Source organism: Aulonocara sp. 'chitande type north' Nkhata Bay, linkage group LG3 (genome assembly GCF_057382095.1).
Source record: "Aulonocara sp. 'chitande type north' Nkhata Bay isolate Kocher_YH1m ecotype deep benthic linkage group LG3, A_spYH_male_GT1.1, whole genome shotgun sequence".
In the NCBI taxonomy this organism is placed as follows: domain Eukaryota; kingdom Metazoa; phylum Chordata; class Actinopteri; order Cichliformes; family Cichlidae; genus Aulonocara; species Aulonocara sp. 'chitande type north' Nkhata Bay.
The window spans coordinates 70,141,558-70,196,600 of record NC_141346.1 but is presented as its reverse complement, the minus strand read 5'-3'; the positions used below and the strand labels follow the sequence as shown (position 1 = coordinate 70,196,600).

The following is a 55,043-nucleotide window of genomic DNA, read 5'->3' as shown; positions in this document are numbered from 1 at the left end:
GAGGACCGGCACCTGTTTGAAAGAGACAAATACACACAAACACACAACAACAACAGACGAGAAACACACACAGAGAGGAAAGAGTGGTTATACAGAACTTGAGGACATTACCTACATGTAAATATATAAATAATTATAAATTTGTTGGGTTTTCTTTAACAATGTCAGAAGGAGAGACGCACTGAGGCACCGTCTTCCGCCCCCCGACGCTCCTGCTGTGCCTCCTCCTTCTGACAGGAACTGCCTACAGAACAAGTATGAATGATGCCTGAGTGGACACACACAACTCACAAGTTCCTGGCTCTGTCAGCTCCTCTGCAGAGGGTTTCCCTAAGAAGGTGGACCTAGCAGGGTCACCGGGGGACGGGGAGCTGTGCCTCACGGCCCTCACTTCGTCGGAGAAACCCTCATGCGAGTTCAGAAACTTGTGTGTTGAGTATGTCGCTGTGAGCCTCCACCATTTACTGGTGGGTGCAGCCTGAACTGTCTAGAGACAGACCAGACCAGCTGCACAACACAGACACTTCAAACCTGAGGACAAAAACTAGGAGAACAGAAAAAGGAAAGGAAACTTAGCTTAGAACCACGCAGCGCTACAGGAGACGGCAGCACTGCAGAGGTGAGGACCGGCACCTGTTTGAAAGAGACAAATACACACAAACACACACAACAACAGACGAGAAACAAACACAGAGAGAGGAAAAAGTGGTTATACAGAACTTGAGGACATTACCTACATGTAAATATATAAATAATTATACATTTGTTGGGTTTTCTTTAACAATGTCAGAAGGAGAGAGGCACTGAGGCACCGTCTTCCGCCCCCCGACGCTCCTGCTGTGCCTCCTCCTTCTGACAGGAACTGCCTACAGAACAAGTATGAATGATGCCTGAGTGGACAAACACAACTCACAAGTTCCTGGCTCTGTCAGCTCCTCTGCAGAGGGTTTCCCTAAGAAGGTGGACCTAGCAGGGTCACCGGGGGACGGGGAGCTGTGCCTCACGGCCCTCACTTCGTCGGAGAAACCCTCATGCAGAGTTCAGAAACTTGTGTGTTGAGTATGTCGCTGTGAGCCTCCACCATTTACTGGTGGGTGCAGCCTGAACTGTCTAGAGACAGACCAGACCAGCTGCACAACACAGACACTTCAAACCTGAGGACAAAAACTAGGAGAACAGAAAAAGGAAAGGAAACTTAGCTAAGAACCACGCAGCGCTACAGGAGACGGCAGCACTGCAGAGGTGAGGACCGGCACCTGTTTGAAAGAGACAAATACACACAAACACACAACAACAGACGAGAAACAAACACACAGAGAGGAAAAAGTGGTTATACAGAACTTGAGGACATTACCTACATGTAAATATATAAATAATTATACATTTGTTGGGTTTTCTTTAACAATGTCAGAAGGAGAGAGGCACTGAGGCACCGTCTTCCGCCCCCCGACGCTCCTGCTGTGCCTCCTCCTTCTGACAGGAACTGCCTACAGAACAAGTATGAATGATGCCTGAGTGGACACACACAACTCACAAGTTCCTGGCTCTGTCAGCTCCTCTGCAGAGGGTTTCCCTAAGAAGGTGGACCTAGCAGGGTCACCGGGGGACGGGGAGCTGTGCCTCACGGCCCTCACTTCGTCGGAGAAACCCTCATGCAGAGTTCAGAAACTTGTGTGTTGAGTATGTCTTTGTGAGCCTCCACCATTTACTGGTGGGTGCAGCCTGAACTGTCTAGAGACAGACCAGACCAGCTGCACAACACAGACACTTCAAACCTGAGGACAAAAACTAGGAGAACAGAAAAAGGAAAGGAAACTTAGCTTAGAACCATGCAGCGCTACAGGAGACGGCAGCACTGCAGAGGTGAGGACCAGCACCTGTTTGAAAGAGACAAATACACACAAACACACACAACAACAGACGAGAAACAAACACAGAGAGGAAAAAGTGGTTATACAGAACTTGAGGACATTACCTACATGTAAATATATAAATAATTATAAATTTGTTGGGTTTTCTTTAACAATGTCAGAAGGAGAGAGGCACTGAGGCACCGTCTTCCGCCCCCCGACGCTCCTGCTGTGCCTCCTCCTTCTGACAGGAACTGCCTACAGAACAAGTATGAATGATGCCTGAGTGGACACACACAACTCGTAAGTTCCTGGCTCTGTCAGCTCCTCTGCAGAGGGTTTCCCTAAGAAGGTGGACCTAGCAGGGTCACCGGGGGACGGGGAGCTGTGCCTCACGGCCCTCACTTCGTCGGAGAAACCCTCATGCAGAGTTCAGAAACTTGTGTGTTGAGTATGTCGCTGTGAGCCTCCACCATTTACTGGTGGGTGCAGCCTGAACTGTCTAGAGACAGACCAGACCAGCTGCACAACACAGACACTTCAAACCTGAGGACAAAAACTAGGAGAACAGAAAAAGGAAAGGAAACTTAGCTTAGAACCACGCAGCGCTACAGGAGACGGCAGCACTGCAGAGGTGAGGACCGGCACCGGCACCAAACTTACCTTAGAAATCTGTAGGGTTGTTTCCTCCGAGACATGTTCGAATCTGTAAACAGCTACTCCAAAAAGGATCCAGGTGTTTCAAAATACCTCTTTGGTGAACGTTTCAATTCTGCTAACATAAATGCTGCAATTAATGAACTAAAAGTCAGTGCTCTTCACCCCTATTTATAGACTTTTGCGGATCAACGGATTAAAGCATCATAGGACCAAATTTGTTGTGAGATTCTAAATATATGTGACATCATCATTCTGTAAGCCGAATAGGGCTTTGGAGCGTGATGTCACAGGAGGCGGGCCACGCCCCCCGCCGCCATGACAGTAGGCCAGACAAAGGATACAGCTTCAGCTATGGTTCCTACATGTTGTGTAGTTGGTTGCAACGTTAGATCTCACGATCGTGAAGGCAAGACACTGGATAATGGGCTATGTTTTCATCGTTTTCCATCCTGGCGGCAACGTGAGGGATCCCATGTATCCGATATCACCAAACAAAGACGGCAGGCATGGATTGCAGTGGTGAGACGAGCGGATATCGAGTTCTGTGCAATCCCCAGCTGTTGATTTGCTCGCGGCATTTTCTCTCCGGTGAGTTCTAAATTAATTCATATCACTATCCGGTTGTTCAGTCTGACTTCACTAGCCGTGTCTGGGTCTAAACTCCGCTGCAGGTCCATATATCAGACGATCACTATGGCATTACTGAGAGTTGAAAAACTGTCTAAAGTCTTTCATCTTTAATAAAATGATCAGCGTTCTGCTCTACCAGGTGTAACAATTGAGTTTAACATCCAGGCATCCACGAAAACGGAATTTATGACATTTAACGGAGTTAGAAGTTAGCAGGGAGTTAGCTCGCTAGCTTCTATCTAAATACAATATAGCATGTCCTGACTGCGGGGTTTTGGAAACAAATTAAAACGTACAGCTCTGCTATCACTTCCAGCATAAATGAAGACAGAAAACTAAACAGCAGTGACGTTTGTAGGGTTACTGAAGTTGGGCTAGCTGGTATATAATGATGTGCTACGTGACCGCTAGCGACACAGCTATGTTAGCATAATATAAACAAGCTAACTTTTTTTCCACTCGATAAAAGTTAACGTGAGTGTTCTCGGTGGTCAGGAACAAATGTAATCGCATGGCAGGATGCTGTAAAAGGACCAAACTTCAGCCAGGAGAACAACTGAGATAATCCATCCACAATACGAGGTTAGTCATTCATATACTGCTGCATGGGTTGTAGTTACATCGTAAGGTTTTAAAAACTGAGCTTAAATAAATGATTAGCGGTAATAAAAGCCGAGGGAGGTCAGTGATCACTGACTGTTTTAGGAGCTTTTTGAGATCAAATAGAAGAAAATAAACATAAAAAAAAGAGATTTCGTCAAACGGTAAGGATACCGTTTGACGAAATCTCTTCTCAATCTGCTGTCCTTTTCTGCTTGCATCTTTTTTTTCATCTAACACTGACGTTATTCCATGTTAATTATTTTTTCTCCGTGAAAAACACAGCAACTCATCTTATCCCGGGGTGCCAGGAAGTCGAGCCGCGGATCTCAGCAGAAAACTTTTCAAACTGATTCCAGGTTGATCCAGGTATACATTTGAAACAGGTTCTCCTCTGTGACGTGACAGTCGGAACGCATCTGCGTAACCATGGTTACAGGGGGACGCTTTGGAGCTCTGCTGCTCAGCAGCAAAATATTTCAGATCAATATGTAAATACTCCAACTCTAAAACCAAGTAAAATAAATATGCTGCATATGTGTATAGTGCGTTCATGTGTGTGTGTGCGCTGCGTGGTGACGTAGGCGCGTGCATGTGTGCCCCGGTCACAGCTCCTTTCAGCATGGCCGGAGGTAAGTCACTGCCACGTTGCTCTCAGCTAATTAAAGTTTGTTCAGATCCCAAGCTGCAATGTGAATACAGCCAAACCGCCGCGTTTTTGTTTGTCATTAAGAGACTCATTCGGGATAAGTTTTGTGGAGGGCGGAGTTCACTAATATACGCTTATGAGTTTTAGCCGAGAACGCAGCTAAAATGCTAGCATGCTAAGTTAGCCTGATTGCTAGCGGCTACTCGCGGCAGTCTTCTTTTAACAGCATGCACTCTTTTTTCCTTCGTCAGGAGAGGTGTACTGGCAGTCGCGTGACACACACAGATCAGACACTTATTTCTGTGTTGCAGGTATGGAGATGTTCTTATGTTTTGGAGATGCTGTCTTTCATTCATTGTTTTTATAAGTACAGTGTTGTACTGCCTGTTAGATGGCGGTTATTAATATAATTGTACTGAAGTATAATGTTTGAACTATAAGTACCAGAATATTGGGTCCTGGTTATTGAATTGTATTTATCTGACTGTTTATTTGTTTTTGAATTATTTTGTTGATTGTTCTTATAAGTTGTTTTTGATGTTTTTTTCAGTGACATATTATTTATTTTGTGCTTTTTGTTTTTGAGAGCTTAAGTTAATGTTTTAAAACAATTTGTTGTATTTGATTCATTATATTATTGTAGTGTTAATGAAGCTGCAGACACAGCTGCTTTCAGCATGGCCGGAGGAGAGGTGTACTGGCAGTCGCGTGACACACACAGATCAGACACATGTTTCTGTGTTGCAGATGTGCAGTAAAGAGCCAAAGACCCAGTACTGTCTCCTGCCTCTTTCTTTCACGCCAGAACACAACGCAAGAACAACAGGCGTAACACATGAACGGGTTACACATACTGAGGTGAGTTGTTGAGGATATGTCGAGCTGTTGATAAGCACGGCTGCTTTTGTGCTCTTATATACTGTTAGCCTGTTTTGCTGGCGTTAGTGAAGCTGTTTTCAACTGGATGTAACATTGTTGAACTCTGATGATTAATGAATAAACTCTCGATGTGACGACGTGAGCATGTAATTGTAACCCTGTGTTCATTTAGTCGTTTGATACCGTTTAATATCCAGCACATCTATTGGGTGTTTTATAACATGCCCTGGAATCATTTTAAGTTTTACAATGCCGGTGATTTACGACTCTTTCGCGACAGTCAACTGTGGCGTAAACTCTGGCGGGTCTCAGAGCTAGCTTATGTGAGCCAGCAGTGACATCTATACATGCAGTAGCCTTAAAATACTGATTATTTATTCTCCTGCTAGGTAAGAATTTGTGTTTTATACGTTTATTGTCACATTGTGCGCCATGTTATTGTTTCGGTGAAATGAATTTCTACAATGGCGGACTTAGACAAAATAGTGTTACTGTTAATTTGACTCTCTGCAGTGTTTAAATGCTTACACATACACAGTTACTGTCCCTCCACACGTATCAGTTCTGCTTCTATGCCCCATCTTTGTTTACTCTTTCCCACCCAACAAGTGCATAAATAAGATGTTAAAAACGTCATCATCATATCAAACATGATCGATTTGGGGGGAGTTTGTTTGGCACATGCTGACTGCATCCTAACCAGAAGAGGAGGCGAGAGCAGAGAACGAGAGTGCAGCAGTTTGGTGAAAGGAACAGGTGAAGAAGAGGTGAGCATCCAAGAGACGAGCAAGAGGACGGTTTCAAAGCAGACATTATGGCACAATAAAAGCTGTAGGAGCAGAGATTCATTCATATCTTTACTATTTTTCTTTAGCTTCTACTCCCGCTGCTTACAATAAATCCGAGATAAAGAACAAACAAGAACAACTCACATGGCATTGATTGTTTAGTTCAGTGTCACTCTGTGATTGTTTGACATTTCATATAAATGTGACTCTAAAATATAGCCAATAATATTAAAAAGCTGCTGTTACTGAGTGAAACTTGAAGGATTATGATAAACTTCAGTTCTTACTGAATCTGTAACATTGCTTTTTTTTAAATTGTTAAATGACTTTTGTGTCACTGCACAGTGAAAAGCTCACCTGATGTAGTGGTGAGGCCATGTTCACCACTAGATGGAGACAACCTGGCACAGGTTTTTCTATGCACTAAATTTCACCCTGAAAAGCCTTGGTGGGAATTGTTGTTTCATAGAAAGTAAAGGAAAACATGTCTTGAGGTCTTTTTCCAGTGTTTTCAAAATTGTTTTTCACATACACATCAAAACTTCACACAGACAAACACACACAAAATAACAAAATATGTCAATTATGGAGGGCAGAGAGCGCAGCCTTTACATTGTGTTATTGTAGAGTGACAGGAACTGCCTATGAGCTTCTAATCAAGCAGAAGTGTTGACGGAAAATCTATCAAAGGAAATAATTGATGAAAATCAAAGAAGAGAAATATTTATGTGATGTTCCATTTTCCTGAGAGCTGATTGGCTGTGACGACTCCTTCAAGTACTACATGCTACTTTGTCCTGCTAGTTAAGCCTGCTGTCTGTTCTCAGGCCTCCTCCTGTTTCACTGCCATATATCCACCACCAGAGGGCTCCACTGACCTGCCTGCTGACATCAGAGCACACCCCTGTGTCATGTGACCTGGCAGGAGTAGCAAAGCTGGACTCAGACCTGGCCCAGGCAAGTTCAAAGGCAGCTGTGGTAGAGAGAGGATATGGGCTCAAATTGTGCTCATAAATATTGTGTACTTGTAAATCAGGATTTGTGTGTGTGTGTATGGGATCAGAACGATGCCACCTTGAAATGAAACCGAAAAAAATATTGAAACTGAAAAAAATATTGAAACTGAAATAAATGTACAGCGCGGCTGCGGTCACGGACAAACTTGCATGTGTCTGTTCGGGAATGGCAGATGCTGAGAGGTCCAGCGTTTACATTACCGACTATTTCAAAGTGACAGCCTGAGGTGTTCTTCAGTAAATTGGACTACCAGACAGGAGGACCTGAGGCCCCACCGTATTATTTTCGGTAAGTTAAATGTGTGTGTAAGCTAATCCGTAACTTAGGTCCTTAGGTGAGCACTCGGCTGTAGGGGAAACTTGTTTTGTAAAGTTCGTTTAGCTAACCCGTGCAGGTGAATGAATTTACCCTGACTAAAGAAATCAAGAGAAACGCACCGGGCTGCTCAGTGACTAACCACGGTTACTGTGCTTTTATTATGAGTATTATACTGTAAGAGCAACAGGCTGGACTCTGCTTCTGCTCCTGTGCAGAGCTGCTTATTAATAAGAAGCTCGGTATACAGACAAGGATAACACAATACCCGGGCTAGAACGACAACTCCAGTTTGAGGCGCATGTCCTCCTGACATTTGGTGTTTGTGTTAACGATCCAATGGAAAAGCTTTGATGGGAGTGAGCTGTTCACTTGCACTATAGCACACAAAACGCTGCGCTGAGCACTGAGTGTTGCATCCGTGTACACACTGCATTGCTTCATATTTCACTCGTAAAGTAGGAAATGGGTGGAGCAGTTTATTAAAAGGGTAAACGTACATGGGTTTGATTGTACGGCCCAAACAGAGCTGGCACAGGTCTAACAAGCATGAAGGGACAAACTGAGTGTGACATAAGGAAATGCTTACATGTGTAATTATCTTGATTACTGGTGAAGGACTACGTCACATGTAATCAAACATGACTCATTACTTATAAAAGCCCTTTAACTAAAAGTGTATCAGAAACTCTCCTCTACTGTTTACTCTGTTTATCACCCAACAGTGACCTCGACCCTCTTCAAGCTCCTCACTGGTCAGTTCGAGTCAGGACGGCTGAAAATCCTCAGTGTTTACTGGGTAAGTTGAACTGATCAGTGGGACACTCAGGGACAGAGACCATGATGCTTTGGGGCAGACCACAGAGGTTTTACCAGTCAGTACAGATTTCAAACACACCGCTACATACTACATGTTGTATTTTTCTGGTTGCTAATACACTTGGATCCATTACAAACATACACATTGTTGTGGGATGTGTGAAGACTTTTTATGGCTTTGTTTTTTGTCCAAACAGCACAGAGGAAACTATTTCTAAGCCAAGAGGCTAAAATTCATGCATCAAATGATGCGCAGCAGATAAGACGGATGTAATCAAGCTTCCGATAGAAAGAACATAGTAAAGGACAAATAAAGTGTCATTGTTCTCTGTGTGGGCCTCCTACTTCCTCCCACAGTCCAAAGTCATGCAGTTAGTGGGGACAGGTTCATTGGGGCTCTAAATTTCCCACGGTGTGAATGTCTGTCTCTGTTTGCCCTGTGACAGACTGGCGACCTGTCCAGGGTGTGCCCCGCCTCTCATGACAGCCCCAAGCACTTTACATGTGATGTAAAGTGGACTTTTCTTTTGTTGCCACGTCCATGATTTAGAAAATGTTACACAGATGTTGTCCTGCTTCGCTGTGCTGAAGCGTGTGCTTCATGAAAAGTTTGAATAAGAAAATATCAGGTCAGTAACTGTTTGTGTTCCCTGTAGGTGAGGCTGTGACAGAGCTCTTTAAACTCTGCTGTAGGACTGAGTCTACAGAGGAGATTCCTGAAGAGGAGATTCCTGAAGATGAGGGCAAAGGTCAGGTTCCTGGCTTTACTTGTTGAGTGACCATACTGCATTCTGGAAACGTGCGTAGCTTACTGGGAGATCTGGGCATCTGTGCTGACCCGGGCCTCAGCAATTGAACAGAAACTCTTGGATGTGTTTGTCGTCTGTAGAAAACAGTGATATCAGCTCTGCTTTGTCCAAGCTGACCGAGCCAGCAGCAACTGTGCCCATTTCCAAACTGTCTGTCTCCAACATGGTGCACAGTGCCCGGAAGCACATTCGCCGCCATCGACGCATCGATGAGTCGCCCCTTAACACCGAGATACTCAATTCTGTCCTTCTGGTAAGAGTTAATCATGTAACCTGTTTAAAAGGCATTAACTAGTCGGACTTGACTGATACTTGACTGAGTTTTAATGGTTTCAGCTCATTTTATGAGGAAACTGATTCTGACAGAAGAGGTGTGGATCCCGTGTTAGGAGACGGTGAGCGTGATATTCAGAGCAGCAGAGACCTCGCAGCGTGTGGTAGTTTGACTCGTACTGATGTGGCTCCTCTGCTTCTTTTCACAAACAGTTTTTCCTTCCTGGTCACTGTTGAGCCCGTCACACTCAGAAGCTCGAGCTAAGACAGCCTTGAATCTTAAAACTACAGCCGTAATTGCATTTATGTCTTAGAGTGCTGGCCACAGATATTGATCCCATCTGACAGCAGCTCAGTAAAGCACAAGAGCGTCGTCTTAAACAGGATATCAGGCAGCGTTCTTATTTTTATTGTCTACTTCTGGTCACATCCTGCTTTTGCCACTGAGCGATCAGCATCCTGTGTTTTATCATGAAGTGCTGACTACGTGAGCTGCACTTGTTTAATTCTTCTAACATCTATAAAACAACAGAGTTTCTAAATGACAGACTTATTTATTTGTGTTTGTGTCTCTGTTTCCAGATGCTGCTGTGGAGAAGTCTGACTGTAAGAATAACACTCAGCTGTCCAACTCCAGTGGGACATCGGAGCAAGAGGAAACCTCTGATTATGTATGTTTGCCTCTTCACCACTAGCACACTCAAGGTTACACTCAGGTCAGGTCCAACATAAGTTTCAGAGTGAAGACGGGCTCAGTGCTGTCAGTACTTTGTCAGGATTTTTATTAGAATGTATTAAATTTGGTGTCCTGCTGTTTGATTTCATGCTGGTCTTTTCCCTCGTTGTAGAAGCTTTTCCACCAGCTGAAGTCAGCCCCCAGTGACAGTCTGACCTACCGTCTGGCTCTGTGTGTGTGTCTGGTCAACTATTACTACGGTGGGCTGTTGGACACCTCTGGCAGGAGTTTGTCCTTGAGTTGCGTTACCGGTGGGAAAATAACCATCTTATTTGTGGGTGGGTACCTCACAGGCTCGTGCTGCTTTGATTTTAAAGATGTCACACATATTAACATTTTCATTCTATAGCAGGTAAAATAAGTATTGAACACGTCAGCAGTTCTCTAAGCAAATATATTTCTAAAGGTGCTTTGATGTGAAATTATCACCAGATGTTGGTAACACAGGGACATTAAACACACAGACATTTATTTATTACTTTATACAAATGTTGGTGATGACAGTTCATGGCAGCGTCTGTATGGAGAAACCAGTCCCATCATTGCTCATGACTTTGACCCACTCACCACACAAACAGTCTATAAATCCCGAATGCTCCGTGGATCCTTCCCACAGATTCAGCTCAGGTGATTGGCTGGGCCGTTCCAGCAGCTTTACTTGATTCCTCTGAAACCAACAGTTTCCATTGGCTGTGTTTGTGATCATGGTCTTGCTGAAACATCCATCCTTGTTTCATCGTCATCATCCTGGTAGATGGCAGCAGATTTTAATCAACAATGTCTCCATTCATCCTTCCTGGAGTTAGATTTAATGGCTCAGTCCCTTTTGCAGCTTGTTATAAAGTTTTTATGCATAACATTTCTAAGCAATCACACATTTTTTTGGGAACATCAAAATCATAATGCTCCCACCTCCAGACTTCAGTGTTGCTGTGGTGTTTTTGGGATGCAGCCACCCAAACACGGTGTGTTTACAGCATTCAGAGAGTTTTGCTCTTAACAAAGGCAGTCGCACTTTTCTCCTCTCCCTTAGCTTCCCTGCTTAGCCTCTTGTGTCCTTGTCTAGTCTCGTGTTTTTTGTATTATTTTTCCCTGGAACACTCTCTCACAGTCTGTTCTCTAAAACCTAAAAGAGGAATTATGGGTTGGATCAACTGGTCCCTGAATGCAATTGACACCCCTTTCTCAACGAGAAGTCTGGGCTCGGGTGAGCCTGAGTGCTGAAGATATCTACCTATTTGGAGCCATGATAACAGGGTTCTGGCTGATCGGAGCTGGCTTGGCCCTGACTTATCGAAGAATTAAGAAAGCGGAACCGGCTGTTCAAACCCCCACAAGGCTGCCCGCTGGGATTCAAACGATGGGAAGAGGCGTGAGTTTCTCAAAATGGGCTCATTGAACGCAGCATGGATAAGATCTTGGAGAAGCTCACTGCGGTCGTTGTTAACTTGTTATTTTCTGTTATACTGCGAGAGTACTGTTGCCCGCGAAGGGTTGTTGTTGGTGTGGAGAAAAATGGCGTAACAAATAAAGCGCTTGGAGTGAGACTACGACGTCGTGTCTTTGAGTTCTCAGAATCGGCTCTCTGAGCACAAGAATGACAACATCACGGAGCGCAAGTTTGATAACATCATGGAGAAGCTCACGGCTCTCCAATGGGAGATTGAGAGACCAGTGTCGGAGTGTTAGAACAGCTTTGAAATTCATATGAGCTGTTCGCACTAAAGTAAAAACCTCCATCACTTACGCGGATACCCCTTCGGCCCCAGCCGTGGGCTCAAGGCTGGAGCCGAACCACAACTCCCTGATAACGACTGTGTTTAGACTGTTCTTCCCGTTCCATGCAAGGCCACCTGGGTTGGCTGGAAGACTGTTTACTTAGCCTGGCAGGGAGGAGGACACTGTCTCAGCTGAACTCTGGACACACACACACTTACACAGACATATATACACATGCAGATGTACACTCCTCCCCCCTCCAAACGCCTTCGACGCTTATTCCCCTCCGATGCTGACGGTGGATCAAGGAGACCAGCGCACGCAGGCCCGGATATACTGTCTACACTGGCTGTCTCTCACCCTTTACCCATCCCTGTTGCTTGTCATGTGTTTCTTTCGTGTATTAACAGTTTTTTCATGTGCAGAGGTGTTTCTGTTCTCAAACTGATCTCCCTGTTGGAGCTCAGTCTGGGGGGAGTTATTTTTTTCTCCTTTCCTCATGTGGTGCATTTTCCATTGTTATACCTCTCTGACCTGTCTTCCCCATGTGATGTTTGTGTCATGTATGTATGGTCAGAAGGGTAAGATGGCGCTGGCAAAGGTCGGCAGCCTTAACCCAATTTCCATCGGGGTCAGCCTTCAGGATCAATAAAGTTTTATTGAATTGAATTAAATGACCAAACTATATTAAAGTTAAAGCGTATCATCATTCATTCGTCAAACTGAATAAAATAGCAATAAAATAGGGTGGCTGCAGCTCAGGCGTTAGAGCGGGTCGTCTACTGATCGGAAGGTTCAATTCCTGGCTTCCCCCAGGCTGCATGCCAAATATCCTTGGGCAAGATACTAACCCCAAAATTGCTCTCCGATGCGTTCATCGGAGTGTGTGTGTGTGTGTGTGTGTGTGTGTGTGTGTGTGTGTGTGTGTGTGAGAGAGAGAATGTTACTTAGAAAGCACCTAGAAAAATGTGCTTGTGCGAATGGGTGAATGCACAAGTTGTGTAAAGCGCTTTGAGTGCTCAGAAGAGTAGAAAAGCGCTTTATAAGAACCAGTCCATTTACCATTTAACCAGAGGAGTATTGCACTGGTTGGATGGCAGCAGCCATGGAGGGAGGGTGTAATTGTCCCGTGTTATGCTGGTGTTTTGTATTAGATGTAAGCTTACATTTGGCAGCATTAGTGAACATTATACTGAATGTTACACAGGAGTGTCTCAGGTAGGAGGGAGGCTCACTTGGTCCATCCACTGAGCTTAGTGTTCAGTGATCGATGGTCCAGGGGAAAAGCTGTTTTCTTAGCCTGGCTGTCCTGTTTCTTGAACAGGTGCTGTCCAGGATGAGATGAGATTTGATTGGCTCTCCTGAGACAGCGAGTGCTGACCATGTCCTCCAGGGAAGGAAAGGGACAGGCACTATTCTTCTGTGCTGTCTTAATGAGCCACTGAGCAGTTAGCATACCAAGCTGTTAGCAGTAGGTGGGGACACACTATGGTGCTGTGGTAAAACAGCCACCAAGACTTTCTTCTCCAGATGGTTCCTCCTCCTCAGCATCCTGAGGTGGAGTCTTTGACTTTGGACCATGAGAGGTCCTCAGCTACGTGAGTCCCCAGGAACGAGGACACTCGCTGAACACAGTCTGCTTGATGTGGAGAGGAACGTGTTTCCCTCTGCTGAGGTCACATCTCCTTAGTTTTGATGGCGCTGAGCAGACGCTTGTGTTCATTGCAGCAGCCTGTCAGGTTTTTAACCTCCTGCCTGTTCGCCGTCTTCTCCACTGATGATTGTCGCATCATCAGCAAATGTAACGATGGTGTTAGAGGGGCAGGTAGGTGTGAACTCATGAGTGTACAGGAGAGCAGGCAAAGACGCCTGTGGATACTTTATGAATGCAGATGATAATATTCTGCCAGCGTTTCACAGACTTGTTCAGCAAACTTTAAACACACTTCACGCTTCTCTTTTTTTCTGTGGCTCTTGCGCACATATTGTTTTCTTTGAAACAGTCGTACCTGCTGATTCAGGCCTTTCTGTGGCTCTTCATAACTGGGCCTTGATTCTTCTGATAATTCTTTTCACTGGTCTGTGTGAAATCTTGTGGGAAGCACCTGGTCGTGGCCCGTTTATGGTGAAATAATATTCTTTCCACTTTACCAAAAGTGCGCTGGAACCTTCAGTAGTTCTACTGTGACCACTGCCACCAGCATGTTTTGCAAAAGTCTTGAGAGAGCTCGTTGTTTTTACCCGTCATGAGACGTTTCTTGTGTGAAACCTGAATAATGAGACCATCAGTTGGGACTGAACCAGCTGATATTTGATATTAATTGGCGAGGTCTGTGACGAGTTACATGACTCTTTGGTGGCAGGACTCCTGGGCTGGAGGTGCGAGTCCCACTGAGTCTGTGGATGTTGTTGGACTGTCCTGGTTTCCCACCTCGGGATAAGCAGACTACAGTAGCGGTTTCCCTTTCTAAGAAGTGGGACTAGGGGCTGTGCTTGAACTTGGGAATGATACTCCAAAGCCTCCCTGGAAGTCTGTGACTGGGTCAGTTCGTTAGTTGAACCTGAGGTTGAGGATATATTTTCAGCCCTGCAGCTCCTCTGTCAGATGGTGACGGCATACAAAGTATCTGGTACCACTGTCCTCTGTGTGCTGCTGTTGGTCCGTGATAATGAAAAGTTGTTGTTCTCGTTGAACTCTGTTATTGCTGCTTTATTCGTGGCCAACACTCAGCAGATATTGGCACCAGCCGATTTCAGTCGGGATCTCAAAGGACTTCATGGAAGAGCAGAACCTATTTGCAGACATTTGTGGGACCTTGTTAGACTGTTGACTTGGACACAGACAGAAGACAGAAACACATTTTGAGACCAGAGGAGATGGATCTGTCAGAGCGGGGGCCCCCAGGCTGTGGAGTGCTTTGCCTCCATCATTATGTTGCCTTGATTGCATTTATTTTTATAAACAGCAGCTTGAGACTCATTTATTTAGCCTGGCTTTGAACTAGATTTGTGCTGTTTCATATTATTGTGAAGCACTCTGTGGTTCTTATCCTGTGCCATATAAATAAAGTCAAATGCTGGATGTCTGTACTTTGTCCAGCTTCAGCTGTCCAGCTTCAGCTGTCCAGCTGAGCAGACACTTTAGAATCAGGCTTTGGTGTTGTTGTCAGTCATGTTGGATCTCCGTCCGTCTCTAATAACAGACAAATGACCAAAATGTAAAAATCCAAGTACATAATACCAGGCACAAAAGCCCCTGCAGTGTTTGTGCCGTGCTCTAACTAAAACTTTGCTTGAAATTGTTTAAGCAGTATTTGTTTCTCTGTTAACACACTGGTGTTCACTCATATCCATCTCTGTGCTTCCTAATCTGCAGGCTGGCAGGTGCAGCTCCTGATCTTCGCTGTTGTCTTTTGCATCAGAAGTTCCAGGTAGCCACACAGTGCACAAAGTGCACAAAGTGCAAGGACTAATCGAACGATTTAAAAGACAAAAAACAACATCATGCACATTTGTAGACTTGCAACTTTAATTCCAGTGGTTTATCAAAAGTGTTGTGTTAACTTTGATAATTGGAACGATGTTTAGGTGATAAAGAGAAAAATGAATTCTGAGAGCTGATGCTCAGTGTGATACAGCATCTTCAAACTCCCAAACACCTGTTTATGTCGTGTTGTCTGTTGAACACAAGTAGCAGTGTTATGTTTCCATGTGTGAAAAGAGTTTTTGTTCCTGGACAGATGCTGAATTGTTGTATCGAAAGGAAGAAGGCCAGAGATGAATCTCACAAGGTACCCGAGGGGAAAGAAAAGGAACACAGGGTCTCAGGTACCTGCCAGAAGAGCCGCCAAGGACCAGAGTGTGCAACCAGTGCTTCCAGTTCAACAAGAGAGATGTCTCAAGGAAAATCCTGGGAGTCGTGGAGTGACAGCGAGGAGGAATTCTTCGAGTGCCTGAGTGACCAGGGCGAGCCTGAGGCGACACAAGCTGAGGGCAGAGCTGAGGGCAGGCTGCACCCCTACAACAACATGACTCTGCTCAACTCTGCAGAGCCTCTCTATGTTCACAGGTCAGAGTCACTGCCTCACTGTGCAAACACATCATATGCTGTTATTTATTCCAAATACAGCATGTTGAAAATAATAGTCGGGGTCACACGGGGTGGAGCCTATCCCATACCATAGGGCGAGAGGCGGGGTTCACCCTGGACAGGTCGCCAGTCGCAGGGCGAACACAGAGAGACAGACAAACATTTAACCCAGGGGTGGGCAACTCCAGGCCTCGAGGGCCGGCGTCCTGCAGATCTCACCCTGTGTCAACACACCTGAATCAGATGGTTAGTTCAGCCTCTGGAGAACTTCCACGATAAGGATAAGCTTTATTTGTTGGTTGCCTGCAACTGAGATGACCTAATCGACCATACATACAATGTACAAACTTAACATTGGGGATACAGGTCAGGCTAACTAGCAACAAAGGATAGCCCTAACCCAAGACACGTTGAGGAGGTCATTTAGCCATTTAAATCAGCTGTGTTGGATCAAGGACGCATCTAAAACCTGCAGGACACCGGCCCTCGAGGCCTGGAGTTGGACACCTCTGATTTATGCTCTCATTCACACCTGTGGGCAGTTCAGAGTCAGAGTTAACCCAACCCCACTCGCTCCATGTTCAAAGACGTGCAGTTAATAATTAGAACTAAAAGAAAGCGGTTGTAACAGTACAGAGGCGACCTTTGTGTGACAAAACCATGAAAGCAGATCTCATATAAGTGGTTCACAGAAATGTCATTAAGCTCAGCTGAAGCTGACTGAGTCTGATATCTGTGCATCATGTTTCATTTTCAGGAACCTGCTCCAATGACAGAGGACCTGTTAGCAGAGCAGTCAGAGGTACTGACCAAACTGGGCACATCAGCTGAAGGTACCCACCTGCGTGCTCGGATGCAGAGTGCCTGTCTGCTATCTGACATGGAGTCCTTCAAAGTGAGTCGGACACACTCTGGGTCAGCTGTCTCCTAAGTTTCTTAGTGCTTCCTGTCTAACATCCACACTTAGACGGACACATCGGAGAGCAGCTTGGGGTTAGTATCTTGGCTAAGGATACTTGGCCTGCAGACTGGAGGAACCAGGGATTGAACCACGACCTTCTGATCAGTAGATGACCTGCTAATGAGCTACAGCCACCCGTTAGCCTTCAGCATTAGCCACATGTTGTGGAAGTTTTCCATTAAATAAAGCCTGCAGACGAGCGGTAGCTAACATTCTTTAATCAAAACAAAGAACAGAAAACCAAGCTTGGTGGAGAGCCTGCATGATCGCGGGGCAGACGGTCAGCAGAGTCTCCCTGAGCCTAGCATGGCTCTCAGTTAAAAACCTTCTTCAGGAACAAAAGGCAGTGCACAGCTGTTTCACACCTTAAGGTTCACACTCCCTCGCTGCCTCCCAGAGTCCCCGAAGAGACAAAAGATTCTTCCTGTGGAGTTCTGCTTCCCCCAACTTCCTTACTAGACCCCCACCATCTGTCTAACTGCATGAGTGTGAGACATGCTAAAATCCAGTGGCACCAAGGCATCATACAATAACATAATATGAATAATACATAAATAAAATAAATTCTTATACACACATTAGCGTCAGTGTGCCCTCGAGTTGCTACATGTCTGCTAGTTTTACTGTTCAGGATGTTTTGTGTGTGTGTGTGAACTGCCTGCAGTGAACATAACTGTGCAGACACACACACACACACAGTAGTCACAGAGAGTACCGCTGTGGTAGGGTGACCATAAAGAGGACACTGGGCCCAGTCATGAAGAACTTTAATAATACTGTTAGCTTAAAGAAAACGACGTCTTCTCTGTGCAGTTAATGATGAATTAATAAAAAAATGTCAGGTAGGCTTTTACAAGTAAACTAGTGTGAAATAAGAGGACTGTTGATCAGCCTACGCTGTGGAAAGCTGTGACTCTGTCACTGACAGTGTGGCATGATGGATGCAGTCATGCTGGGAGAAGCTACGTGAGTGCAGAAACCTCTGATCACCAGACGATCACGTGGTCGTCAGTTTTCAAACAGCTCATTGCAGTTTTATAAATCATCTTCAGAGGTTATTTGAACCTTGTCTTTGCAGAGACCTGCAGACCTGAGGCAGTAATGCAGTGATAATGACCAGCACACAGTGTAAGTCATGCTGCAGCTGCCCTGAATCTACAGTGTTGGTTATTCCCACCATGTCTCTATGTTTCCGATCCAGTGTGGACGAGCTCTTTATTCAGTCTGAACTGGTTTTAATACTAAAATACAATTGATTTGTTATTCATAGATTTTCAGATTTACTCTTACACAAAAAAGTAAAACATTTTTGTTGCCAGATCACACGTATTTACTTCCAGTCCTGAACAGAAGGAAATCGTTTTGATGCATAAATGACATTTTATGTTCAGTGACAGCCTGGTGTGCTTGGGTCCATGAATGCAGTGGTGTTGTGAGTGGGCCCTGCTCGAGTCGTCAGTGCCAGTATGAGGTGTCAGTGAATATATTTACACATTACTTCATTTAAAGGACGAGTTTGTGTCTCTGTCCACAGGCAGCCAACCCCGGCTGTGTCCTGGAGGATTTTGTGCGCTGGTATTCACCTCGGGATTACGTAGAAGAGGAAGTGGTCGATGAGAAGGGCAACACGATGGTGACGGGGACACTCAGTCCCAGGATGAAGATCCCAGGCAGCATGTGGGTGGAGGCTTGGGAGACTGCCAGGGTCACACCTGCACGACGCCAAAAAAGACTTTTTGATGACACCAAGGAGGCCGAGAAGGTCTGAAGCAGGTCGTTCGTTTTGCCACATGCATGTTTTAAGCCAAACGTGTTTACTAAGTGGATCACAAAGTGTTTTCATGAATGTTTCTGCTGATTTTCAGGATCCGCTTCTGCCATGGGGCCGTTTTGGCTCATGTATGTTGGAGAAGTCAGTTTAACACAGATCTGTGCTCACAGACATGTTGAAGCATTTTCACATGTTGATGAAAAAGGATCTGATGCTGTCACACACGATGTTTAACTGACACACAGCAGCTCTCTGTGGTGTGATGGTGTTAAATGAAGAACAACTTTAAACCAGCTTCTATTAATGATCCGGTCGGCTTTATGGGAAAGGGACAAACAGTAACTGGGGTTAGTTGTTTCCTCACCCAAAGAGGGTCCTGGATTTGGACCCGGGCAGGTCCCTGCCAAGCGTTTGCATGTTCTTCCTGCACATATGAAAGCAGAGCTCGGAGCTCCAGTTTGCACCATCACTGAAAATGTTGCCTGTCTTTTAAAGACATTGTTTATCCAAAAAGAGAAAGTTAAAAATAATGCAGCACGGTGGTTAGCGCTGTTGCAGCACAGCAAGAAGGTCCTGAGTTCAATTCCACCATCAGGTCTTTCTGTGTGGAGTTTGCATGTTCTCCCCGTGTCTGCGTGGTTTCTCTCCGGGTACTCCGGCTTCCTCCCACCGTCCAAAGACATGCAGCTTGTGGGGATAGGTTAATTGGATAATCCAAATTGCCACTAGGTGTGAATGTGCGAGTGAATGTGAGTGTGAATGGTTGTCTGACCCTATGTGTTAGCCCTGCGACAGACTGGCGACCTGTCCAGGGTGTACCCCGCCTTTCGACAGCTGGGATAGGCTCCAGCGCCCCCCGCGACCCTGAAAAAGATAAGCGGAAGCCAGTGGATGGATGGATAAAAATAATGCTCACTGATAGTCTTATGACAGATTTAAAGATCTGGGTATGACTGGTCCCTCTGTGAATAACCATCATAGAGAAAGGTCACCGTTTATCTGGAGTCTTCTTCAGAGGCAGCCTGTTGGCTGTGCAAAAATATTCTGTTGATCTGAAAGAGCAAAAGGAAAACAGAAGCCAGGCAAACTAAACTTTTTGGGGGTTTGTCTTTAGGTTCTGCACTACATGGCGATGCAGAAACCTGCAGACCTGGCCCGTCACCTCCTGCCCTGTATACTTCATGCAACTATTCTGAAGTTGAAGGAAGAAGGTAAGTCCTCACCGTTTGGTTGAGAAACACGTTTATATGAAATAAAATCAGGGAAAATAACTCTGAGCCCACAGCAGGTAAATTACAGTCAGACTGAAATACAAAAAACTAAAGATATTAAAATAAGTACTAAGAAAATGACATGCAACCCGAGCTGTTAATGGAGAAAAAAACCCAGAAGCTGCATGAATAAAAAAGTAGAAATCTTGGACGCTGCCAGCATAATGCACAGGCTTTTGACGGGGCTCGCACACAAACACAAAGCAGAGGATGAAGCATCACCAAATATGTTTCCAAACCAAAGAAGATAAGATGAAGCATACCTGCGCAGCGGTGGGTGATGAGGAGAGGCCGCAGCGAGTCTGTCTTAAAGTGCAAGTTTGTGACAGTTTAAAGCTTAACAAGCTAAGACGCCAAACATCCAGAGCACAAAGACAAGTCAGAGGGCTTTTTCAGACACACACTTCTAAACTGTCGTGCTCAACAGTGTCTCTGCTAAAACTGCATCTGTGCTCTGCTCCTGTCAAGTTGCCTATCGAGTGCTTAATGATAAGGTGCATGGTAGCTGCTTTCCTCTGCAGGTGGATGAAGCCACTGATAGCGACAAAGGAATGACTTCTCTGCAGACAGGCTCCTGGCAGAGCCACTGCAGAGGAACTCTTTACAATCACTGACTGTGAAACGTGAGGACTGTGTGGGGACGTGCAGACGGGGGCGCGACGGCTGGGAAACGAGGAGGGCTGCAAGTGGACGCACTGTATGATACACGCTGGCGTCTAGACAGCTCAGTCCTGAGCTGAGTGATGTAATGACTGATTGCATCGACACAGTCATTACATCAAAATACAACCCCTTTTTTTCGGCACTGAAACGAAACAGGCTCCGCACACACAGCCGTTCTGTATCACAGCTGTGATGCAAAAAGATTTGGGCACCACTGGTATAGAGTGACTGGAACCCAGAACCTGGAAGTGTCCAGTGATGTGAGGGTAAAGGACGTCTCACTGTGTACTTTGGTGCACAGATGAGTTTGTGGTCGGTTCAGTGAATGCAGCCCATCAGCTGCAGAAAAAGCCCAAATCCTGAGCCCTCCAAGATTTGGGCTCAAGATGTGTTCTGCACTGCAGGCCCTTGGACTCCATCAGGGTTTGGGCCAGTTTTGAGCTCTTATAAGTATCAGAGATGGACACGTGATATTTTCAGGGCTGCGTAGGCATGATGGGTAGAACATGATCCTGGTGTTAAAATGCAGGTAAATGTGATTTAGTTTGTTTACTCTAACTAGCTACCCAACCCTCACTGTGAAAGGAGCCTGGAAAGTTTCCCCAACATGAATTTCTTTCAGTCAAGTTTTCTCCAGTAATGATCAGAAATCAGATAAAACCCACTCTTTCTTTTATTCTACACACAATAAATTGATAATTATTCCAGGATACAGAAAAGTCTAGATTTCGTCTTCAGACTGTCACATCTGGAGCAGGGCATAATTTGATTTGGTTTTTAGAAGAAGCTAAAGATCTTTCAGTCGTGTTGCTGTTGTTCCCTGACACCTGCAGTGCAACCATCAATTTAGCTAATGAGAGTTCACGTATAATTATAACAGGTCTTAGTTTCTGGATCGTCTCTAAGTTGACGGTATACTGCTAAGACCAGTTCTGAGTCTAGAGACAGCCAATGAGAGACACTAGTAAGGACATCACTGAGGAGAGTTTTCTAGTACTTTGGAGAAACCTCAATCAGCTAACGTCCTGCTGTGATACTCAGACCTTTTCTCTAATTAAACCAGAAAGCTAGTTTTCATTTATTCTGTAATATCCCAGAATGTTTCAGCAGGTCAGAAATGCTTTGGTGCCTATCCAGGTTGTATGCAAATTAATTCTGATTAAGTCTGGACTACAAAATACAAAACATAGCTTGGACACAACAATAATGTCCTCGTTTCACTTCTTTAAAAAATGTATTTTGATCTTATGACACTTACTAAAAGCTTTACTTCCAGAGGTTGACAGAGACGCTCCGTGCTGATAACACGTGAATGTGTGAAGGTTTGTATCATATCTATCTAATAGACTCCAGTTTGTGCATGTAAATGGAGAGTCCTCTTCACACACTGCGGTTAATTATGGAGTTCCACAGGGTTCAGTGCTAGGGCCAATTCTGTTTACATTATACATGCTTCCCTTAGGCAGCATCATTAGAAGACATAGCATACATTTACACTGCTATGCAGATGACACCCAGCTCTATCTGTCCATGAAGCCAGATAACACACACCAATGAGTTAAACTGCAGGAATGTCTTAAAGACACAAAGACCTGGATGGCCGCTAACTTTCTGCTTCTTAATTCAGATCAAACTGAGGTTATTGTACTCGGTTATTGCAGATGGCCCCGCCCCTCCCTGAGCCTGGCTCTGCTGAAGGCTTCTTCCTGTTTAAAGGGAGTTTTTCCTTGTGCCAAAGCACATGTGGGTATATTCCTGGACAAAAGGCCTAGTTTCTATTTGCAGATGTGTTCTGTGATCCTCTGAAATAGCTGGATTAATTAACTCCAATAATAATCCATCAAGACTTTGTGGATATGTTTTAATCTCTGTAAAGATTATTATAAAATGTTGTGAAGGTTTTGATTATTTCAAAAGGATCTGTATTAGTGAGATAATAGTTTGCAGGTTTACTCGATTTTAGACTTTTTCTCATGTTAACAGTAATTGAGGTTACAAACGTGGCAGGTCTTTCTTTTAATCACAGCTTTCTGTCAATCTGGAAACACTGTCATTTCTTCTCTTTCAGAGTCTGCTGAAGATATTCCATCAGTGCAAAAAACCATTCAGCAAGCTACAGTTCAAGCGAGCAAGCTCCTGCAGTCCCCCAACCAGGACTACAAGAAGTTAGAGGTCAGTGAAAACTCGACCGGACTTTCCACAAATAATTCAGTTTAAAAGAAAGTATCATTAGATTCACCCAAAAAAGTTTTGTTTTTAAATAAATTATTGATTGGTTGTTAACTGTGTTTTTGTTGTTGTTGAGTATGTGCTGTACATGAGGTGTACGTAGACTGGACAGTGTGCTCCATGGCTGAGAACTTGGCTGATAATTATTATGGCCATTGATGGTTGAACCATGAAAACAGGGGTGTGGTGCAGTGGGATTGTAGTGGGAGCTGGAGTAACAAATGCCAGTGCTTCCTCAGTGATTTTTTCTAAACCTAGGTAATTCCTTCGGCTGTTCCCACCTGGGCTCAAAGCTTTTATACTCTGCTGATATCGGATGTGTTTATCAGTGATCGAAAACAGAGACTGAGATTGTTATTATTGAGTTTGATCACATGTTAGGTGCATTAAACACCTGCTTTAATACTGTCCTAAAGTCTGAGAACAATCATCACTTCTTCACATATAAAAATGTTCTTCTCACTAGCACTCAGTATCCATACAGCCCCTTTTCTTTGAATGTCACTGTACAGCTGCACAGCTAAACCCCACCATGTTAGTTTTCCTTGATTGGACAGTCTTGTTGTGTAAAAGTATTCTTGGCTTTCTCAAAGTACATTTAAGTATGCCGTGTATCCACTGTGACTCCAAACACGCCTTTTACACCCCGAGACTCAGCCTATGACGTTCCACGTAGGAAAAACCACGTATGTGTATAAATGTGACAGTCTTGGGGTCTCATGCTGTCAGGATTGAGCAGACAGTTGTTCTTGTCCTGTGTGCAGGATTTCATTAACCAGCTGCTGAGCATGGAGACAGTCATCACTCAAGCTCGCTCGCTCAAGGCCAAGTTCTCCGTTCCTGAGGACAACAGCGGAGAGGCTGCTGATGAACTGAAGAAGTGAGTCGCAGAGTTTGAGCTGCGCTCACTGACAGCTTTGTTTGTGCTGTTGGTGACATCAGAATCAGAATCAGAATACTTTATTGATCCCTGGGGGAAATTATTTTTTGTTACAGTGCTCCATTTTAAACCAACATTAAGACAAGACAGACAATACGCTAACTAAGACATGTAACCGTCTTCACCGTCACTACAGATAGTTAGTCAGTAACAGGTTGTCACGATGAATCTGTTTCACAAAGACGGCGTCTGAAAGATCACAGTCAGTTCACACGTTTCTTTCTCGCTCATGTTGGTGGTCTTATTTTATAGTTTTGGTGTCTTCAGGTTTTACATGTTCTTATTTAAGTGTTTTGTTTTGTGGGAATATTGTAACATTTTCCACATTGTGTGTTGTCTCTAGGTTTGTGAGCTCCCTGCTGGAGGAACCAGAGGTGGTAGTGACAGGAGCAGGCCAGGGCCTGGCTGGCAGTATAATCCACAGACTCTTCATCAGTGCTCAGAGAGTAACTCTCACTCTGCCTCCGTGTCCTTCCCACGTCTTGCTGTCAGTTTCATGTATACAGTCATGTATTTGTCATCTACAGAGACATCTTTAGAGGTACACACACACACACCACACTTATTCAATATCAGCATCAAGAATAGGTCGGTGTCCCGGTCCTAGAACAAGACATGAAGTCAGCGCTGTTTTATTTATATATACTTCATGTGGATGAAACTGGAAGGACGTGGTCAGCACTGATGTAAAGACGCGGTGTTTTCTGTCAGTGTCAGGAGAGTCTGCTCTATTGTAACGTTGTTTCTTCCTGAAACACACAATTGCTGCTGCTGTGCTGTGAAGCACGTTCAGAGCTATAAGAACCAGTCTGTTTAACTATCAATGAAAAATGAAGAATTATCAGTTTGACTGTGTGACAATTCTGCAGGAACAAAGTTGTGCAGCTCTCTCCACAGTGGAGCAGATCTCCTTCCTGTCTTTGACGCTTCTTTTTCTCTTTCTGCAGTAACAACTATTAATGTGCATTTGTATATGTTTACAGTGTTAGCAGAAACAAAGCTTTGGTGGCCGTGACTCCAGAGATGGAGCCGAGTATCTAATCGAATCATCGGTTTGTTCTTTAAGCCTTAAAAGTGTCCATGTGCTCCACACTGGATCCCAGATTGACTCTGATGCATCAACTGGAACATGAATTCAAAATCCTGCTCCTCACATTCAAGGTCTTAAATAATCAGGCCCCATCTTATCTTAATGACCTTGTAGTACCATATCACCCTATTAGAGCACTTCGCTCTCGCTCTGCAGGCCTACTTGTTGTTCCTAGAGTATTTAAAAGTAGAATGGGAGGCAGAGCCTTCAGTTTTCAGGCCCCTCTTCTGTGGAACCAGCTTCCAGTTTGGATTCAGGAGACAGACAAAACTTTCCTCTTTGATAAAGCACATAGTTAGGGTTGGATCAGCAACCTTAATTAGTCTGCAATAGACCCTGTGCACGAGAAAATGCTAACTTCCTGTTTTAAGATCGGATGCAGGGTTGTACATTTCCGGTAGCTTTACTTTGCGGTCAATTGCTGCTGCAAAGATGGACTCCAAAGTCATGTCCAAAATATGAGAACAGAAAGATGGCGTTAAGTTACAAAGAGCAGAAGGTGGGAACACTCACCACTGCTGTGTCATAAAAAAAATCAAATGATCAGTTTTGACGTTTGAAGCGTGCAGATCGATTGGTGGTTTACATCACTCAACACAAGCAGAACTGCATTACAGAATCAGAAGCACATCTCTGTATAGTGACAGTTCTTATGATTTAAACAGGCAGATGTTCAGCATTCAAACTACAGGTGAACAACAGTCAAAGGTTTCCCTGCTAGTCAAGTACACACCTACACAGCATGTCAACAAACCGTAGTAAGGGTCTCTATGCATGAGTATTTACGAAGGGTATGTTGTGACGTACCTTTAAAATTACAGCGGTCCCTCGCTATAACGCGGCCTCGCTGGTTCGCACATTTTTTTTGTGCAAGTTTGCATGCGCACAGCGCTTTGTGTGCTGCGTCCTGATTGGCTGCAGACTATTGTTGATCTCCTCCGTGCCGTCTCTCCTGTACAGTACAGAATCGCTGATTCATTGATTCATTAATGATTCACTGATGTTGAATTATCTCTCAGCTGCTCTGTTCTCATGTGCTGGACCTGAAAACACGGTTTGATCTTTGGTTTCTGTAATACTGGACTTATTTGTCTACGAAGGTTTGAGCTTTGAGAGCTTAAACAGGAGAGAAACGTGTGAAAATGTTCATGTCGGTCTGAGTGTATAAAGTGTGTAGTGACGGGTTTTACCTTAAAACATCTATAATAATTGTAAAAAATAAAGTTGGCTACTTCAGATTTCACCAATCGCAGGTTATTTTTAGAACGTAACTCCCGCGATAAACGAGGGAGCGCTGTAAACAGATACTGAGAAGTATAAAAGTATCATATGCTAAGGCGCACAGGTCTAAGTTATAGGTCTAAGTTCCCCATAATGCACTGGGTGTTTCTTCTTCACTCAACATGTGTTAGTAGACCTCTCTGCATTCAGCCCGTCTGCCCCTCATCTATCGATGGATGTTAGAGGCTTTGGTTCCCACTGTCGCTCACAGACGGTCACCTAATGTTTCCTGTGTAACTGCAGGGTCTTTGCCTTATAACATAGAAGCAGCTTGAGGTAACTGTTGTTGTGATGCTGTGTGTGTGTAATAAAGCTCCCTTACTGACAGTGGGTCACCACAGCTTGTAGCTCCATGTATTTGATGTGGCACGTTTGCCCTCGCTGACACAACCTTAAAGGGATTTGTGTGTATGAATAAAGTTTATTGTTCATACAGTTCATTGCCGTATGTCTGTGAAAGGCTGAATGAGGGCTGTAGCTCCCTCAGCAGCTGTGGAGCGATGGAGATGTGGTTGGTTAGACACGCTGCCCTAGTTTACACTACAAACCACACTCACCTGTTTACACTCCTTTTGTGTTACAACCACCTTGTTACACTCAAACACCAGATGATGCATCTGAGGCAACTAAGGATTCACTGAGACTGAAGAAGCTCGAGATCATAAGAATTTGAGGCTCAGCTGATACAGTATCATAGGAGCGATCGTGGCTCAAGAGTTGGGAGTTCGCCTTGTAATCGGAAGGTTGCCGGTTCGAGCCCCGGCTTGGACAGTCTCGGTCGTTGTGTCCTTGGGCAAGACACTTCACCCGTTGCCTACTGGTGGTGGTCAGAGGGCCCGGTGGCGCCAGTGTCCGGCAGCCTCGCCTCTGTCAGTGCGCCCCAGGGTGGCTGTGGCTACAATGTAGCTGCCATCACCAGTGTGTCAATGTGTGTGTGAATGGGTGGATGACAGGTTGTGTAAAGCGCTTTGGGGTCCTTAGGGACTAGAAAGCGCTATACAAATACAGGCCATTTTATTTAGGAGAATCCAACCATTGTATGTCAAGAGACTATAGGCAGTGAAAGCTCCATCTGGAGGAGGAACGACGTGGTTCAGAGCGTTGCCTCCTGCAGCTGGTGACATGTTCAGATTTCAGCTCTGTCGGTTAGAAAGTCTGTTTTTGTTTTTCATCTGTGTGTTGCTTTTTCATCCTTTTCTTCTTCCTGTTTCTTGCATCAAGCTGGCTGACTTCACCACTGATGAGGTAACCATGAGCAGTAAGCCTCGTGTCGCTCACAGTTACATTTAACATAGTGCGATAAACACACTCAGTCATTATAAGGTACATCCTCTAAAGCAGGGGTGCTCAATACGTCGATCGCGATCGACCAGTCGATCGCAAAGGTAGTATTGGTAGATCGCATGGCATTAAAAAAATAGATGCCAGCCTATCATCCATCCCGTCACTTGATTGATACAGGGAAGCCAGTCAGATGACATCAGATTTTTTCTGACGCTTAGGTCGCTGCGCATGCGCAAACAGCGGCGCGAAGTGTAGTAAAACTGACAAGCTAGTCAGCGAGTTAACTCCAATTTTTAGCTCTCGGTTTTTTCTCTTAAACCTGGCCGTCAGCAGCTACTGTCCGGACTATGCATCCCTGGCTGATTCAATTCAGTGCAAGTCATCAGAGTAAACTCAGGTAATGACAAAAAATTTACATAGTTAATTGTGTTGTGAAATATTGGATATTGCGGTTATGCATGTATATACATTGTAGATATAAAGAATCCTCAATATATTTATAAATAAGTATATGTTTTGGATTTTTGTAGTGGGTAGATCATTTTGACTTGGTCATTTTATAAGTAGCTCACATGCGGAAAAAGTGTGAGCACCCCTGCTCTAAAGGTTCACATAACAGACAAACAGGATAATAAAAATAATCTGGTTCTTTGCAGCGTCCTCAGATGAACGACACACGACATTATTACACGTCTCAGTATTTGTTACACTGAACACAAATATAAACACAACACTTTTGTTTCCATGAGCTGAACCGGATCCTGACTGGTTTTGCGACATGTGTGTCATTGTGCTACACATGTACGGCATATTTCAGAGTGGCCTTTTATTGTGGGCAGTCTCAGACACACCTGTGCAATATTCATGCTGTCTAATCAGCACCTTGACATGCCACACCTGTGAGGTGGGATGGATTATCTCAGCTAACGAGAAGTTCTCACTAACACACATTTAGACAGATTTGTGAACAGTGTTTGCGAGCAATGTTCCCTGTAATGTTTCACGTGTCTGAGCGAACACACAAACTCCCTGAGCGTCCCTTGGACCACTGTGAGCAACAGCAGACGTGTGCACTGTGGTCACGCCAGCACCCAAGTTACATGTTTATTAAAATAATCAAATTACAGCATTTACATTTATGTTAGATTACTTTTAATTAACTGCTTTAGCCCACTTACAATGAAAATTAAAACAATCTTCTTCATGACCTGTAGCATGTTAACACTATTGGAAGTAAAAATAACTTGAACTTCAATTTTGAAAACACAACTTTCTTTCTTTTTTTTTTGTAAAGCTCTGACTTGTATTATGAGTCTGTGGTCTGGGAGAGAGTCTGTAACTCTGTCTGCAAGTACAGTAAATAATGACCAATGTTGGGCAGTTAATTATATAGTTACTTCTTCAAAAAAGTTACTGAGTTTTGCAAACAAAGTTTTTTGCAGCTGTTTATCTAAAAATGCAGCCAAGGTGTTTTTTAACCTGTCAGGACTAATAGTACACTTTAACCTGTCAGGACTAAAACTACACTTTAACCTGTCAGGACTAATAGTACACTTTAACCTGTCAGGACTAATAGTACACCTTAACCTGTCAGGACTAATAGTACACCTTAACCTGTCAGGACCAATAGTACACTTTAACCTGTCAGGACCAATAGTACACTTTAACCTGTCAGGACCAATAGTACACCTTAACCTGTCAGGACCAATAGTACACTTTAACCTGTCAGGACTAATAGTACACTTTAACCTATCAGGACCAATAGTACACTTTAACCTGTCAGGACCAATAGTACACCTTAACCTGTCAGGACTAATAGTACACCTTAACCTGTCAGGACTAAAACTACACTTTAACCTGTCAGGACCAATAGTACACTTTAACCTGTCAGGACTAATAGTACACTTTAACCTGTCAGGACTAAAAGTACACCTTAACCTGTCAGGACTAAAACTACACTTTAACCTGTCAGGACCAATAGTACACTTTAACCTATCAGGACTAATAGTACACCTTAACCTGTCAGGACTAAAACTACACTTTAACCTGTCAGGACTAATAGTACACTTTAACCTGTCAGGACTAATAGTACACCTTAACCTGTCAGGACTAAAACTACACTTTAACCTGTCAGGACCAATAGTACACTTTAACCTGTCAGGACTAATAGTACACTTTAACCTGTCAGGACTAAAAGTACACCTTAACCTGTCAGGACTAAAACTACACTTTAACCTGTCAGGACCAATAGTACACTTTAACCTGTCAGGACTAATAGTACACCTTAACCTGTCAGGACTAAAACTACACTTTAACCTGTCAGGACCAATAGTACACTTTAACCTGTCAGGACTAATAGTACACTTTAACCTGTCAGGACCAATAGTACACTTTAACCTGTCAGGACTAAAACTACACTTTAACCTGTCAGGACTAATAGTACACTTTAACCTGTCAGGACTAATAGTACACCTTAACCTGTCAGGACTAAAACTACACTTTAACCTGTCAGGACCAATAGTACACTTTAACCTGTCAGGACTAATAGTACACCTTAACCTGTCAGGACTAAAACTACACTTTAACCTGTCAGGACCAATAGTACACTTTAACCTGTCAGGACTAATAGTACACTTTAACCTGTCAGGACTAAAAGTACACCTTAACCTGTCAGGACTAAAACTACACTTTAACCTGTCAGGACCAATAGTACACTTTAACCTGTCAGGACCAATAGTACACTTTAACCTGTCAGGACTAATAGTACACCTTAACCTGTCAGGACTAAAACTACACTTTAACCTGTCAGGACCAATAGTACACTTTAACCTGTCAGGACTAATAGTACACTTTAACCTGTCAGGACCAATAGTACACTTTAACCTGTCAGGACTAAAACTACACTTTAACCTGTCAGGACTAATAGTACACTTTAACCTGTCAGGACTAATAGTACACCTTAACCTGTCAGGACTAAAACTACACTTTAACCTGTCAGGACTAATAGTACACTTTAACCTGTCAGGACCAATAGTACACTTTAACCTGTCAGGACCAATAGTACACTTTAACCTGTCAGGACCAATAGTACACTTTAACCTGTCAGGACTAATAGTACACTTTAACCTATCAGAACTAAAACTACACCTTAACCTATCAGGACCAATAGTACACCTTAACCTGTCAGGACTAAAACTACACCTTAACCTATCAGGACCAATAGTACACTTTAACCTATCAGGACCAATAGTACACTTTAACCTGTCAGGACCAATAGTACACTTTAACCCCACAGACATGTATAGAGTTGCAGAGTTAATATCAGGCAAAGTTTAAGTACCTTAAAGGTTTGATGTGTGCTTCTTTCAGGAGGAAACTCTCGCACAGCAATGATTGCTGCGCTAAGTCCTGCTGACATCAACTACGAAGAAACACTGAGCACTCTGAGGTCAGTTACTTGGTGTAATCTGTCTATGAGGCTTTTTATGGATCAGTTAATGTGTTTTCAGGCAGCGGGTATGTTGCAAAGCTGGCATAGTCAGATTAATATAATCTAATTCGGTCCGGTTCGGTTCCAGATATGCTGACCGTGCCAAACAGATTCGCTGTAACGCTGTGATCAATGAAGATCCAAATGCCAAACTGATCAGAGAGCTGAAGGCCGAAGTGGAGCGACTGCTGTTCTCTCAGGGCCTGCAGGAGCTGCTGGACAATGCTGGTATGCACACATACAGAATAATGAACCTTATCTGCTTGTTCAGTCTGACGTTTGGGTTCAAATTCTCTTTCAGATTCTTTCAGCTTCAAAAACAGGATCAGTGCGTCTGTTCTTGCAGGTCTTACAATAAAGTTTAACGTCAAAACAAACATGAAAAAAACAATTAATGAGATGATGCTCTGACTGAAGTATTTCTAAATACTCTAAATACATCCACAACATGAGGTTAATCATTAACTTGCTGCTGTGTGGTTTTGATTTCTTGGTATGAAAAAGTCCCGTTCCTAAGTGTCACATGCACATTGATTCTTTTCTGAAGCATTTAAATATCTGGTGTCTGCGATGCTGTGAATCCATCATGATTATTTATAAGAAAAAGCTTAGAAATGTGCTGCGCATCAACACTGCTCATAAAAAGCTGGAGAAGCAGAGAAGCTCCTCTCAGACAGCAGAGTTCATTTCTATTGTGAACCTTATGCATTGCTAAACACGCAAACGCTGTGGATGTGATACTCAGACTGTGCTTCATATAAACATGGAATGCAGTCTGTTTACGGCCTAATAAACTGTACACATCACATGCTGTTGTTCTTTCATTTGGACCTGGTATGAACAGCACGTCTATGTGCAGTATGCTGTAGAGACGGTTATTTACAGACAACAGCAACTGTGTGTGTGTGAGAAGATATTTACAAGCTGTCGTTACATAACCAGGATTGCTGAGATTCCAGCATGTTAGAAATTAAATCTCCTCCTCTTCACTTCTTCTTCTCTGCTCTCTTTCTGTGTCTCTTAAAGTCAACAACAACAACAACATCAACGGCCCCGGTGGTGTCGCAGGTGCGTCCCCCTCCCCTCTCCAGCTGGCTCTCACATCCAATGGGATCACGCCTGAGAATGGCTCCGCCCCTCCAGGTCACTCTATATGTTTATGTGGATTATTGGGAATCCAAAAAGACTGTGCCTTTGTCTTTACTAGTTTAAATTTAAAAAATACAGAAGTGGTTCATCATGTTTTCATAATTAAATGTTTTATTTCCTGTGCAGGCGCTGAGCCGGCATCTGAAGGTGACACGCCTGCTGACCGTGATCAGCTGATTGAGGATGGAGAGGAAAGGGTGGAGGGAGAGTCCACAGAGAACATCAGCAAAGAGGAAGCAGCTGAGAGACTGATGGTAGGGCGAGACGTTTTATCACCTCGCACTTTTCCGGGTCATAATTCCATCATATCTAAATTTGAGAAACATATACTCTTAGATCCAGTGTGACTTCCACTGTCAGAGAAATCTATTACTTCTTTGATAGTTTTCTGGAAATCGATTGAAAAGAATGAGAAAAAACAGACTTAAAACTTCAGAACGTGTCTGGGAATCCTCATATTTTTAGTTTTTCTCAGTTTAAGAGAAATTCAGCAAAAGTTTTCTGTACATCTGTGATTACACTGCAAACAGGAGTTGCTGAGCACTATTTCACCTTCTTTGAATGAGAATGAAGAAGTTTTATTGGTATATGTTTACAATACATGTGTGTGTTTTTGCATGTAGGAAACAGAGAAAATCATCGCTGAGCTGAACGAGACGTGGGAGGAGAAACTGAGAAAAACAGAATCTATTCGTTTGGAGAGGTTAGTTTTATTTGAATCTGAGCTTTTTACATGTTTGCCTCTGTCCATAGTTAATATAGTGAACATGTTTTGGTGTCACCTGTTACTTTCTTAAACGTAACGACGATATCATGAACATCAGCATTTATACCGCTGCTGAGGGCAGCTCTTTTTCTCCTGAGCCACTCAGACAAAACCTCAGGGCAGGTGTAGAAGTGGAAAAAGTCTCATCTTTTCAAGCTGCTGGATCGTCCTCTGTATTAGCTTGAAATCTTGGCGCTTCTGCACTGACACTGATAAAAAACAACAACTCATGTCTGTGACCCGGCAACAGCTACCATGCGAGGTTTTGTGTCAGCAGAGTGACACATCTTTTGGCATTTCCCACTGTTCATGAAGGCAAAAAAAGGTTTAACGACCCTTTATCCACTGTGGCAGACGAGGCTCATGGGAACTGTAGTGTTTACAGCACAGGTGGAAAAGCTGAGTGTGTTTGTTCACTAACTCACAGATGAAAACATTTGGAAACACGAACACAGAGGGAGAAAAAAATGGATGATGATTGATGTCTCTGTCTCTCGCTCGCTCCCTCAGAGAGCCCCTGCTGGCAGAGATGGGCGTGTCCATAAAGGAAGATGGAGGAACGCTGGGCATCTTCTCTCCTAAAGGAGTGAGTGTATATTTAACCCTTTCTCTCTATATATACTGTTGTCAGTCTGTTCTGTGTCTGCAGACATCTTTGCAGAAAATGTTATTATGTAAGCTCTGACAGTCTGTGGGACTGGTTTAGTAATACTTTAACTTTAGGATTGTGTGATCCCTGGCTGCTGACACACGATATGCAGGTATTTGTTAGGAGCTGTAACTCCTGCTGGTATTTTAAAACAGTGTATTTAATTTTTGGATTCACCTTTATGTCAGGTTAAAGCTACTCTTTGAGTTGGTGTGTTTTGTTAGAACAGCCGATAAATTGATTTTACAATCAATCATATAGCACATTTTTAAGACCGAAGTACACCAAAGTGCTTTCCAGTAAAATCACAATAAAATATAAATTACAAATATATAAAATATAAGATGATTACATAATCTAAATACAGAGCCAGATGTAATTTACTTCATGCCTGGGAGTGTTCGTCCAGTCAGAGCCGAGTGTCTGCTGCTCATAAGCACCTGTGTCGACGCGCACTCAGCTTTAGAAGTGATGATGTCACTGTTTGATTTTAAGTCTCTCTGGTCTTTGCAGTAAAATCGCTGCAGTCTGCTGAGCAGATGTTTGAAATCCAGATTAAAACTCAGAGACGATAAATCGTGCAGCAGCTTTTCTCTCCGTACCACCACCTCACCGAACATCTTTAACTCTTTCCCTCATAAAGACGACATCTGACAACCTTTAATGACTTCAGGTGAACTTCGACTCAGTGTCAACATTCACTTTAGTAGTGTTGTCTTCATTCATGGTGTGTTGTTCACTTTGGTAAATGATGCTGTTTATAAAAGTGCTTATAAAAGGATCTGACTGAATGCAGTCCTGGCTCCAGTCACATGTTTAGTACTAGTTAAAAGTTAACAGCATCCAATCGTGTTTAGTGTTTTCTATCTTCCACTCTCACTGTGTGGATCCGCCTCACTTTTAAAGGGGGAAAAAGATGACCCCATCATGTAAAACTAAAGTTAATGTAATGTCTGTGTGTGTTACAGACGCCTCACCTGGTCAACCTGAATGAAGACCCTCTGATGTCCGAGTGCCTCCTCTATTACATCAAGGAGGGAGTGACCAGGTCAGCAGTGATTTCATCATCGGTCATTTAGTTCATCAGTTATTTGATCATTTTGTTGGTCTTTGCTCAGAAAATCTGATAAATTGAGTCTAAAGTGTGAAACGTTTTAGCCATCCTGTGCAGAGACCAAACGTCAGAGACGCCTCGGCTCATCTCCATGTGAAAGCAACAAATTACACACAGACACAAGTCCATCACTAGTTTAGCTGCTTTACTTCATTAGTAGAAAAAGTAATGACACTGTTTACATGTAGTGCATGCAGAAATCTGCTCGTGCAGAGGTTACCACACCGATAATGATCCACAGAGTCATCGTGGAGAACAATGAGTTTCATTACGTATCTTATCAGACACGACACTCGCTGTTATCTAACAACTACTTTATGATCTTGGACATCAGAAGCTCCTCCGTTAGTTTTATTGCAGGAGAAGTTGCACCTTCATCTTTATTCCTGGTGGAGTTGTATAACTAGCTTGGCAGGTGTTTACATTAGTTTTTTCATCTGTCTGTGTGTGTGTGTGTGTGTGCGCGCCAGGGTCGGGCAGCAGGACGTGGACATTAAACTGTCGGGTCAGTTCATAAAGGAGATTCACTGCGTTTTTGTCAGTGAGACCAACGAGCAGGGAGAAGGTGAGATTTTTACTCCTTGCATAAACCTTTGCTCACATGTCTGACACTCTGATTGGCTGTCTCTGCTCTGCTGCACTGCTGTTTTGTGGTCACACAGCTTCATTGTGCGGAGTTTAAGCAGCCTCAGTCCTGTGGTTTGATCAGCTCCTGTAGTTCACTGTGCAATAACCTCATTATGAACCATGGGTCCTTCAGTACTTTATACACACCAGAGAAACATGTTCTACACGTTACCTGAATCTGTTTAACATCTGAAGTTATAAAAGAATAAAAATACAAACTACATTTGTACAAATTACTTACTTATCATCGTTACCACCTGCTGCATCATAGTTGGCCTCTTCTACAATCTGCTGCCATAGATCTCCTGTTCCAGTGCTGGAAGTTTTTCTTTTTATTAAACGTGGTGTGAGTTTCTAATGATGTAGTGAGCATAGCTGTCAGTAATCCTTGTGAGCAGTCTGCCCTACACACAAAGCACAGCGCACACTTTTTGTTTCTATTATAGGATCTATATGATGTCATAAAGAGGTCATATCAATAGTATACCTGTGAGCACACCTGCGGTCTGTTTGGGGGAGTCTGCCGTCAAAGAAAGGAGCTACAGCAGCTTGTTTCAGACAGAGGGGCCAGTGTGACATAAATAAAAATGATTTTAAACTGTGAGTCATGCTGAGCTGCTGTGGCAGTGTGAGACTAACAGAAATAAAAACATGGATCTGGAAATGCATTTTTAATCAGATTTGATTTGCATCACTCCTCAAAGTAAAGTTTCTGACATGTTTCAGCAGCAGCCGGGGTTAAAGTCAGACCTGCAGGCAGCTGAGTTGATCATTAACATGTGTAAGTCTGGAATGAGTCACAGTGGCAGACAAATGTGCTCTTGACTTCTGTCACATTACACCTCCTGATTCCACTGGCTTATAATCATCTTTAAATATTGAAAGCACACTCGAGCCTCTCTGAGAAGGTTTCTGAAGAGTTTGAGACCAGAAGGACAAAGAAGGTCCTGCAGTGCTTTTATGTACCACATGATGGCTCCGCATGATGTGTGGATTCGAAACTTTGCAGCCAGAACATGCTGATAAGAAAAGTTTGAGCACTTATATATGTATATATAGATTCAATTAGTTACTAACACTAAAAATATTGTTTTGATTGCTATTGCAATTTCATTTTAAATATACAAATGTGGTATTATATATACATATGTCATGAAACCTGTGCTAATTTGCATAAATGTACACTAGATTATGGGGCAAAAATTCCTGTTTTGTTTTTTTGTTTTTTTCCATGAGCGTCTCACCTTAGAGGTCTGGTCTGTGTCCAGGCTGTAGTTCTTTGTTCTCGGACTGTGTGTAGAGTCTGAAGCTGCAGCTCTCTTCCTGTTTTCATTAAAAGTTATAAACAGGTGTGTGTGTGTGTGCGTGCGTGCGTGCGTGCGTGCGTGCGTGCGTGCGTGTGCGCCCGCGCTCAGTGAGTGTCTCTTTCTGTGAAAGCTGCCAGGAAATCTGTCAGGTATTAGTCATTGCTACTCGTCATGGTGACATCATCCTCATGTTCACACCCATGTTTCCTGTGCCTTCCCCGCCTCCCTCCTCCTGTCCCAGACACCCCTTCCTCACCCTCTGTCTGTATATCTGTGTGTGTGTCTGCTGCTGTTACCCTGTGCGCTGTAGCACGATCCCTGGTTTCAGTGCATGTCTGTATGTGAGACCGAGAGGCCTCTGTAGTTGTGGACATACCCCTTTCAGATCCAGGTCTCTGTCTCTGGATTGTGGATCAACCTTTCTAGTAATGTTACAGGATACAAGCCCAGATATTAAGGTCCTAAAAGCCGATATAAAGCCTCCGTCACTGCTGCGAGTCCTCCCATCAGACTGTTTCATGCTCATGTGTCATATCAGACAGAGCCGGTCTCCTTGTGTTTCACAGAGCTGTGTTTCAGTTCTCCTGATGAGTTTTTCTTGCTTTGCTTGGACTGTCTGTGTCTCCCTCTGCAGTGGTGGTCACTCTGGAGCACTCTTAGTTTACAGCTTATTACACACGAACATGAAAAACAAAGCAGGTTTGATCGATGGAGTAAACACACCACCCAAAACCTGCAGGAGACCTCAGACTCCGTTTCCTGTCTGTTTCCGTCTCTAGGTAACCGCATTGTGATGGGGAAGAACCACGTGTTTCGGTTCAACCACCCGGAGCAGGCGAGGCTGGAGAGGGAGCGCAGCGCCACGATGGAGCAGCAGGGGGAGCCGGAGGACTGGAACTACGCGCAGAAAGAGCTGCTGGAGAAACAAGGCATCGACATCAAGCTGGAGATGGAGAAGAGGTAGATGCACCTTTACTAGACCCTGAAGTGTGGTTTTCAGATAGCATCTGTAGACACACTGTAAACCACGTCAGATATCAGAGCTGTTTCCTGATTATTGATCGTCTGATTGGTTGGTTGGTGTGTGCGTGTGTGTGCTGCAGACTGCAGGACGTGGAGACTCAGTACCGTAAAGAGAAGGAGGAGGCTGACCTGCTGCTGGAGCAGCACAGACTGGTGAGTTTCTCCTTCAGGTGAGCTCGTGTGGTGACTGCTTCAGGTGTTTTACCTTCTCTGTGTGTGCAGTAGCCTACGCAGACAGCGACAGCGGGGACGACTCGGACAAACGATCCTGTGAGGAGAGCTGGAGGCTCATCTCCTCCCTGAGAGAGAAGCTGCCAGCCAACAAGGTATCAGCTCCTCATAATCTCCTCGTTCATAGCTCCTCATGTAGCTGTGACATCCCATAGAGACCTGATAGGATCGTGAAGCAAGCTTTTCTGCTGACAGGGACAGTCATTGGAGCAGATTAATGTACCTGTGAGCTGACCTGTCTCACCTGTATGTCTGTGTCCAGGTGCAGTCCATAGTGAAACGCTGTGGTCTGCCCAGCAGCGGGAAGAGGAGGGAGCCTCTGCGAGTGTATCAGATCCCTCAGAGGAGGAGGATCAGCAAAGACCCCAAACGGGTGACCATGGAGGACCTCCGCATGCAGGCCGTCAAAGAGATCTGCTACGAGGTCTCACAAACACACACGTGATATCAGAGTGTTCTCTGACTGGTTTCAGAGGGACAGATAAACATTTTAGAAGTTATTCTCATAAATACTCTTATATCTCTACATTCAGGGGCAAAGGGTTAAAACTTTACCTTGAAAAATACACTGGACCTTTCAAAACCCAAACCCTCCTGGAGATGGCTCCAGGTGGACACTTTACACTGGTCTGTAGTGTTGGACCAATTTGGTCCATGACTAAGTCAGACAGACTCTGTTAGTTAGACTCCATAGCTCCAGTCAAACGCAACAAATAAGTGGTAAATTGTGAAAATCATACATGATGCATTTTCCAATAAAACCAGGATCACTAGATTGTTACAGACCTTGCTGTGTAACCATAAACTCTTTAAAAAAGGTAGTCATAGTAAAGCCACATTACCTTTTCCTTTCCAAATTTTGAAGCCTGGACTGTAGCATTTAAGAGTTAAAAACATGCATCCGTGGACTGTACGGGAGTGTCACACTGACACTGGTGCCTGCGATTAAGTGTAAAGAAATAAGTCCACTCACTAAAACTGGAGCACAGAGTTCTCGGAGGGTTGGTAGTAGAGCTAGTACCCATGGCACAGTGTTGATTGGTCTGTTCAGCCTGTGTGAGGTAAAATATGTGATCGTCTTAAGATATCGCACCAGAACATACAGAGGCAAATTATAAACCTGAGTGGGTTCAGATTTGCCCATTTTTGTGGGTTCTGTGCACTCAGGCCCTGCTCTACGGTGTAGATGCCACTGAAGTCCATTGCTAGGTTGTGGTCACGCAACCTTACAGTGGACAGGTGCATAGATGCTAAAAATGGGTTATTGTAACCAGTCGATATGAGGTTCCTAGGCCACATGATTATGTCATAGTGTCTGATGTAGATAAGAACCTCGGGACCCTAATATGTACCTGCGTGCCAAGTTTGGTTGCTCCACTCCTGATTGTTTAGCAGTCTGTGGAGAGATTTGGAGAACAGTAAAATTAACCAGCACAAACAGTCCAGAGGACATTAGAGGAGGAGCTTTTTTTTCTTTTTTTAAACCTGTTCCTCTGTATGTGGCGCCCCCCTCAGGTGGCTCTGGGAGACTTCCGTCACTCCCGTCAGGAGATCGAGGCGCTCTCCATTGTCAAGATGAAGGAGCTGTGCCGCATGTACGCCAAGAAGGACACCAACGAGAGGGAGGGCTGTGGCCCAGGACGTCTGCGACACTGTGGGCATCGGAGAGGAGAGGAGCCCTCCCGCTGAAGAGGGGGGAGGAGGAGGAGGAAGTGGTGGTAGTGGAGGAGGAGAGACAGGGGAAGGTGGAGAAAAGGCAGGCGTGTACGACTTGAAGGCTCACATCGATAAGCTGACAGATATTTTGGAGGTGAGTTATGCTAATCTTGTTTTCTTCACGACCTGAGAGGCGCTAGAGGAGCAGAGCCAAATGTGTGCGACTCCTGCAGGAGGTGAAGCTGCAGAACAACATGAAGGACGAGGAGATCAAAGCTCTGAGAGACAGAATGATCAAGATGGAGAGCGTCATACCTCTTCAGGTATGTTCGCACCTCCTGTCCCGCCCCTTCAACCCATCACCACCAGAGTTAACCGTTGTTTGACTTGTTTCCAGGACGACGACTTGAACGGCGAGGGAGGCGAGTCCCCTCAGAGAGAGAGAGATATGGAGATAGGGACGGGGATGATGAATGCCCTAGCCACCCAGAGGTCAGAGTTCAGCGGCTGATGGAGGAGGACCCGGCATTCAGGAGAGGACGCCCCCGCTGGATGAAAAAGGAGCAGCAGCGCCTCCTGAACCTGCAGCAGCAGAACATCACCAAGAAGCTGCGAGGACAGAACCAAAGCCAAGGTGAGCTCGGGGGTGTGGCCATACCGTGATGGCGAGGGTTCCAATAGAAGTCACTGCAAACGATCGTCATCAATAAACCCTTCAAATGATTGTTTATCTGTACTTAGTCGAGTCGGTTGCTTATGCTGTGACCATCTTTAATTTACAGTCTGTGCTCTGTCCCTAACTTTACTCCTCCCCCAGCTCCAGGTCAGAACGCTTCATCCCTCCGCAGGAATGCAAGCTCAAGTTTCCCTTTAAGAGTAACCCTGCCCATCGGCTGTCATGGGGACCCGCCAGTGCCGCTCTGCAAGCTCTCGGTCTGGGGGAGGGAGGAGGAGGTGATGGTGTTGAGCAGAAGGAGAATGGAGGAGGAGAAGCTAAAGGTTCTCCCTCACCTCCACCTCCCCCACAAGGTCAACTGCCTGGTCTCTTGCCCCTCCCCTTCCCAGCTTAGCCCCCTCGCATGCGCACCCCAAGTCCTCATCGCGCCTGGCAGCAGCGTAACCAGGGCAACCAGGGTGGCTATCACTAAAACAACCAGGGCAACAACCAAAACCAGCAGCGTCGTTACCGCCGCAACTCCCTGGACAGCTCGCCACAGGGGAACGGGAGCTACGACAATGACCAGCACTTCAGCAGTGGTGGCAATGGTGGCCACCAGGGGTGACCAAGACAGAGGAGGGGATTTCGACCTGGGCCAGGTGGGGAGAGAGGAGGAGGAGGCAGAGGAGGAAGCAGAGACAGGGACAGAGACAGAGATGGAGGCTTCCATTATAATCAACGCCAGCACCATCAGTTCCACCACCACCATCCCTACTACAACCCCCACAATGCACCATTCCAGCCTGGACCTCACCCTCACCCCCATTACCACAGCCTGCCGCGCTCAGGGGCTCCACCCCTTCCTGCTGACATGCTACTTGGCATTATGCCACCGCCGGGGGCGTGGAGCTTCAACACTCCGCCCAGGATGAGGCGGCAGTTCAGCGCACCGGACCTCAAAAACAACAACAAGGAGACGCCGATCTGACCTCTGACCTCCTGAATACGGAGACTCCTGATTGGCTGCGGGACACAGGGCGATCCTGATGCTGTAGAGAATCGGCTGAGAGTGTGCGCGCGTGTGTGCAATTGAGCACTTTTACACACCCTGTATCCTCTGTCCTGCTGCGTGTGTTTGTGCTTGTGTGTGTGTGTGAAGCTTGAATTAGCAAAGGTGAGCTGTTAGCGACACTGACGTGCAAAAAGTGATTTTGAATTTGTTTTATTTTATTTTATCTGTTATGTTGTTCTGTCAGACTTTGATCACGTAGTAATTTAGCCTTTTTTTATTTTTTAAATTTCACCGATGGCTGGTGTTCGGGTGTCGATCATCGTGTTAACAAGGTGCCTTAAAGCCAACGTGTCTGCTGGTGAAGCTAATTTTCTTTTTAAAGATCAAGTATGTTTGTTAGTAGGGCGGTGTTTCTGGGTTAGAAGAGTTTTGTTTTTGTTTTTTTTTTAGTGTTAGCAAGTGAAGAGTAGGTGAAATTGTGAGCTTAGCCTAGCCTACGCTGCATTCAAGTTCCATGGGAATTACAGATTGTACAGCTTGTTTAACTCACTTCAACCCTCAAACTGATGATTAAGAGTTTAATCTGGAGCAGTTCCCAAATGGTGATTAATATTAAAATGAAGTTTATTTTTACTCGTTTATTTAATCATAAATACAATAGAGCCCACTGTGCTTGTATTTAGCATCTGCTGCAAACCAAAAAAAAAAGTATACAGTTCAACAACTTAAATATTGATTTAAATTTGAGAAAAAAATATGCAGAAACATATATATTACATGTGAGTACATTTTCTCAATATTTAATTCTTTGAAAAACACACTGATAATGTTGCCTTTTTTTCCTGTCATATTTACCACCTGTGATCTGTTTTTGATTGAAGCTTGAAACTTGTATTTACATCTTCTCCCATGTGATTTGAATGCAGCATCGCTGAGTGCTACAAACCAAAGAAAGCGGCTGTGTGGCGCCTCCTAGTCAGGGTAAAAGCATCAGTGCAGGAACAATAAGTGCCAATGTGGCTTTTGTAAAAACGCTAAAACACGCAGAGTTCCAAAAATGGAGAAGCAGGTGAGAAAGGCGAGTGCAGATGCCCCCCTGAGGAAGAGGAGGTGCAGAGAGGAAGAGGAGTAGGTGGTGCGCTTGTCTTATCTGTCAGATGTTTGTTTTTAAGAGCTGTGTGTGTATATTTGAAGTGTTAAATCTGATTTTAAACACATGAAACGTGCTGACGGTAAGTTCACCGTCTCTGGCAATCGTGGGAAATGCAAGTGATGCGTAACACATGATGATGCCCCAAGGTGGGAAATGTGGGAGCTTTGAGACAGAATCCTGAAGGGATGGATTAGTTTATGTAGGGCTGGATAAGGAAGGAATTCTGGGAGATGTATTGAGAAGCAGAAGGTTTTGAGGAAGAGAAGAAGAAGCTGATATACAGTAAGCTTTTTTTTTTTTTTTGAAGAAGTAACAGACACTACAGCATGTCGGGTGTGATACGAGATTCGTGCTGTAAGGACGCGACACTTTTTACTTTATGTCCAATTCAAAAAGGATGGGAAAATTCACTGCTGCCTTCCTGGCACGTCAGGATCCTGGAAATTGTGGCCTCCACCTGTTTCAGGTTGCTTTTAATTTCTTCTCGTTTTTCAAACATGACATTTGCACACACATACTTTTGCTGGTGTTGTGTTCACAAATTTCCAGCTTCCTGCGTCCCAGCGAACGCAGCACCCTATGTGCGTTTTATTCGCACTGAATTAATGAAGACAAGTTTACTGCCAGGAGGAGCTGGGAGAGTTGGCGATACTGCGCACACTCCACCCACTCAAAGCAGAGGATTGTGGGAGTTAACAAGTGGAGCAACTATGAGCTCTGTGACTTTTAAGGCTTTTTCATAAAAAGGTTAGATCCAACCAATGGCAGTGCTCCTTCCCGCTGCAGGAGGGAGTCAGCGCCATGACGATGACAATAATTGTGATGAAAACAAAAGAAGTGATTGCAATTGGCCTGAGAAGCATGATGTCAGCAGAATCTCTGGAATTGGTCAATCACAGGACAATCGCTAATCCTGCTGCCACTGCCGGGCCTGATGGGAAAATGTTTTTTTTATTTTTATTTTTTAGATTTGTTTTTTTCATTTCCAGCTTGGGCCTCTGATTGGCTGTTTGTTTTTCCTTTGTGTATTACATCATGTACTGCGTATTTTAACCAACCTCCATGTTTGACCTTTGGTTTATGATGTCATCAGTCATCTTCACTTATTAATATAATTATCCTAAAGTTATACGTGTCATTAATATTTGGTTATTGTGGATGCTGCTAAAGGGAGTTTCTTTGCCCTCACACAAACCGTTGAGTTAGAGTGTGTGTGTGTGTGTTGAGCGTCTGTTTGTGTGTGTTTGTGGGTTAATTTAGAATCAAACAGTAAAGTTTGTTTTACTTCATAAAGCTGATTTTAGTCATTATTCTTTTTCTTTGGTTAGTTTTGTTGTTTTTTGAGGTGGAATGGGGGAGGGACTTAGAGGGGGTGGGGTGTTGCCATGGCAGCCATGACTCGGCAGAATTCCAGAACATTGTAGAACTCCCCTCACTGACAGGCTGTGCCCATTCCCTGCACCTCTGCTCTAATCATGACCTCAGAATCTGTGACATTACGGCGCAGTGTCGCTTCAGAACTCGAAACACGGATATGGATATGATGACATCATAGTGTAGCCCTCTTCCTGTTGGCCCAGACCCCCTCAGTTGCTTTTTTGTTATTGTTGTTTTTTCTCTCTGTATGTGTTGGGTTGTCTTTTGTTGTTTTGTTTGTATCAGGAACCAATCTCAGGCTCTACCTGCAGACAACATGATGGCAATAAACTGTCTCCAAGATTCAAAATAAGGCTCACTTCTTGTGTTTTTATTGGGTCTTCATCCACAAAGGATGGCTATGGAAGCTGAGAGGTGTCAGGGCACTCAAACATTGTCTTAAAACTGCATAATTTCTAGTGGCCAGCAGGGGGCATCTCCTGGTTGTTAAATGATTTCCATGACTAAAATGAGCCTGCTGTTTACTGGTCCAGATCCACTGCCTGTTTGAGAAAATAACTTTTCGTATTAGTTTGTGGTAGTAACGGAAAATTGTGAAGTAATAACCCAGAAGTCTAATTTAAAAACAATGTGTTTTTCCAGGGTGCAAACAAGTTTCCCCATATAAGAGTTGCTTTAAATGAGTCCTAGAATAGAAGAATAGAATAATGATAACTGAGATAGAATAGAAAGGACAAAACAGAAAGTATTTTTCGTTGCAAAGATCACAAGCAAAAAGAGCTGTTCATTTATGCATTTTGTGTGTGTGTGTGTGCGCAAGGGCGTAGATTTGGTTTTGGCATTGGTGGGGACGGATGATTCAACCACTGAACCCTGCCCTGTTTCTTTTTTTCCCCTTTTTGTCTTTGCTTCTTGATAAAAAAAAAAAAGGGAGAAATATACTTGCTTACATATGTTATTCTACATGCTTTTAAACCATTTAAAATTACAATTCATAGTTTTATATGTGAATTATATAATGTTAAATTACTATTAAACAAATGACGAAGTATTTTAGGCTTTAGTTTACTTCAGCCATATTCCATATAAATCAGGTATCATACAAAAATAAAAACCGCTTCAAATACAGTCATGAGAATAAAAGAATATGACTTTAAGGACTTAACAACATTACTTCAGTTATAGTACACCAACATATCTGATACATTAGCACTAAGGGAACACTGAATGACCTGCTGGTTTTTTTCCATAAAACTACTCATCTAAGATCACCACAAAGTAAAAGATCTCTCAGCAAAACTATGCAACATTTTAGGCACTATAGCCCCGATCAAATCAGTGAGCTGGGATTTTTTATTCTAAACATGAACTACTGTTACAGCAACAGACATGGACTACTGGTGCCCCACACAACAACTCAATGTCCACTATGTGAAGGAGCCAAACACATGCCTTCTCCTCTCGTTAGCTGAGATAAACTGCTGGCCAAGGGCGTAGATTTGGCATGGACGGAAGGCACATGTCCCCACCAATAATTTGATCTCTTCGAGTAAAGAAAAACAAAACCGATAGAAAGAAAAAAATCTATCTGTCAACGTCTCATTCGCCCAGCGGTGCAGAAAGAGTTAAATTACGTTCTCTACTGAAGTCCTACGTCATGTGACAAATATGGCCAATGTGATTGGCTGTGCCTATCAGGGAGCTCTGTTTAGTTGTAGCAGCGGCAAGCCTGCGCTGTGAGGAGGAGAGGAGGATGGCAGCACAAAGGAAGAACCTGGATATAACAAAGTATTTTTCAAAGAAACCTGTAACTCACTTAAAGCCAAGTTCACTCATAAAATGTGTCCGTCATAATAACGTTACAGGCTATGCTAGGCCGTACATGCCAACCCTCCCGATTTTTCCAGGAGAATCCCGAATTTCAGTGCCGCTCCCGAAAATCTCCCGGAGCCACCATTCTCCCCAATTTCCCCCGTTTTTCCACCCGGACAACAAAATTGAAAACCCATATCTCAGATTGGCGCAGCCAATTCCAGTTTCCAACAATAGCTGCTACTACTGCAGCTACTTAGTTTTAATATTACTCTCATTACTGTTTCTGGGTCGCAAAATAGACGTTTAACATATTTTCAGGAGAGAATGTAGCTGTGTGAACTTCAAATATCTGAGCCGGTGTTCCAGATCTACTGGCGTTTAGATCAACTGGCGTTGGTCGAACAGATGTGTGGCAGACTTGCGTTTCAGGAGCTGCTACCGACAAACCAGCAAAAAAACGCCAAATTTGTCACCTGTGACACTTGTGAGGTTGTCTCAAACACACTCCGTCAGTCGTGATGCTGTTGAACAACAAAATGTTTAAAATGTGGCGAGTTTACCTGGTGATATCCTCATGCGCGACGCGATCGCGAAAACAGTAAACAAGTAACACCACGCCGATGTTGTTCACAGGACAGCAAGAGTAAACGATCGGGAGACTCTTGTCGTCGTTATCGTTCCCCTCGCACGGTTTATTTCTCCGAATTCAGCGTTTTTGCTTCACAACTACAGCGTGCTGTTTACTTTGTGCACTAACATGGACTCGAGTCAACCAGCGCCACCTCTGGCCAAGTGCCACAGCCCACAGCCAGATCAACCTGTGACACACATCTGCACCACGTTTGAATTCGTGTCATGCACATTTGTACCTTTCAATTGTGTCTGTTTGTGCGTCATGCAAATAAACCTTTGAAATGAATGAAATGATATCATGTATTTATTATCAGCCTACATTTGTACAAAATGCCAAATGACATTTACCGTTGAAAAAATAAAAGAAATAAAACCCCATCGGCCCATAAAAACGAAAAATCACGAGCGGCCCATCGGGCCGGTATCGGGCATACCGGGAAAATGCCCGGTATGCCAGTCCAGCTATGTAAGCAAGTATATTTCTCCCCCCTTTTTTTTTTTTTTATCAAGAAGCAAAGACAAAAAGGGAAAAAAAAAGAAACAGGGCAGGGTTCAGTGGTTGAATCATCCGTCCCCACCAATGCCAAAACCAAATCTACGCCCTTGCATCGGTGCAAATTATAAGTCCGTATCATAATGTCTGTTGTTTTCGTGTTTGTTCGTTTGTTTTAAGTTTTTTAATTTAGCGAGTTGGTTATTAGATGCCGCTTCAGCCAGCCAGTGAATCCTCCGCCGCCCAGCCCTTGCGCACCTCGCAAACGGAGGGCGCCCTTACTCCCAGCAATTGGGCGATAGAAAACCGATCGGCGCCTGTGCCATTCCCAATATGCGCTGGCTTGACGTCGGGGCAGCATGAGTACCAGTAAAAATAAAAAAATAAAAAATCTTTTGCTGATGCCCGTGATGCCGCCCCCGTCCGCGTTGTCCGTATCAAAAACCGCTGCTTCACTCACAACAGGATAACTTTAAATTAATGTTAACAATGTCATTACCCACTGTCAGCTTTAATAAGTATTTTAAGAATGAATCAACATTTATTTGAAGACTGAGATTTAAATCTTGACCATAATGATAATCCTGTTAAAGAATCAACATTAATTTAATGTGATTTTGCGATCTGGGTTAGGATGTTTCAACACTTCTAAAGTGCAGTGATTTTGAAACACTGCTCAAAGTGTAGTTGAGACCGCCTTTATGACGGTTCTCAGATCAGTATCATTTTTCACTAAATTTTTTTATGAGCACGTTTATACAGTGAAAATTCCAGAAGACTCAGACATCTAGAAAAAACAAAGAGTCAGATCAGCAGAACTCGAGAACACAGACATGTCTCCTGTAACTGCGACACTCTGCGGGACTCTGCTGTGTTTCAGCGTCTTTGTGTTTGTATCTGCAGGTGAGGTTTTATAATTTAAATTGTTATAAATTAAATGATATTTTCCTGTGAGATAAACAGTGTTCAGTAGAGTTATTTTCATACTGGTTCAGTTTGTCCGTGTGTGCAGAGACTGGGTGGAGTCATTAAGAGTCTAATAAGACTTTCTCTTGTATTTTCTGAATATTACATTCAGTTGTCAGAACGTGATTTTATTCTGTGCAGCTGGTTAAAGAACAGCAGCGTGTAGAAACACTTTTAATCGTCTCTTTATGGTGCTGCGCCCTTTTTTTTTAATCAGCCTGCTGTCCCTTAGGACAAAGTCGGGGGATCAGAGCCAGTTGATATATCTGTTACCGTAATCTGTGATTTTCACCTTTATTTAAACCTCAAGTTAAACCATGAATTGAGTCGAGTTTAAATGGAAAAAAAGAGGTTTCTATAGCTTAAGAGTCAGATCAGCAGCATCTCTGCTAACTGCGTCACTCTGCTCCACTTTGATGTTTGTCAGCATCTTCGTGTTTGCTGTAAGCTTTAATTGTAAGGCACAAATCTGTCTGTCTCTGAGATAAAGACGAATAAACAAAAGGTGGTTTACATGTTACTAACCAAAATATTATTATTAATATTATTATTAATTTCTTGTACATTGTTTCAGTGTGTGTAAACATGACGTGAGGCTTCTTTCTCTCACACATTATGTTCACTTATTATCAGCACATGTTTTTGTTGTGTGGAAGCTAACATCTTGTAGTTTCTGACACTTTGCATGTTTATCATGAGGCTAAAATTCCCCCTCAGTCGGTCACAGGTAACTTGGTGGATGTTCAGAGGTTCATTAAATCCAACATGACTAAAAACTCAAATGTTAAAGGAAATAAACAAAATATTTAAACTAAATCATTCTGATCATAATTGTACTTTGTGTCACGGTACTGGGTCGTGCGACCCAGTGTTTGAGTTTTTATGTATCTTTTGTATTCATTTGTGTTCTAGTTTAGCTCATCTAGTTAATTTCTAGGTTGCAGTTTAGTCCTTTTTTTCTTAGTTGTTTCTGTCATCTCCCCCTGTACTGTCTCCCTGGTCCATGCGTCTATGTCTGTGTGGTCCTTATTGTCAAGTTTGTGTCATGTCTATGTCTCCATGTTTCCTGTTTTATTTCGAAAGAGTCTGGTGTTCTTTGTTCATTGTATTTAGTTTCACTGCCCCTGTCCTGTCATTAGGTTCATGTGTGTCAGCTGTTCTTGCTCATGTGTTTCCACTTCCCCTGCTCATCCCTGTGGGTATTTAGTCTCTGTGTTTCATTCAGTCTGTGTTGCATCATCTGTTACCATTCCTGTCACTCTAGCTACACGTCATGATTTCAGATTCTTTTACTGGTCATGTTCATAATAATCAGATCCTTTCATGTTTTCATAGCTTTTTCATGTCATGTTCATAGCTCATAGTTACAGTTATAGTCCGAGTCTTAGTTTGTCTTAGTCTTTAGTTGTTTCCCAGTTTAGGCTCTTTGTTTAGGTCATTGCCTTAGTTTATGTTTGGCTCACTTTGAGTTTAGTTAAAGTTTTGCCTCCTTCGTCTGTGTCCGCACCTGGGTACTTCAAACACCCTCCACACAGTCTGCCCCCACTGACCGCGACACTTTGACCTTTAACCTTTAACCTCTCTGCTCTGTGTTGTTTCCTCTTTCAGACCTGAAATTGATCACAGCTGAATCTGGACAGGACGTCACTCTGACATGTCAAGCTCCAAACAACAACATCAATACTTTAGAATGGAGCAAACCTGACCTGGGAGATAAGAATGTCTATTTGTACCAGAATGGCCAATTCAAACCAGATCACCAGCATCCATCTGTTAGGAACCGGGCGGATCTGCAGAACAGACAGATGATGGATGGAGACGCGTCTTTGATTCTGAAGGATGTGACAATTGGTGACACTGGAACATACGAGTGTCGTGTCAACATGGAAGGAAAAAACCGCAAGGACACTAAACCCGTCAGTGTCTTCTACCTCCATGTTGTTCCTCCAGGTGAGTGAGTAGAGTTGAGTGTGTGTGTGATCAGAGGTGAAGCTGCTTCCTGGTTGTTGATGTTTGTTTCTAAAGATGTTGTTGATGAGACTTTGTAGAAAGCAGCTGGTCTGAGTGATGTGATCAGAGTGCAGTAGATAATGTCTGACAGCAGTTTGAAGAGGAAATGGATTCTGTTCTGTTCTTCACTCATCACCTACCTGACAGCTGACACCTCACACCTGTTGTTGTTGTTGGATTTTTTTTTTTTTTTTTTTTTTGCTTGTCCCGTTTGGATCTATAGTCATCAGAATTGTTGTCTGAAGGCCAAGAAAGATGCCAAGCGGATTTACTTTGCCAAGTGGATCATCATGGCCTTGCCATATTGGTCCATTTGATTGACCTTTATTATAATTATGTATTTATTTTATTTTATTTTCGGTTGTTACAGACGGGACAGACATGACTGGGGGATAGAACAGGGAGAAAGAATGAAAGAAAGAGAGGGAGAGAAAGAAAAAGAAAACCCCCAAAACACTTAGATCACCTGTATGGGGATAAGAAAAAAAAGAAGAGAAAAGAGCAAGATAATAAATACAACACCATCACAATATACTACCTAACAGTAGATAACAGTAGATACTAAATATTACATGTTATTATGCAGTACACAATAGACAGAGGTCGACAGCGCACAATGTGCTTTGAGGTAGCAGCCAAAAACGGTGTAGCTTGTGTCTGTGAACACCCGTGTGCACACCTGTGTGGATCAGCACGCTTGTATTCAAAAGGTTTCTCCATGTCCATGACTGGCTCTTATATAGTGCTTTTCTACTCTGTCTGAGCACTCAAAGCACTTTATACATCTCATTCACCCAATCACACAAGCACTTTTTTCTGAGTTTTTAAGTGCTAAGTAGTCTACCATCCATACACATTCACACTCCAATGGATGCATCGGAGAGCAACATGGGGTTAGTATCTTGGCATGCAGACTAGAGCAGCCTGGGATTGAACCACTGACCCTCTGGTTAGTGGCTCTGCCACCTGAGCTACAGCCACCCCGATCTGCTAGGGAGTGTGGGGAGCCATAGCCCCGTCCCCTGAGGTCATGAAGCACTTATGGAGGAGATCCAGGCCATGGACATCCAGAGACCCCAGAATACGAGGACCCAAGGAGGACCACCAGGGTGGCAACCGTGCCACCCTCCTGGGAAGAGCTGCGGAGAGCCCCAAACGAGACGTCACCCAGCATGCAAAGGAGAGGAGGCGAGAGGGGGTTGCAGTGACGTGTCCGCGGGCTCTGCCAGCAGCCAGCTCTACCAGAGGACCGGGCCTCAGGCCCAGAGGCCTGAGGGCACCCCACCCCCCTGAAGGGGCTCAGACGGGCCACAGGCGCCAGGGACAGCCAATCGGTCACCTGGAGTGAGTCGGTACATACATGAGTGCCCAGCCCCAGACACCAAGAACCACCAACACACCAACGTCTGAGGGCATCAGCCACTGGCAGGGAGTGTGGTGAGGGAAGATAGGCCTCCATACCTCGGAGAGCCTGAGATGTTCCCAGTGAAGTCTAAGACCCAAGCTGACATAGACGAACAGGTGCACGGAGACACAAACATGCATTCCCACCCGAATATACAAAACCAAATACTCGGCACTCACCCAATGGAGACAGACACAAATAGACACTTTACACACATTCACACTCCGCAAACATACCCTATATCCCAGGTCCGGGTACAGTTTGCCCCAGGGGGGCAAACTGTACCCAGACCCAGGAGATGTAACCCTTCTGTCTGGGGTGGAGGAAAGCAGACCGCCTCCTTATCGGCAGTAGCAGGGAGGCCCTGCATCCCAGACCCCAATCTGACGGCCAGCACCTCCTCCCAGCCCCAACGGTGAACAAAACGGGGGTGAGTGAAGACCCCAAACCTTCCTCCGCCCGTTCATATGTAGTGTTGCTGCGTGCTGTTCTAAAGTGCATTTAAAACACAGGAGGGCATGGTGCTTCTTGCCAGAGAGCAGCACGGCTCCTCCATCAGTGTCTATATGCATTTAAAATTGAGGGTAGGGCACCAGCACCAGAGGTGGGTTTGAATACACAGACCATCCTCTGGACACTGTGTAACGTACCCATGCCCCAAGGCCCTATTTGTATGTGTTATGAGAGTATGAGTAATGTGGATGTCTAGGTTACGGAATAAAATTGAGGCACAGGCAGCCAGAAGGGGACAGAGGGGGAGTGCCTCCCCTGCACCCTGGTGACACACCTGCACCCCAAGCCCTGCGTATGTGTGGGTGTGGTGGAGCAGGAAGAGGGACTCAGCTGACCCCAGTAGGCATCCCCACACTCTGGAACCCACCAGGGCAAGGGCCAAGACTGTTATTTTTAAAAACTCCCACCATGCTGTTAGAGAAGAGCTGATGTTGATGCTTTTAAAGCATTCATGTCGTTTGATGTTTGAGCTGATAAATGTTAGGTCTGAAATTTCTAGATTATTACATAGTGCCTGTTCTACAGGCTGGGCTATTTATATGGAAACACCGTAATGGCTACCATGGTCACCACCCATCTTGAGGAGTTTGCCCCCTTACATATACTAATGTGCCACAAACAGGACTTTAATATCACCAACCATTCCCATGTTATTACGGTGTATCCATATAAATGGCCCACCGTGTACATCTATCCGGGGTTCATCTAAGTAGGTGTGTTTTAACCATTTAGAGATGAACTGAAGCCTGTTGGCTAAAAAGTAGTGATTAAAGTTAGTCCGATCTAGTCCTCCTTTATCCTTGGTCCTTTTGGTTTTTAAGCTGATATGCGGGGGTTTATCTTTCCAAAGGAATTTAGAAATATACGAGTCTAGAGATCTGAACCAATCTTGTGATGGCTTACTTGGGATCATTGAAAATAAATTTTTTTTCATGCCTTTTTCTCATCAGGAGCACACAAAGACAATAAACCTGTTAAAATTGACCCTCCACGTGTTGTTCCTCCAGGTGAGTGAGTAGAGTTGAGTGTGTGATCAGAGGTGAAGCTGCTTCCTGGTTGTTGATGTTTGTTTCTAAAGATGTTGTTGATGAGACTTTGTAGAAAGCAGCTGGTCTGAGTTATGTGATCAGAGTGCAGTAGATAATGTCTGACAGCAGTTTGAAGAGGAAATGGATTCTGTTCTGTTCTTCACTCATCACCTACCTGACACCTCACACCTGTTTCTCACCTGCAGCTCAGAAAGGAGGATCTGGTGGACTGAAAGCTGGTCTGGTAGTTCCTGCTGTGCTTCTTGTTGCTGCTACTGTTGTTGGTTTTTGAAAAGAAACACCAACAACAGCAGCAACAAGAAGAAAACAGTCTCAAGGTTCAAATGAGCGTTCTGCTGAACAACAGAGCGGACAACCTCTTCAGACTTAAGATCATCAACCAATAAACATCATAGACGTCAAACACTCAGAGTTTGGATTTCTTTCTCATTTCTCTGATGATCATCATGTTCAGACTCAGACCAACAGTGTGTGTCTGTGCTGTCTGTCAGTGAACCTGAACTACAGTTTATTCATCTTCATGTTGTTCATGAGATTTACTGACACAAAGTCAAACTGTGTTACAAACATAAATGAATTTATATGATATTATCTCAGAATATATGCACGTTTTGTTTTTTAGCTTCATGTTCAGCGGCTGGTTGTAAGAAAAACTAAAGATCAGCTGTTACAGTATAATTGTTGTTCTGTGAATTATAGACTATTAATAATCTGGCTCATTGTTCAGCTACAACCACTTTGGTTGACATTACTTATTATTCTCTTTTTGTATAAAATGTTGAATTTTACAGCTTACGGAGCAAAATTGTGTAAAAGTAAAAATTTGTGTAGTTACAGACTCATATTTCTTCTCTGATCCTGAACCTTTCTAACCCCTTTCATTTAACATTTCCTCCAGTGAATCTTTGTAAATCCAAATTTCTTCATCTATGTTAATAAAGATTTACATTTATACCTGCTCAAGGTTTTCCAGTGTTTCTGTCATTTGAAGGTTTTGATTTAATTTCTGTTTATTATTTTGTTACAAACTTATCATCAATTAGAAGCTTCTAAATATGTAATCAGTTTAAACCTCTTTTTATATTTTCAGTTTGTTTCTCTCATCAGTGTCATGTGGAAAACTAAACTATTTCTAGGTCATCGTATTCGTCTATGTGTTTATACAGCTCTCTGCATTTAAAATCATTAGCTATTGTTAATCTCTGGCTTTCTTCAACAGCATGTCTTTTGTTCTTTTTGTTTTTCCTTCTTTGGCCAGTTGGGATGAGAGAAGGCCCTCCCTCACCCTACATACATACATACATACATACATACATACATACATACATACATACATACGTGTGTGTGTGTGTGTGTGTATGTATGTATATATTAGGGGTGCAACAATATTCGTATCGATATTGAACCGTTCGATACAGTGCTTTCGGTTCGGTACGCATATGTATCGAACATTACAAAATTTTTAATTGATTTTATCAACTTTTCTTCTGACGATGCTATCTCGTGTGTGTGTGTGTGTGTGTGTGTGTGTGTGTGTGTGTGTGTGTGGGGGGGGGGGGGGGGGGGGCTAGCAAGACAGAAGCTAAGCTCGTTGCAACATGGCAACTGCCTCAACGTGACACGAAATTTAACCTCCCCCACCCTCATTCAGATCTGGCGTTTGGAACTATCTTGGTTTTCATGTGAAGCATGACCCTGATATTAAGCGCATCATGGACAAAAGTAAAACAGTATGTCGGATGTGCCACGCAATGCTCAATTTGTGGGAACTAGTGCGTTAGCGCAGTTAGCTTGTTAACGTGTTGATGCCGTCCAGCCCCACGCACGGGGCGATCCGCGGTAACTTGTTAAGGGAGATTTACCGCATTATGGCGTTAACGTAATTTTAACGAGATTAATGCTGAGAGCACTAGTGGGAACACAACGATTATGACTGCACATTTACGCCGACATCATCCTAGTGCAAAGACAAGTGGAAGCAGACAAAAACAACAAGCTTGCTGCAAACTTTACCCGAGTCATTTAGACAGCTGTTAGCACATGATTCTCCTTACCCGAGTCAGCCCAGAAGAAGCGTATAGTATAGCTTTTATTTTGGAAAGAGACATTTCTCTGTAATAAACTCTCTTTTCCAAAGATGAGTGATTTCTCGATCAGATAGATTTTTTTTTTTAAAATTATTTTCTTGTTTCAGCAACATTAAATTTAAAAACTGTACTTTTGAGTTAAAATACTGTATATATTTATAATCTTAATAAATGACAAATTAAGAAGGCACGAACATTTTTTTGCATCGAAAAAATATCGAACCGTGACACCAAACTATCGAACCGAACCGAACGGTGAATTTTGTGTATTGTTGCACCCGTAGTACATATATATATTAGGGCTGTCAAAGTTAACGCAATAATGCGTTAATGCAACAAAAATATTTTAACGCAGAATTAACGCACTCACACACACCGGCCTGTGACCTTAGGCCCGCACCGTTTTTTCAGAAAATAGGAAGCAACGCGGCAGTTATAGATGTGAGCAGAAATGGATAAAAAAAGGTTCTTTTGAACGGCAAGTTTTAAGTTCCAAGCAATGCCAGATGGTTCTCTTGACAAGGCCAAAGTAATTT

The 55,043-nt window shown here is 43.8% G+C and overlaps 2 protein-coding genes, 1 long non-coding RNA gene and 1 pseudogene across 4 annotated transcripts; all 4 read left to right on the top strand.

Moving 5' to 3' along the window:
• The first annotated feature begins 4,680 nt into the window (after positions 1 to 4,680).
• LOC147336887 (uncharacterized) lies at positions 4,681 to 6,950 on the top strand. Its single transcript, XR_015128333.1, has 4 exons — positions 4,681 to 5,247; positions 5,972 to 6,035; positions 6,402 to 6,466; positions 6,884 to 6,950. It is a non-coding gene; the product is annotated as an uncharacterized LOC147336887 (long non-coding RNA).
• Positions 6,951 to 7,187: 237 nt separating this feature from the next.
• Positions 7,188 to 15,565, top strand: LOC147336886 (rab3 GTPase-activating protein catalytic subunit-like). Its single transcript, XM_086286238.1, has 9 exons — positions 7,188 to 7,205; positions 7,294 to 7,361; positions 8,114 to 8,187; positions 8,864 to 8,956; positions 9,097 to 9,269; positions 9,872 to 9,960; positions 10,138 to 10,303; positions 15,121 to 15,175; positions 15,485 to 15,565. Exons 1-7 carry the CDS (start codon positions 7,188 to 7,190, stop codon positions 10,154 to 10,156), a joined length of 534 nt encoding a protein of 177 aa, XP_086142364.1. The 3' UTR covers positions 10,157 to 10,303; positions 15,121 to 15,175; positions 15,485 to 15,565.
• Positions 15,566 to 15,680: 115 nt separating this feature from the next.
• On the top strand, positions 15,681 to 43,888 carry LOC147336885 (kinesin-like protein KIF1C; annotated as a pseudogene). The gene is made up of 22 exons (XR_015128332.1): positions 15,681 to 15,813; positions 16,592 to 16,729; positions 18,330 to 18,557; positions 19,681 to 19,777; positions 22,569 to 22,672; positions 24,013 to 24,115; positions 30,694 to 30,772; positions 30,903 to 31,042; positions 31,841 to 31,957; positions 32,090 to 32,217; positions 32,587 to 32,666; positions 33,240 to 33,315; positions 34,347 to 34,426; positions 34,963 to 35,057; positions 37,206 to 37,386; positions 37,530 to 37,606; positions 37,675 to 37,775; positions 37,943 to 38,104; positions 39,196 to 39,490; positions 39,570 to 39,659; positions 39,734 to 40,007; positions 40,160 to 43,888. The product of XR_015128332.1 is annotated as a kinesin-like protein KIF1C (transcript).
• Positions 43,889 to 47,239: 3,351 nt separating this feature from the next.
• LOC147336884 (programmed cell death 1 ligand 1-like) lies at positions 47,240 to 53,379 on the top strand. The gene is made up of 4 exons (XM_086285672.1): positions 47,240 to 47,380; positions 49,052 to 49,393; positions 52,322 to 52,378; positions 52,606 to 53,379. The coding sequence occupies exons 1-4, from the start codon at positions 47,311 to 47,313 to the stop codon at positions 52,689 to 52,691; spliced, it is 555 nt and encodes a 184-aa protein (XP_086141798.1). The 5' UTR covers positions 47,240 to 47,310; the 3' UTR covers positions 52,692 to 53,379.
• The last annotated feature ends 1,664 nt before the right edge of the window (positions 53,380 to 55,043 follow it).

What these genes read in the sequence shown, in the direction of transcription:
- LOC147336886 (XM_086286238.1), top strand. An exon ending in AAATCCTCAGTGTTTACTGG is followed by an intron (nt 8,188 to 8,863) that starts GTAAGTTGAACT and finishes TGTTCCCTGTAG; the next exon opens with GTGAGGCTGTGACAGAGCTC. An exon ending in TCCTGAAGATGAGGGCAAAG is followed by an intron (nt 8,957 to 9,096) that starts GTCAGGTTCCTG and finishes TGTCGTCTGTAG; the next exon opens with AAAACAGTGATATCAGCTCT.
- LOC147336884 (XM_086285672.1), top strand. Translation starts at nt 47,311, where the DNA reads ATGTCTCCTGTAACTGCGACACTCTGCGGGACTCTGCTGTGTTTCAGC. An exon ending in CTTTGTGTTTGTATCTGCAG is followed by an intron (nt 47,381 to 49,051) that starts GTGAGGTTTTAT and finishes TTCCTCTTTCAG; the next exon opens with ACCTGAAATTGATCACAGCT. An exon ending in TCCACGTGTTGTTCCTCCAG is followed by an intron (nt 52,379 to 52,605) that starts GTGAGTGAGTAG and finishes TCTCACCTGCAG; the next exon opens with CTCAGAAAGGAGGATCTGGT.